The sequence below is a fragment of the Pseudochaenichthys georgianus genome, chromosome 17 (assembly GCF_902827115.2).
Source record: "Pseudochaenichthys georgianus chromosome 17, fPseGeo1.2, whole genome shotgun sequence".
In the NCBI taxonomy this organism is placed as follows: Eukaryota; Metazoa; Chordata; class Actinopteri; order Perciformes; family Channichthyidae; genus Pseudochaenichthys; species Pseudochaenichthys georgianus.
Window position 1 is genome coordinate 4615623 of NC_047519.1, and position 72089 is coordinate 4687711.

A 72089-nucleotide genomic window follows, 5' to 3' on the forward strand; every position below is an offset into this window, starting at 1 on the left:
GTGAGATATTTACTTCTTTGGTGTTCTTCCTGTAGCGCCTTGGGATTGCTGTCAGCCATGAGAGGCGCTTTATAAATCAAATTAATTATTATTATTATTAGTATAGAGAAAAGGATGCAGGTGGATTCAATTAGCCCTCATGTGACATAGCAGAGACACGTGTGCATGGCTCTGATAGAAGCCCCCAAAGCAGTGAGTGGGTTGTCTGCTTTCATGTTCTGAGCTGGTCCTCTGTCTCGATCCCCGAGTGAATGTGCACATCATGCACTGAGCAGGTGGGGTGTTTCATATCATCTGTATAATGATGAAGAGAACATCAGCAGCCTCTTAAAGACAGACCAGACTCCATGTTGTAATCATCGATGAGTTTTATTTCTTCATGTTTCAAAGACAGAACCTCACATTTAGACGGCAACACATACAACATCACACATAAACATATTATCATATGAAGAAACCATGGCTCACCGTGGCAGTACACACCAGTTCCTTTGAATATCACTGCACTCAGCCATGGCTTTAAAGTGCATACATCATAGAAAACACGCGCGCACTGCGAGGAGGGTCGATGAAGGGAAACTCCAGAAGCACTTAACTCTCAACAAGTTCACTGTTCAGTTCAGTTCTGATCAGGTCTGTGACGACACCATGTGACATATTAAGCAGCCTGTACATAAATACAAAACAAGATAAATACAAAAATAAATAAATAAATATGTCGGCAAGACCAAATCATTTAACATCCTTCTGATAAATAATAATATAAGTTGCTAATTTGGTCATTTTTACAGTGCATGGAATAATGTATTAATTGTGCTACATGTGCCTTTGTACAGAGATACACTTTAAACAATTGAAGAAACAGATATTAGTTATGAATCAAAGAGTGTTTTAACGTTAGTGAGTGAAAGGTTGATATCATACTTCATGCGTTTCGGGAACTCAAGGCAGACAATCTGGAAATGTTCTGAAGAACCATTGAATTACATCCTTGGATTCTGATGTAGTGAAAACATATGTTCACATATGTGTTACATATGTGGTCTCCATTATCAACAGATATTGTTCAATACAATTTAAATACAGCAGAAACAAGCAGAAAGTGAAAATCAATTAAAATGTCACATGGCCAGCACCGTATGGCTCTAATAACGTTGATTATATATTTATCAATGATATTGTTTGCAATCAAAGTATTGTAGCATTGTGACTTGTGTACGTTGTCTCATAACGTGTTCCTGTTGCCGCAGCGCTGCCAGCAAAGTGCAGCGAACTGATACCAGACTGAACAACTGACACGTTGACTTTAATGAAATTAAGCTCAGCGCAAGTTCTTCAGGAAGACTGGGTGTGTACACATTCACTCCACAGCTGCTTTAACCAGCTCATCGTGGGCGTTCTCTTTGACCTATTACAGGGGTGTCAAACTCAAGGCCCGGGGGCCAAATTCGGCCCGCGACTTCATTTCATGCGGCCCCTCAAGAGATTGCAAAGAATATAATATGTTTATTATACGGTTACATGCCGATTTACAGAAGCACGTTGCCCATAAACTACATATCCCACAATGCATCTCAAATTTGACTTTTTATCTCAGAACTTGACTTTTTTCCTTCAAAATATAATTTATTTTCTTAGAATTTGATTTTTTTTTAAATCATTTTGTAACATTCTCACTGAAGAGACTTGCAATGATTTGCCCTGGACTTCTGCTTTCAGACGTAGTTAATTATGAAGTTATTACCCTATCCGATAATAATCCAATGCAGAGGCAATGATGTAATATAATACATTATTTTATATATATTAAATATTTATATATGTATTTTGATATAGTCTTAAAGTTACAACCGGCCCTTTGAGTGCAACCATAATGCTGATGTGGCCCGCGAAGAAATTGAGTTTGACACCCCTGACCTATTACATTCACCTCATTCTCCAGCAGCCAATCAGCGTGCTGCAGCCACACTTTAAAATGGTTCTGTCCTGCAGTCAGCTGTGATGTCAGGTGTTCATGCTGTGGCCCGCCTCCTCCCCATCCGCCTCCTCCCCATCCACCTCCTTTCATCACATCCAGTGCCAGGAGAGCTAATCCAAAGACCTCATCACTCCTCCTCTTCATCCCATCTCCTCATCAAATCCAGATCTTCATCATCACCACCAGTGTCTAGACCCCGGGGGTTCCCTATAGGCTCACGGCTGCATTTCTCCCTTTAGATATACCATTTCAGGATCGGGGTCTAATCGCCAAAGACTTAACATTTATCATATGGATAATAATAATACATGTTCTTTAAACAAAATGAAGTCTCTCCTGATTGAAAGGTATTATGTCAACACATTTCACATAACTGTAGGTTAGTTGAAAGCAATAATATTACGTTAAACATAATATTTTTTATTTTAGCTTTCAACTAATCTTATACAGTTATGTGATATTTCTATTTTATACATTTAATTAAAGTCAACGTTCCAGTTTTTCAGTGTTGTGACTGAAAGATGTTCAACACTTGGCAGGAGAGCTAAGGACATCACTAACTGGCCTCCAGGTTGACAGTGACTGCTGGAGACTTACTTCTCTTGGTGTAGAGCCATCACAATGTCACATTGAGGCTAAAACAACCGTTCATTACTTTGCATTGTCTTCCTGACTGCACATACTAACAAAGAGTCAAACATCACAGAATGTTGCTTTCACATGGTTCACAGTGTTGTCATGCAATCATGGCAAAGTAGTTATGAGGTAGGCGTGAACTGAAATCTAATATGAACTGAAATGTTTCTTCAGAGCCTGCTAGGTTTGTTCCAGTGTGAGGGGACTGTCATCTGGGATATATATTCCTCATGTGCGTAGGACACACCAATATTCACATTTTTCATTTTATACACGGATGATTCTAGATACTTACAGTGTCATCGTATTTGTATGAACTGGTTACATGGTATATTGAATGTACAAAGCTTTGCAGCCCAGAGAATAACATGTATTGGTTAGACAGTATTTGCAGAGCTTTGGTGAGCTTCACTGTCCAGCTGCACCCTTCAGCAGCACACACCGTGAGAGACTAGCTAGTGGACAGAGTGGAGGGTGTAACGGCTACAGAGACAGGAGTTGACCAGGCAGAGCTAAAAGAGACTGCATATTGGTCCTTCATCAGGTGACACGAATACATGTTGCTCTGTAAGCAAATGTTTGCCAACAAGTTCACCAAGTTCACTTAAAGGCAAGGATTTGCTAATGCTTGTTTCTGCTGCCCCCATGTGGCAAACAACACTTATGGCAGGTTTGACAAAGGTATAATGGGAGATGTTTGCATTTTGATCCAACCAGCAGGACTGTGCTCACAGATAGCCTGGAGCTAATGCTAGTAGAGCAGTTAGGACTACATTAACCATAAAGCCCAATTCTATTTGTTATAACTCCCCCTCTCTGATGCCTTTGATTCGATAAGGGTAAAAGCATGTCGGAAGAGATGTTCTCACAGGCCGTTCAGACCTGGCGTTAGTACCTGGCTGTAAGAAACAGTTTTGAGTTTACCAAAGCTAACGAAGGCCCTCTTGTTTGAAAGCGGTCAGCTGCTCGGCTAAGATCCACCTGGGGTCTGATCCCAGCTGTGTCCCAGTTCCAAACGTCAGACTCTGAGCAGGTTCAGAGCATTCAGCAGGTTGACACAATGGTGTCAGCATGCTAACTACATTGGCAAGACTTTTGTATGTGCCTTTGGTTTAAACTTGAATGCCACAATGCACAGAAAAACGAAATGAGCTGCTCCCAACTGAAACAGGCCAGGAAACCAAGTCTTGTGCTAGTGAGTACTTTGAAACTGATGAGGATTCATGTCATGTGGTACAGGAACGAGTCCTTAACCCCCGAAATGAGTTAGCATTTGACCACTTCCTCGTCTCAAAGTCATGTTTTGTTTGGCTGCTAACTTCAAGGCACCAATCTGTAACGCATATAGTATAGCCGAGTTGTTACTGTTTTTTAGGATAATATGCGTTCCAATATTACAGTGTAGAAATAAACTTCATTGCGATTTGATTTGCGATATTTGTTTTAAAGCGACCCAAGGGAAGTTTATTGTAAAATGCGGCCATATCTCCGGCTAGGAAGGTCGTATCAACGTGCTCCCGTCTCTAGCAGCCCGAGCTACGAGTGAAGGAACTCAACTTACATGAAACTTCCGTTGGGTTGCTTTAAAGTCGAGCTTCAGTTTAAGATTCACCCTGTAATAGAAACACGTGATGGAGCGTCACTAACCTGACTCAGATGCTTTGTTTCCCCAAACCATCTGAAGCTCCATTGGAAGCCATTTGGAAAAGTATTTCAAAAATACTTGGCAGGTGATTGGATCAATCTGTCTATCACCTTCTATCATGGGCCACTTCTGATTGGTTAACAATGGCTGGTACATGTGGAGCACAGCACTTCTGATTGGTGTGGATGACTGACACACAAGAAGAAAAATGAAATTTGATAATCGCATCATTTAAAATCGCGATTTCGATTTAAAATCGATGAATCGTTCAGCCCTGGTGTGAAGACACCAGTGGCAGCTCATAAAGAGATGAATCCTACTTAACGTGTTTGTGGCTGTTTTGTTTCCTTTACTGGAATTGGCAGTAGTTGCACTTCCGTCAGTCAGCTCATACTTTATGTGAAGGCATGGGATAGATACACAAATCTATTCCTTGTATAATAACAACCAGGATGTGACACAGCCGACATTAGTGCATATGTGTTGCTTTGTACTGGTTTATCATATGGAACTGGGACACTGATGCAAAGGCCATTTCACTCATTGGTGGGCCATTTGCTTTGGAGTGCATTATTATAATGTCCACAATGATCAAATGCTTAAAGAGTAATTCAACATCATTAGTTTTTTTTTTTTTGCTGACCTCTATTGTTTTCACTGCACCTCTTTGGGCAGTGGTGTGCAGGCGTTCTCCTCGTCATGATGCTGTGACATTGGGAGTGATACAGGTGCAACACAGACACATGATGGGGGGGCGCTGATGGCAGTGAAACTTCTCATGCTGCATTCCTACGACCTGGTAAGACCCTCACCTCCCGCAGAGGAAAGCGAGTCTCCCGGTGGTCATGCGAGGAAACACAGCTTAAGCCTGCCGTGAAGACACTCTTTAAGGAGCACCTAGTTACTGATGACTGAAAACACTGTTACCATGGTGACGGTAGAGATATCCACTGTACAACCTGACTTTATACAGCTCTCATCCATCAAACCCTAACACTACTGTTTGACTAGATAATCTGAAAACCACAATAGCTGAGTATATCATTTATTTACATTTGATCTCCTAAGTCCTCTTACACATGCTCCAACACTCAAATAAAAAAGCTCAAATAAATATAGGAGATATTTTTTTTTCATCTGGACTAATGTCATTACCGGTAGGGGGAGGGGTGGGAAGCTGAACTACGAGGATAGAGGACTACGGAGGGAGTGGCAGCAGGTTTATGAATGACTGCCAAATCAGCCATTTAAGGTAAATCCACGACAGAGCAGTTTGAATAACTTCCTTTCTTTCATATTGTTCTTCTCAACCCTGACTTGTATAAATAGCCAATCAACCTGATGGCATCAGTTTGTCCCATGGTCGTTGTAGTTTAACATCCTGCATACTTCTCATCTTCCCACTGTGACTCTAAAGTGTCCCCTTGAAGCATCCAAAGAAACTGGAACTTGAATTATTGCAATGAATAACAGCAGAATGTTCTTTCCCTCCCATCTAATTAATCACCCCCCCTTTTCCCCACCCTCCCTTTGCCTCCATGGCGTGGCACGTCCTCTTACTTGTCTCTTCTTCCTCTCCATCTTGTGTTTGTGTGGTGCTCATGGGAACCTGTTGACGCGGTAACCCCCACATGCGTGATGGTTGGTGAGAGATCACTTCAGGTCGACGCCCTGATTCTGGGACTGAGCCTTCTCCTTGTGCTGAAACACACAAGAGACAAGGAACGGGATTAGTATTTATATTGAATCTATTAGTATAGACATCTATGAATTCATGATAAGAATAAGGGGCCTATTTTTCTTTTTGGGTTCTCCCTGTAGTGTGTTATATATGTAGGTTTCTGTGCATGTACATGGTCTGTTAGGCTAGTGGTTCCCAAAGTGGGGGGCACACCCCCTAAGGGGACCCTGACAGTGTGACAAGGTGGAATGAATTGATATGAAACCATAACATCATGCCAATGATCATTCAGAGGAAATTAATTAAGCATGATAAATCAACTCACTGTCGTCTATCTGTACCACTTGATTTCAAACTATGAAAGGTTCACTTTTCAAGGGTCAAACCTTTTGGATCCGATAATAAAGTACCAACCACAAACAATTATTAGAAATAAAAGGGAATGGGGATATAATTTGAAAACACACAACCATCCAACATGCAGAACCAAATACATGGGACCTTATCGAAACATTATAATGAATATCATCTGGATGCTTCCTGACTCAGTCGAGGGTTGGGTCTCGGTACTATAGCTGCAATAACTAAAAGTGAACTGACTCTGTGCTGAAGCTGCCGTTGTGTTTCTTTGGTGAGCGCTAGGTGGAAGTGCTACTGGAGAGTGCTGAGCCAACATTCAAATGATTTAAACTTTGACCTCACTGCCTGTTAGGTCCCAACTAGGGGAAGAGAAAAGGCAACATACACCAGTTGGCAGTTTATTAAATAACAGGATAACAAAATGGCAGACAAGCAGCCTGGAGCGAACAAAAGGGCCAAAAGGGTGCAGATTTAAATCAGCAACCAAACAAAGGGAGGACTCTAAAAAGAGAGCCTAATCAAACACAAAGGAATAGATACTAATAAACAAAATAGCAACAAAACAACCCTCACTATTAAAGTGATACAAAGTAACTAAAGGAGACTGTAGGAAAACACAGCTAAGCTAGAGGACAATAGTCAACGTAATGCTAAGCTACTCGAGGCACATCTAATCACAACAACACTAACTAAACACGGACCGCTCGAGTTAACCCTGTTAACAGATCTGTATACGCTCAAGAGCACGTAGCGAGAAGCGTCTGTTCACACAGCAGAGCCTTCCGACTGATAGAGGTCCACAGGCGTTGTAGTCGTCTCCGGAAGGTGAGCGCTGGGATTGGAGCGGGCCGGGCCCGGCATGCTCCAATCACAATCTTCGGGGGCGGACCAGGAGATGAGTAGCCAATGACATCAGGGCAACCGCACAGCTCATTTACATAAAACACAGTCGAAGCAGAGTTAACGGGACCGGGGAGGCGGCGGCCGTAACAATGCCGCTGACTTTGTACATAACCATTGAAAAGAAAACTTAACTCGCTGTTTTCACCGCACGTCTCTGCGCCTGACCTCGCGGAGAGCAAAGAGCAAATGGAATGAAAAAGCAGCTTAAAGGTCCCATGTCATGGCCATGTACTCGCTACAGGGTGTACTTTGAGGGTGTGTGACTCTGCAGACCGTTTACATGCAGAACAACCTTCATAACAAAAGGGGACGGGTCAGAACCGGAAAAGCATGACCTGGGACCTTTAAGAACCGATACTCTGAAGATCACCCTGTGTGAGTTGCATTTGTGTGTTTCCCACTCACCCGTAGCGAGGGCCGAGGAGGCCTCACTGGTCTGAAGGGCCGTATCGGCTCTGCTACAGGGGTGGCCTGCCTTCTCTCCAGGGGGGCCAGGTCGTCTGCTACATCAGGACACCCAATGTATCCTCCAGATCCAAACACTGAACCGAGGTCACCTTCCAGCAGGTTGGGGCCGCTGGGGGCGTTGAATGTAGCAAAGTTGTGGGGGGCATAGGTGTCGAAGGGGTCGGCAGTGTATGTTCTGTTGGTGGAGCAGATACTGGTGTTGCTGAGGTCCAGTCCCAGCAGGTCCTCTGAGGCCACATCGCTGTCTGAGCTATTATTGGTAGGACTGACATCATGCTCTGATTCCACAAAGTATTGGTTGTTGTTTGCTTCCTTACCAAACAAGTCCAGCACCTCCTGGTTGTCATGGCTACCTAAATCTAGCAGTTCTTGATTTTCGTTGCTACAGAGATCCAGGAGTTCCTGATTGGAGTGGCTACCTGAAATTACAACTTCCTGATTTTCTTTGCTACCAAAATCCACTAAGTCTTGGTTGCCGTGGCTATCTAAATCCAGCACTTCCTTATTTTCAGGAAGGGAGAAATCCAGCAGTTCCTGATTGCCATGGCTACAAGGTTCCAGCACTTGTTGGTTATCATAGTTACAAGGCTCAAGTAGTTCTTCCTCCGTGGTATTGCAATAGGGATCCACCACCTCCTGGTTGTCATGACTACAGATATCTAGGAGTTTCTGGTTTTCATTGCTAACCAACCCGGTGTTGTCCAGCCCAGAAGCTTCCAGCACTTCAAGGTTTCCATTGTTACACAAATCCAGCAGCTCCTGGTCATTGTGGCGACAATGTTCAAGCACTTCTTGGTTTTCAGGTTCAAGTACTTCCTGGTTGCTATAGTTAGAGGGTTCTACCTGCTCTGTGTCGTCATAGTTGCAAAGGTCCATTGCCTCCTGGGTATCATGGCCAGAGAGGTCCAGGACCTCTTGGTTCTCTTCCTCAGGGCTGAGCTTGAAGCCATAAGGGTCAGAGTCCCGCACCACTTGGGAGGAAGTGATGTCAATCTCATACTGATCCCTGGTCAGTTGGTCTGGTTGACTTGAGGAGGGCTCAGGGTCACTGATCAGGTCATCTTCAGTGGGTTCTGGGCTGAGTTCAGCCTCATCAGGGTCCAGGAGGGTGTGACTGGAATGCTCTGGACTGAGCTTGAAGCCGTATGGGTCGAAGGAAGACTGACTGGTCGGTTCATAGTTTAAATCGAAGCTGAGCTCTCTGTTCGGATCAGAGTCTGGCAGATTGAAAAGGTTATCGGAGTCTTGGGAGTTTTGGGGAGTGGCAGGTTTTTGGAGTTCCTCTTCCATGTCGCCAACACATGCTGTGAGTTGTTCTGCGAGCTGAGGAACAGCCGGAGCTGAACCAGGACTCAGACCTAGAGGAGAAAACATTAAGCTGTCAAGGCTAGGACATGAGAAACATTTGAAAGCCCACCGGAATCAAGCTGTGTGTTCATCCTACTTAATACTTGTATTCATATTATTTAAGCAACTCATTTATATATAATATAAAATAATAGATCTCACTTTTTATTTAAACGTAGAGGATCAGCTGACTCACTCAGTTTCGTCGTTCTTTTAGTTACTTAAAAGAAGAATGACTTTAGCAGTGGTGAAAAAGTATTCAGATTATTTACTTGATTAAAATGACAACACCACACTGTAAAAATACTCAGTGTTTTTACAGAAAAAGTATTAACGTTTGATTAGGAAAATGTACATAAAGTATAAGAAGTAAAGTACTCATCTTTAAAAAATAAGATTTTAAAGAACGAGCAGCAAATATTCACATTTAAGAAGCTGGAACTGTGAAATATGTTTTAACTAACAATTTGCTGCCAATTCATTTTCAGTTAACCCACCTATTGTTTTAGTTACTTAAATATAAAGTTTGATGTTTTAATAGCAAATATGCATATTTTAAAAGTGTTTTGCTTATTGTGTGTCAACATCTGACTTTTAAAAGTAACCAGATATTAAATCTCTAAAATGAATGTGGTGGAGTTAAAATTAAAACAATTGCTTGCTTGTAATGTAGTAGATGTACTGTATGAAATAGTACCCAATGAAAATACTTGGGTACAAGTATCTCAAATGTGTACTTAAATACAGTACTTGAGTAAATATACTTAGTAACTTTCCACCACTGCCCTTAGACATTAATACGTAGGAAAGCAAGATGCATGTGTTGTAGTTTAAAACACTTAAGTATAACAAATATATACGATAGAATAATAACAATAATTTCAATTTTTATAGTGCCTTTCAAGAGACCCAAGGACGGAAGTATAAAAATGAGTATAACATTTGAAAAGTGTGTATGTGTGTGTGTAAAATGACCTTGTTCCAGTCCTGCTGTGGTCTTGGTGGCAGCCTCTTCAGGTGGATATCCCAGACTCAGTTCTTCTATGTCAGAGGGGGGGGAGACAGCGCCCAGGTCCAGCTCATACCCATTGGGGTCTGATTCTATGGAGTACTGTCCCTGGGACCTCCAGCCCTGGATCGGCACCGGCCCCAGCTCCTCAGAGGAGCTCTGGATGGGTTTGAACCCCAGAGGATCGTCTCCCTGGGCGATGGCGTCCAGGTCCTCTTGACTGTAGCTAATCTCGATGTCGCTGTCTTCGTTGGGGAACTCAGACTCGAAGCACTGAGTTCCTGTTGAGGCTTTGGTTTCAGCGCAGGACAGACTAGTGTCGGCCTCATCCCCAATATGTCCCGCCCCATCATCGACCTGCCCCTCTGGAAACAGAACATCTGCTGCGAAGGGGTCGCTGCCTTTGAAGGGGTCTGAAGCAAATCCACCTGGCAAACAGAGAATTCATAAACACTGGTTTAATAACTTAGATCATATTGAAAACTAAGAGAAAAGCTGAACCAGGCCCCATGATACAAGCACTCTCAACAACAGGAGCTGTACCAGTAAGAGTTGTGTCAGCGGCAGAGAGAAACCCTGAAACCAGAAGCAGTGGTACATCAGAAAATCAAATGCTAAGCATTCGCCGCAAAATGTGTTTTCAGCATTCATGATGAAAAGTGATATGCATACGTTGAGGTCATTTGAAAATCAATAACAATGCATATTGCACAGTAAACTTCATTGGAGTGGATTCAAAGTATGAAGGACAAGCACTTCAACATTTGACTTGAGTTTAATATTTGAGTGAACCCCACTTTCTAAAAGCATTTTGAATCCTACGATTGAGTTTACACTAGATTTGTGTTTGTACATTTAACCACAATGAAGCATTGAATCCATCATTATATAATACTTGCTTTCAGAGAGTTTCAAATAGAAATAAAGTCACAGTGTATGGTAAGTAGAACACCTTGTGAAAGTGAAATGAATGCAGTTAACTACAGTATTATTACTCACCAGACGAGTCAGTTTTAGGGAACAGGTCTTCGTTGAAGAGGTCATCTACAAATCAAGTCAGACATAAATTGTAAAATAATTTCATAAAAAAGATACATGGTGAGAAAAACAAGACAAGCCACGTAAACATTTGTTTAGCAGTTTACCAAGACTGCAACTTGCCCTCACCAGGGCAGTTGCTAGAGTTATGAACAGTGGGACAACATTTCTTATCCATGCTAGTTTAAATTAGCCCCAATTCTAAATGTTATGCTTTTACTTTGTAAAAAGTCATCTCTAGTAGTTATTGTAATAAAAATGTGAATAATTAGAAAATTAATGATTGGTTTTTTATTTGAATATTGAATTGATGTGTTTTTTTCATACATTAATTATTTATTATAAGCGGTTTAAAGCTAAATGTATGTCATATAGTATACTTTACTGCCCACTGGATGCTAACAGCTATGTCATACATATGGGGAATGTGTCATCATCATCATCATCATCATCATCATCATCATCATCATCATCATCATCATCATCATCATCATCATCATCATCATCATCATCATCATCATCATCATCATCATCATCATCATCATCACAGCATTCAGCATGGACTTATCTCATATGTCTGGTCTGGTTGGAAAGTGGTAATTCAATGAACTGGACCTCAACAGTGCAACCTGTTCTGTGACAGATATGTGTCCAAAAGAAAACGCCATGTTGTTACGCCGTGATTCAGCGAGAGGCCCTATCAGCCTGACAGTGATACATACGCTCACTCTGGCAGTGGGCGAAGGGGTCTGCTTGGTAGAAGTCCAGCTGGTTGACAGCATCAGGACTCACAGTGGCCTCCTCCTCCTCCTTCTCTCTCTCTTTCTCCCCTTCAGGCTTGAACACCCCGTCCTCTGGCTCGTCCTCGATGTCGGACCTGTCCATCTGTGAAACATGACAATACACAGTTTTACATCATTAGGCTGGAGACAGTGTGTTCATACATTTAAATCATTACTAACTGTGTAACAATTCAAATAAGCATGTATGATGTCAGCCTGCGTTGTCATACACTCTGCAACTACACATATTTCATATATGTGTGCTTTACCACAGCTGCATCTTTCACGTGTTTATTTGATGACGTGTGTTGTGGTAAAGTTGCTACCTTTGGGGAGCTGGTCCCACTGTCGTCTGCTTCTTCTCTGGTATCTGCCAGATTGTTGCAGAAGGACGAGCCACTGGCCCTCTGCACACCGACAGAGAGGAAGGACAGGGAGAGAGAACAACGCTCATTCACAGAAAATAAATTGCATCTACTTTGCGATAAAGCTAATCACACCTACCACTAGGGCTGTCCCGAATACCACTTTTCGGGCTCCGGATATTCGGTAGTAATCAGCAGCGAATATTCGGTACGCGCGGGGAGGGGGGGGGGGGGGGGGTCAGCAGCGAACCGCTTCAACACGTGTATTCACGGCATTCATTTTGTTATTCTACAGTATTGTTGTTTTATAGTTATTTGTTAATGTAACCCGATTTGTGTTCTTTGAAATTGAAAAGGATGTCGCATTGTGTTTGTTCAATTTGGCAGCCGAAATAAAAAAAAACGAATATCCGAATAACGAAATTGAAACCCGAATAGTACTCCAACGAACGAATATTCGGGTACAGCCCTACTATCCACCATTAAAAATGGCTGCTCTCATGCTTTAAAACACATTATGTTTAAAGTCTACATATTTATTTATACGCTATTAGAATATGCATTGATTTGATTCCACTGGACAGTACTTCCTTTTACATTCTGCTTTTATTTCATGTTACTCTATTTACAACAAGCATGTTGCATTGTTGGAGGACTTACAGGCCTTACAGTGTGGGTGCATCATTACTGTGACTTACCATGATGAGGTCGGCATAGGCAGGCAGTGATTGGCTCCTTCCCCAAGGCCTCATGGGCAGTGGGTCGTCCTCCGCGGTGTCTGCAGGGGAGGTGGACTCCTCCAGCTGGCTCTCTGGAGTCATGGCGCTGCCTGACAGAGAGCACAGCGTGTGCTCCTCCTGAGGGAACATGAGGAAACAGTGAGAGACGAATGAACCAACAAAGTAGGAACACAGGACACGGTCAAGAGCCTCGGTGTCACCCTGGACAGCACATCTCCAGACTCCGTCCCTGTCCGAATCCAGCACATCTTGTTCAACGCGGTAGGGTTAGGGTTACCTCCTAAACTCAGCTGTTCAGATCAGCCTACTCACTTCAGTCGTCCGGTTTGTTCATCAATGCTACTTCCTGCTTTCAAAGTATATCTCTTTTTCTGTCCTCCCTGTTATTAAATATTTTGCTGTGTTAACTTGTTAAGTGTTTATTGTATCCATCGGAGCTGTCCTTGGGTGCTATGAAAGGCCGCTCCAATTAAAAGATGTTATTAAATCAAACAGTTTATTCATCTCTAATGTCCCTAGTAGAAATATCTTTATTGGGGGGCAAACAGATAGATTTCTTATTCAAAAAGCATGTCATTAGTTGGATTTTTTTTTTGTGGCTTGACTGCTCTAGAACAGTGTTTCTCAAACTTTTTCATACCAAGGACACTTAACCAATAAAAAAACACTCGTGGACCACCTAACTCCACAAACATCAAAAAACACATCGTTTTTCTAGAACAGATTACAAATCGCCTGAAAATGGTACAAACAAGTGGCAACATGTGTGATGAAGGTGTTGGGCTGGGCTATTTCATGCAATCGAAATGAAACTTAAGCTCGTTCCATTGCGGAGATATTCCCGTGAGAGTGCGGAAAACTTAAATTTATTTATTTATTTAAAATATGAAATGTTACCAATATACTCACGGACCACTAGGGGGCGCTCACGGACCACCAGTGGTCCGCGGACCACACTTTGAGAAGCACTGCTCTAGAAGATATATGCATTAAGATCCTTTCAGAAAAAAGCTATGTATATTTTGACACAATTTCCTTTAAGGAGGAGGGGGAGACAGAGGGGGAGACACGAGTCATAGGTCCCCTGGTTGAACCAAACCGTTAGTGGGGAAGAAGCCCCGGCATATGACCCGCTTAACCATCATAGAGAGTTCCATAGCCCTCTTTAATATTCCATATTTATAGCATATTTCTGATCTTAGCGATCCTCTCAAAGTCTGGACACAAGCCAGCATTCACCCCAACACACTCATTCATCCAGAGCAGAGGTGTAAAGTCACTTAGTAGATTTACTCAAGTACTGTACTTAAGTACACATTTTAGGTATTTGTACTTTACATGAGTATCTACATTTTCTGCTACTTTGTACTTCTACCGCCATACAATTCAGAGGTAAATGCTGTACTTTTAATCTATTAACTACCTTTAGTTACTTCACAGATCTGGATGAATGATGTGAAATATAATCAAGTCTTAAATCAGACTTTAGTTCCACCTGGAGTAAATCCTCCAGCTACCCTGCAGTCTACAAAGTACTTCAGACTAGCTGCACCTTCACCAGCTTTCAGAACACTTTCATTATCAATCATTATAAAACATATCATATATATTATTCTGACATGGACCAATCTGCACAACGACTACTTTCACTGTCGCTACTTTCACTAGATTTTGATGAGAATACTTTTATGAATGCCGTTGGGGACAATTAGGATTTGAACATCTTCCCCAAGGAGACATCTACTGTGCATGTCAACTGCAGGGGTTAGGGCTCTGGCTACTGTCATTCTGATTGGTGGACGTTCACTCAGCCTTTTACAGCCATTCTTCACAGTATCACAGAATGATTCACACAGGTGTAAAGATGCACGCCCCCCCGTACCTGCAGGATCTCTTCATAGGACTGCCTGATGGAGTCCTGCAGGGGGGTGTCCCTCTCTCCAGCCTCCTCCACCTTCCTCTTGGCCTGCTTCACCTCGTCTCTGAGCCTCTTCAGCCTCCACCTGACTCTGGCCAGCTCCCTCTCATACTCCTCCACCTGGCTCTCCTTCACCCCCTCCTCCGCCTGCAGGGACAGGATCTGCCAGGAATACACAGTGGGATGATTAGTCTGTACCTGTCACATGCACTTCACTGATACAATGAGCACGCTTCAGAGGATCAAACTGTACCGGGGAAATGCAGTGTATACTGTTGTTTAGAACAGTGCTTCTCAAACTGTTTTCAGTAATGTACCCCCTTTGAAAACATGTCTCAGCAAAGTACCCCCTGACCGACCCCGAACATTTTTGATCGAAAAAGCCTATATACATAATTACAATATAGTGATGTTCCCTCAGTGTGTGATGTATTAACTCATTCGTGCAGGCATTACAACAAACTAAGGGTATGTTCATCTTCATGCATGAACAAAAAGAACATAACATTTTTATAAAACAGATTTTTCCAAGGAGTTTTTCAATTGAAGTAATATGTTTAACAAACCAATGAACACAATGATATATTGTGAAAAACTATAAAATACAATACACACATTTGACATGGTCGTTCTAGGAATATTTTTATATAAAATTGTGTTTTCTATTTAACTTATTGTACTAAGATTATTTTTTTAATCATGCAAGGTATTTTTTTAATTAACCTTTTTTTGTTGGAAATCTCACATACCCCCTGCAGTACCCCAACGTACCCCCAGGGGTCCGCGTACCCCCATTTGAGAATCACTGGTTTAGAATAATAAGATAAACAGGAAGGGCAGTCATGAGGAAGTTGATTGGGGGGGGGGCTTATGGATACAGAGTTGAAGAGATGAGTCTTGAGGCGGGACTGGAACAGGGTGAGGGACTCAGACTCACGGAGGTCTTGGGGGAGGGAGTTCCAGAGCTTCGGGGCTGCCACAGAGAAGGCTCTGCCCACGAAGCTCCGGAGTTTGGCCCTGGGGGTGGAAAGCAAACCGGCTGAGGTGGATCTGAGGGACCGGGGGTGTTGGTAGAGGATGAGGTAGGGGGGGGGGAAGATGGTTGAGGGCTTTGCAAGTGGGGACCAGGAGTTTGTAGTGGATGCCGTGAGCAACGGGAAGCCATACATGTTGGCTATAGTTAACAAATGTTGTGCCAAGTACTCCAATTACTGTACTTAGGTACTATTGTGTGGTACTTGTACTTAACTCAAGTATTCCCATCACCTTCTACTTAATACTTGTACTGCACTTCATTTCAGATTTACAGTATCATCCAAAAAAATGATCACGTGTTTTCATAAATTAAGATTAAGAGGCTGTGGCTCAGTGGGGTAGTGCGCTGGTCTTCAGATCAGGGGAGAGCAAGGCACTTCACCCCAACGTGCTCCTGTGGGGATCTCCCCCAGTATTGAATGTATGTAAGTTGCTTTGGATTAAAGTGTCAGGTGACATGTATTGTAATGCGCTGTGTGGTCCGTCTAGCAGCCATGTGACCTGCTGACCCTCTCCACCATGTGACCTGCTGACCCTCTCCACCATGTGACCTGCTGACCCTCTCCACCATGTGACCTGCTGACCCTCTCCACAGTGCAATAGCCGCTGTGAGATATATTCTGCAGTGAGTCAATATGTTGCTAGCTACACTGCATATCGAATGTGAGAAAGCTAATGAGGAGTTACTGTATAGCCTTTAACTTCTTTTCAGCTTGCATCCTATGAATTAAAAAAAAGTATTGCTTCCCGGATCATTGAAATAAGTACATCGAAATGTCATACTGAAGTCAGATAAGTAGGGCGAAAACAATTGCATACCTTGTTTTTGTCTTTTAAGGGTAACCCTTGCTTATTAGCCAATTATATTTAAACAATAACTGTATTGACAATAAAGCAAGATTATTTTTTAGCATCCAAATATCCCACTTGTCCTGAACTACTCAGCAGCTCGACATAAGAAACTGTTCATTTTTTAAAATACAATTCTAATACTAATTCGATATATAGTATTCAATCCCTCAAATAAGTGTTGTCTGTGCTCCACTTGGTTTACAGTGTGAATTGGTTCTTTACAAATATCCGAGATCTATGAGAAACCCAACATGTCAACAAACACAAACACGAAGCAGCATGACGGACTGAAGAGAAACTGCATCTTGAAGGTAGCTCCACATCAGATAGAACAGCTTGTTTGTACACACATTTTGAGATGTATCCAAGAGGTCCTCGTGTGTTGTACCTTCTGACTCTCTTCATAGCACATCTGCCGTGTGGCCTTCACTTGCTGCACCAGCTCGTCTTTGTGTGTCTCCAGGTTCCCCAGAGTCTCCTCCAGCTCCTTGCGGTCCGACTGCTGCTCCTGGAGCTCCAGGTGCTCCACTGTCACTGCATTCTCCAGCTCCTGCACACACACACACACACACACACACCACACACACACACACACACACCACACACACACACACACACACACACACACACACACCACACACACACACACACCACACACACCACACACACACACACACACACACACACACACACACACACACACACACACACACAACCACACACAGACATAAACACACATACAACCACACACACACACACACACACACACACACACACACACACACACACACACACACACACACACACACACACACACAGACATAAACACACATACACACACACAGACACACAACCACACACACACACACACACCCACAACCACACACAGACATAAACACACATACAACCACACACACACACACACCACACACACACACACACACACACACACACACACACACACACACACACACACACACCCAGACAACCATGCACACACAACCACACACACAACCACGCACACACAGACAACCATACCCAGACACACAACCACGCAGACAGACATACAACCACACACACCCACAGACACACACACATACAACCATGCGCACACACACATACACACAACCACACACACCCAGACACACAAACACGCACACAGACATAAACACACATACAACAATGCACACACCCATGCACGCACACACACACAGACACACACACAACCACGCACACACAGACACACACACACAACCACACACACCCAGACACACAACCATGCACACAGACATAAACACACATACAACCACACACACACACACACACACACACACACACACACACACACACACACACACACACACACACACAACCACGCACACACTCACACACACACACCACACACACACACACACACACACACACACACAGAGGATTTATTACAGTGATTCAAACTTAAATATGGACTGATTAAACATGCATGGAGATGTACACACACACACACACACACACACACACACACACACACACACACACACACACACACACACACACACACACACACACACACACACACACACACACACACACACACACACACACACACACACACACAGGCGCAGTTCTTCTCAGCCCATTGGATGGACGTTATCAGCCTTATGAAGATGCCCTCAGGGTCAAATCACAAATCATTTTTCAAAAGTTTCAAAACACAACATTTAAAAAAAAAATTAAACACGGATTCAAAAAACACTAATACCGTTCTGAAGAACATTTCAAAATCACATCTCACAAAACACCATTACCTTTCAAAAATACATTTGAAAAACCACAACATCCCAAACACAGAGCAACATTTGAAAAAACACAAAAGCTAGCATAGAGCAGTGGGACGGATTCACCTTCATGGAGAAAGATCTGGCCTAAAAAGCTAATATCATTTTTTAGCATACATGTTTTGATAGTACTACCGCATAGCATGTCTCATCAATATTGTTATATATCTGCACTGTTATTTCTGTCTGCCTATGGACAAGGAAACCACATATATTTAAATTATCTAAAACATGGTGTTTAGTAGTAACACTGACATGCCGCATGAATGCATTTTTGAGCATATTCTTGTATTTAAACGTAATATTATTGCCTTAAACTAACCCAATACAGCTATGTGAAATCGGTTGACATAATACATTTAATTAAAAGTCAACGTTTCAGTTCTTTCAGTGTGGCTTGGGTTCACAGACATATATCCTAAAATATATATAAATCCTTAATATCATTTCTACATATTTCTACATCTATACACCATATCAACTGAAAGGCATCTAAAGTGGATGTTTGCACTTCAGGTCATTACAGGTGAGAAATGATAACTGGTCAATTGATCCTTGCGATGATATTACATTGAAATGAAATACATGTACAAACCAGAAGGTCCAGCAGTCGCCCAGACCTGCACCGAGCCGCGTGTGGCTGCGTGCAGGGCTGCGTGCAGGGCTGCATACAGCCTGTTCAACAGCATCGTGACATCACGAGAGGGAATGCAGTGATGGAGGAATCCCAAACTGGAGGCACCATAAACACACACACACACACACACACACACACACACACACACACACACACACACACACACACACACACACACACACACACACACACACACACACACACACACACACACACACACACACACACACACACACACACACCTACCTGTCCTCTGTGTCCTGTCTGCATCATGGTTGTTAACACATTATGAGAGACCAACACAGAACACACTCACACGGATGTATTACACACACAGTCATGCACACACCAGAGCCAGGTGCTGCGGTCTTCTTACTCTGATCTCCGTTGCCTTGGCGAGGACCCTCTCGTCCGACTCCACCACGTCGGTGTCCCTGGGAGAGGACCAGCAGAGGAGACAGGAGTGTTTAAGGAGGGAGGAGAGGGAGCAGTCGTTCTTCCAGTCTGCCTTCCCTCCATCCTGCACTCCCTCCCATGATCCCTCGATTTTGTCCTGCTTCACTGCCTTCTCCTCCATTGCTGCCCTCGCTGGCTGTCGCTACACTGCAGAGGAGGCGGAGCCGCTCTGCGAACGTGTCTGTGTGTGTGTGTGTCTGTGTGTGTGTGTGTCCCCAGGGTGCACACAGGCAGAATGCACCAATGTGAGAGTTGAAAGGGAGAGGGGGATGAGTCAGAGTGAGAACACTAGAGTATGTCTATCCATCCATAGGAGAATGTATTTCCTCCCCCCTAGTCTCCTCCCTTCATATTTCTCCTCCTCCTTTCTTTCTCACCTCCTACCATCACGCGTCTCCTCTCGTCCTCACACATCTCCCTCCTACTCCTCCCTCCTCCATCTCCATCACTGAACACTGCAGTATGCATCAGTCTCTCTCTCACACACACACTAGTGTGGGTGTAACGGTACACGTACCGAAGGGCCCGTACCAAATAATTTCGGTACGGGCCCTTCGGTTCGGTACGTGTGTACCGAAGTGTACCGAACGAGTATAACGTTAAACGTAAAACATTGAGAACGTGAACAACTTCTTGGAAGTAATCTCAGGTGCTGCGTCGCAGCATTCAGAGTCATTTGCTCACATTGGGTTCAACGCGTCAGAGCGAGCAAGTCATTTCATTGGATGAGAGGGCATGCTATGAGAGCTGGTCACAGGGATGCGTTCAAATGTAGTCAGTCATTTGAGGAACTGTCGAAATGGCGAACGCAGATGAAGTTGAGCTCGAAAATCCTCCAGCATCATTGAAGTCTCCGGTTTGGGAACATTTTGGTTTCACAGTTACGTACAAGGATGACGGACAAAGACAGGTGGACCGAACCAAAGCTGTTTGTCGGCATTGTTCAACTAACATTGGTTACGCGGCTGGCAATACATCAAACTTGCACACTCTTGAAAAGGCATCACCCGAACGTGAATATCACCGGTACCAAAAGACTGAAGTGCAAACCCAACTCTCACTAGCATTTAAGCCTCCACCACTCGCAAAAACTTCAGACCGAGCCAAAGCTATTACAAACGGCAAATATCCTTATGTTGCCATGTTAGCAAAGCGCTACCTGGTTGTAACTGCTACCTCTGTCCCTAGCGAGAGGGTGTGTTCTCCACAGCAGGAGACATTGCTAGTGCCAGCAGATCTGCCCTTTCGGCAAGCAATGTGGACAAGTTCATCTTTCTTTAAACAACATGAAAATACAATGACAAGCAAGTCCTAATGTCAAGCTGGCTTCTTAGGTGCTAGTACAGTACAGTTCAAATACAGATAATTTCAGTTCATCGAAATGCTGCACCTTAATGTTTATTTTATTATATTTTGTATTTATTTGAGTGAATATTCAGTTTAATAATCATTTAAAAAAAATATATATATATTTTATGTTTTGTGATCATTTGTTCTGCTGTACCGAAAACGAACCGAACCGAACCGTGACCTGAAAACCGAGGTACGTACCGAACCGAAATGTTTGTGAACCGTTACACCCCTAACACACACACACACACACACACACACACACACACACACACACACACACACACACACACACACACACACACACACACACACACACAGAAAACAGAGGCTGAGCCATTCATAAAAACATCAGAGCAGCAGTCTGTACAGGCAAATGTTTGAAACAATCAATATGAATTCACAGCATCATCATAAATAAGATGATAAATGATGATAAACACCCTTCATAAATGTATTATAAAAGGTTACGATTTGAAACACAATCATTTTTTGTGAGTGTATACTTCAGTCTAATCTAATTGAATGTCATGAATGTAGTCATATTCAAATAAGATAATGGTTATATTATTTTATTCATAGAGTGCTTTATCAGTCACTTAACTATGTGGTATAGCAGACAAGGAATGTAAAATATAAAAAAAAGCTGCTTTCATTGAGGTATTTATTCTGTGCCAATCGAGGCAGCTAATTGTTCATTGTTACCGTTTAATTATGATCTATGATGATACAAATAAATGCTTTCAGAAACATATTTTACTGTATTTTCCGTCAAGAAAAGGACAAGGTTTGTGACCCTGTTGAAAATAATGGAACCAAAGCCAAGCCCCGCCCACCAGCTGCAGCTCACATTCCGATAGGGAGGCGAAGTCCCTCCCTTTCCGGGGAGCTCCATGGGACCTTACTTAGAAAAAAGTATGCATTGAAGTCAATGGAGAGAGAAAGATTATCTTTCGATCCCGTTTGAATTGTGCCACGAATTACTTATATGATGTTTGTCAATTTAAAAGAACATTTTGCAAGTCAAACAAATAACAATGTGTCGTAAAACTGTGAAGTAACACTTTTTTTGTGTGAAACCGCTCAATGAACTACATCTCCCGTCTCGCACAAACACCAAGACGGCCGCCACGTTGAACATCTCACCTCTTTCTTTCAGAACGAGGCGGAAAGTATTAAAAGAGGTGAAAATCACTCCAAGTCTGGGCGTGTTGAGAGCTGTGCACACACACAAGGGGAGTTAGTCGGTTCCTAAGAGCCAGCATGCGGGACCGGCTTTACAAGGTTACACAAGTGTAATGTGTAACGTTAATGACATCACTTACGGGACTCTGGGATTTGTAGTCTTTCTAGTTGCGTATTTTTCATAGTCTTATATTTCAACAGTTTTACGACAAACTGTGACTTTTTTGACATGGAAATGATTTTTTAATATTGACAAACATCATATGTGTCATTCATGGCACAATTCAAACGGGATCAAAAGATAATCTTTCTCTCTCCATTGAATTCAATACATACTTTTTCCGAAATAAGGTCCCATGGGGCGGAAGTAGATGGGCGTGACTTCAGATGACTAAAATGGGAGTTCAGTAGCAGTGATTGACAGGTAAGACTTCCCTCAGCTCTGATTGGTCTTTTAGAGACTTTTAGTATTACTAGATTTCTTTGCTAATGTCAGGATTGCAAATATAACAAAAGTTATTTTTGCAAGTTTAAGTTACTGTAGCTAAAACAATGGACACTATATATAAGAAATTAATTGAAATACTATTTTATTAAATCAAATGCTTTTGACAGCAGGCACCTCGACTTGTAGGGTAACTCTAACCCTACCCAGGAATTGTATTTCTAAACAATGTAAGAAAAGACAGAAAATACTACATTTTTCAGACATAAGGTGATATAGTGAGATGTTGTTTAGCCGGTCTAAAAGTCGACCCCACAAAGGAGTTTCATTTCCTGCTACATGGCCAAGACAAGCAGATGAATGTATTGAAGATACTTTTTCTTTTGAATGACTTATTGATAAAGCATCTCATATTTTATGATCTAAAAGGTACAACTTGATTACACCTCATTGGGGTTTTATTACATCAATTCCTTCCATCTGAGTGTGAACTTTGACAGTGTGGGCATCACTGCTGCAGCTCGTGTGTCACTATGATCTGAAGCCTGTCCGTGAGGGCTGCCTCTAACCCAGTTACTGACAGGAAGCACGGATCTCTTCATGTGGTCATTCATCCACGTAATGATGCTTCAGTTGTTAAGTATGCCGATTCTCTGCTCCTTTGAAAGAATACATGGATCTAAAATACTTCATCAAAAATGGACTTAAGTACATTAGTTTGGAATACGCATGACTATTTGAAACAGGCATTTCATTTCACAAAGGTCTTCAGTTTGGTTAACTCAGCAGCTATCTGCTGATGCTGCGTCTGCCTCTGAATGTGAAGCCTTTTAAGGTGTGAGGCAATATGTGTAATGGTCCAGATTGCTGACATGGGGAATAGTTTATTGACCAGAGCACACCGGTGAGTGCTTAGGCAGGATTTGTTTGTATGTATTGAATTTGAAACACCCTTCTATATACAGAGATCATCACCTTAAGGTATTCTGTCGAGTGATTTATTGATATGTGTGCTTTATCAGACAAAAGGACTATCCTTTTTAGTTCAATGAAATGACTATGTGTTAGGGCTGCTCGATTATGGCAAAAATCATAATCTCGATTATTTGAGTCAATAATTGAAATCATGATTATTAAAAACGATTATCCATTTACTTTGAAAACATCGATTTATTGAAAAAAGAAATGTGAACAGTATGTTTTTAACAGTTGATTATCCTGAACTTTAAGTATAATTCAACTGAAAAACTAGGGCTGAATGATATATCGTGTCATGGCGATAACCACGATATGCGCTTGCGCGATATTCACATCGCAGTGACGTGCGATTTTATTAATTATTTTTTGTTTATCTTTTTCATTTTTTTTTTTTTTTTTTAGGACGTGCGATATTAAGTAGGTACATTAACTCAAACACGTCATGTTACAATTATTTTGCAGCTTGCTACAAAAGGAATACTTGCGCGGCTCACACAATCATTCTTGATCAGATCACAGCAGGACCCGCCCTGCTAGTTGAGAGGGGTCTGCCTCCACTCTCAGGACAGTTCCGGTGCAGACCTCCACTCTCAGGACACCTCCACTCTCAGGACAGGAAGTGCACGCTAAGAATTCCAAAATAAAATCACCACTATCAGTACAGTGCAACTTTCCAAACAAGAAATGCACGCAAATACAAAATAAAATCGGATCGTGACACTTATTATATACATATGTATGTATATATATATATATATATATATATGTATGTATATATATATATATATATATATATACGGACACCTTGTATTGTTGTTACTATCAGTACAGCCGCAGCGCCACTTTCCGAACAGGAAATGCACGCAAATACAAAATAAAATCGTACTGACACTTATATATATATATTTATATATATATATTTATAAATATATATATTTCCCCCGGTAGAAACCGGGTGAAATAGCCAAAAAATAAATAAATAATAAAACCGGGGAAAAGTGAAAAAAAGTGTCCGAAAATAGGCACTCGTGACTGGGCAGAGTCCCCTGTCAACTCCCTTTACATTCCTCCATGGTGTCATTTGAGCGGGGGGGTCAAAGGGGCTTTACCAAGGCCGACCCAAAGTGCACGGTGGGCGGACTCATCACCTCCGTGATGAGTCTCCATTGTGATGTGATTTGAAAACTTTCATCAAACGAGTCCTTCGGTGGGCGGGAAAAAAACGCGTCAGAATCTTCACTTCCTGTGTGGAGGTGTCCTGAAAGTGGAGGTCTGCACCGGAACTGTCCTGAGAGTGGAGGTCTGCAGGCAGGCTCCCATGTGCTAGTTTGCAGACCATCAAAACACCGGTAAAACATGAGCAAGGAACAGGAGTACAATACCGGCGAGAATGAAGATTTACTTCCAAAAAGAAAAGCAACATCTGCCATCTGGAACTATTTTGGATCCAAAAAGGTTCTTCTCTTCTTCACAGATGAACCCCCTTATTTGAGGGTAAGCAACATGCATTATCATGACATGTTAGATCATGACTTAAGGTATGATGAGTCAACCAGTTAAGATCCAGACGTCCGTGACTAAAATCCTTCATCCGGTTAAATATAGTTAAAAAAACGCAATATATATCGCAGGTGAAAAAAATATATCGCAATATCAGTTTTTTTCAATATCATGCAGCCCTAAAAAACCAATAACATTTTTTTTTTTTTAAATCAATAATCGTTTTATTTAGATTATGTTCCGCTGACTATACAGTATCTTGAACACCAAAGACAATCTGAGGGATGATAAGGATTGTTTGTTGATGTGTTTATTTAACTTTATACTTATCAGATTGTTGTCAACTCTCAAATATCGATATCAGTATTAGCTGGGTTATGTGATTGGTCTATTACTTGCTTATTATTGCGGATAAATGTATGCGTAATTAAAGAAACATTAATCTGGCTGAGTGAGGACAATTTAAAATAATGTACATACTGTTGGGAAGTTTAATCTTGTCACACATTGTGGCTCAACATGTACATTGTGGCTCACAATGTATAGGTTTTGGCTCAAAATTCGATCTGAAAAGTAACTAAATCAAATATAATGGACTTAAATTAAAAGTGTTTTCTCCATAATGTTTTAAATTAGGATAACATGGGAATACTCAGGTGAAGACAAACATTGTATCAGCTTGAGTAAGTGTGGTTTGGTTATTACCACAGACTTAATATAAAGGTGACTACCCCCCAGGTAGGCTTAGTGATGCTACATTTGGCAGATATGTCCCATAGGCTAATGATGTTCACTAAACCCGTCTGTTAACACACTTTGTGCAGGCCTGCATGTTACTGCAGACTACACTCGGTTACTTAAAGCCTACATTTACTCTCGATTCAAAGCCTACATTTTCGTTTTAAATTATTTAAAGTTAAAACCGCCAACTATTTGTTTGGAAAGGACTGATGGGAATACAGCTAGAACATACTTGTGTTATCATTCTTAAAGAGCGTTTAAACGTTACCCTTCATCCTTCGGGTTCCTCGCGCGCGGTGTCCTCAGGCAGTCCACAATAAAACGCATCATTACTGCAGTGCTCGCGCTCTCATCCTTTGACTGTCGCCTCCGGTACCGACAGGGCTCGTGCAGCAGCGGAGGTACACCTGGCTGCAGGTTACCGGACCGTCCTTACTCTGTCTGCTCTCGGTTAACTAAAGGGTGGACCCCGTTAGCTGCGATCATAGACTGTGACACAGAGCAGTCAGTCTGTCAGGCAGAGCAGCGCGGGAACAGCACACAGGACTTCCTGTTCACCCTTTCAAAATAAAGTCCTTGTCAGCGCTTTAATGAATGTGGAGGAAGTAGCCTTCTCAGATGTACACCAATGGCGGTTCTAGAAGAATTGTACTGGGGTGTTCCTGCTGGGTCCAGTTATTGAATGAAATGGGCACATTTAATGCTGGACAAGGGAAACAAAGATAGTGTTAAAGATTTTAAGTACACAAAAAAACACAAAATACCATTATTGTTTTTTGTTTTAATAACTTGTTTTTAAGAAAATAGAGTAAAATAGAGATACATGTGTAATGGTTAGTGAGACAAAATAAAGAATATCTTTAGTTTGACTTTTAAAAACTACATTCCAAATAACAATTTGTTATAAACATGCAGACTAAATACATGTTGACACAACACACATGTGCATATTTGGTAAGAGTTTTGTTGTTTACTGATGCTCATCATTGTGTGTTCCATCAGACCTGATAAACAAACCACCATATGTCAGCCTTAACATCTCAGAATGTCAGCCAGATAGTAAATCCCTTTCCCCTCATTAATTAAATTACTGCCATATCATTTGCATAAAGCGTTCAGCTCAGGGTCAGAATGGTAAACAGACAATATGGCACAACATTTGGTCCGAGGTACAGCTGACCGTCTCCCCTCAGTTTCTCATGTTGATGGAGGCTCTTCTGTCCTGTGGATCTGTGTGCATGCTGTCAGATAAAAAAAAAAACACACAAAAACATTGGCGCTACATTGGAGCAGTGCATGAATGCTACTTATTTCTATCGGCCTCCTAAATATATAAAAAATAAACAATAGTCCAAACTAGGTTCAGCCTTTTCACTAATATCATAATAATAATAATAATAATAATAATAATAATAATAATAATAATAAATAATGTAATGAAAATAACAAAATCTTACACATTTAAAAAATATGATATACTTTTAGGTACCGACAGGCCCGAAGGGCAGCAGCCTCATCCGTGGCCGAGGCAAAGCAGCGGGTGTGGGAGAAGTTCGGAGAAGACATGGAGAAGGACTTTCGGGCGGCACCAAAGTTGTTCTGGAAAACTGTCCGACACCTCAGGAGGGGGAAGCAGGGAACCATCCAAGCTGTGTACAGTAAGGATGGGACGTTGTTGACCTCAACTGATGGAGTGTTAGGGCGTTGGAAGGAACACTTTGAGGAACTCCTGAACCCGACAACTCCGCCCTCTATGTTAGAGGCAGAGCTGGAGTATGACGGGGGATCAACACCAATCTCCCGGGGGGAGGTCACTGAGGTCGTCAAACAACTCCACAGTGGCAAAGCCCCGGGGGTGGATGAGATCCGCCCGGAAATGCTGAAGGCTCTGGGTGTTGAGGGACTGTCATGGTTGACACGTCTCATCAACGTTGCGTGGAAGTCGGAAACAGTACCGAAGGAGTGGCAGACCGGGGTGGTGGTTCCCCTTTTTAAAAAGGGGGATCAGAGGGTGTGTGCCAATTACAGAGGCATCACACTACTCAGCCTCCCCGGGAAAGTTTACTCGAAGGTACTCGAAAGGAGGGTCAGGCCGATTGTCGAACCTCAGATTGAGGAGGAACAATGCGGATTTCGTCCTGGTTGTGGAACGACGGATCAGCTTTTTACTCTCGCAAGGATCCTGGAGGGGGCCTGGGAGTACGCTTATCCGGTCTACATGTGTTTTGTAGACTTGGAGAAGGCGTATGACCGAGTTCCCAGGGAGTTACTGTGGGAGGTGCTGCGGGAGTATGGGGTGAGGGGGTCTCTACTCAGGGCCTTCCAATCTCTGTACTCCCAAAGCGAGAGCTGTGTCCCGGTCCTCGGCAGTAAGTCGGACCCATTTCCGGTGAGGGTTGGCCTCCGCCAGGGCTGCGCTTTGTCACCAATCCTGTTTGTAATATACATGGATCGGATTTCGAGGCGTAGTCGTGGGGGAGGGGGTCTGCAGTTCGGTGGACTAAGGATTGCACCACTGCTTTTTGCAGATGATGTAGTTCTGATGGCTTCATCGGTCTGCGACCTTCAGCACTCACTGGATCGGTTCGCAACCGAGTGTGAAGCGGCTGGGATGAGGATCAGCACCTCCAAATCTGAGGCCATGGTTCTCAGCAGGAAACCGATGGACTGTCCACTCCAAGTAGGGAATGAGTCCTTACCCCAAGTGAAGGAGTTCAAGTATCTCGGGGTCTTGTTCTCGAGTGAGGGAACAATGGAGCGTGAGATGGGCCGGAGAATCGGAGCAGCGGGAGCGGTACTGCAGTCGCTTTACCGCACCGTTGTGACGACAAGGGAGCTGAGCCAGAAGGCAAAGCTGGCCCGGTAGACAGAGGTCTACCGGGCCATTTTCGTTCCTACCCTCACCTATGGTCATGAAGGATGGGTCATGACCGAAAGAACGAGATCGCGGATACAAGCGGCCGAGATGGGTTTCCTCCGCCGGGTGGCTGGTGTCTCCCTTAGGGATAAGGTGAGAAGTTCGGTCATCAGGGAGGGACTCGGAGTTGAGCCGCTCCTCCTTCGGGTCGAAAGGAGCCAGTTGAGGTGGTTCGGGCACCTAGTTAGGATGCCACCTGGGCGCCTCCCTAGGGAGGTGTTCCAGGCACGTCCAGCTGGGAAGAGACCAAGGGGTAGACCTAGGACCAGGTGGAGGGATTATATCTCTTCGCTGGCCTGGGAGCGCCTTGGGATCCCCCAGTCAGAGCCGGTTGATGTCGCCAGGGAAAAGAAAGTTTGGGGCTCTCTGCTGGAACTGCTACCCCCGCGACCCGACCACGGATAAGCGGGAGAAGATGGATGGATGGATGGATATACTTTTAAAACCTTTTAGAATAAATGCAATTTTATAAATGCTCTATGACTATAATACAAATATGGTTGTATTACTAATTATTGATTATTAGTATGTAATTTCCCTTTAGAAATGCCCTACGTATTTCTTTTTAAATGTCATTATTTATTTGTATTCATTATTTATATTTCTTCTTTTCAACAACATTTTTATTTAGTTGTGTTTGTTGTGTAACTGCATTCTTTTTGACCATTGGACAAACACAGGATAACACACATTAAAAGACCACTTTTATTATAATTGAAAAGTAAATGCAACTGTCAGAAGTAAATACCTAACGTTTGGCTAATTCAAATGTATGTCTCCATAGCTAAGGTAAAGGGGGCTAATATGAATTACTACGATGTTTAGTAGTCTGATTTTGTCACCTGTTTTTAAGACTCGTAAAATCTTGGGGCATTCACCAGTGGGTTATTTACTAACAACAGACCTTTTTTCAGGGCATTTAACCAAAAAGCCATTGACTATGCGATGAGGGTGGGTCGAGGGATCGGGACTCATTCCTGCACCACTCTATTGAGACACCAGAGCTGACCTCTGACTTTAGGAAGGTAGGCTGGAAGATCATCATCTTATCATTGGGGGCTGGATAGGTTGAACGTTGTTACACATAAGCTAGATGGCCCGCCACCAATAGGAGTCCTTTCTGGATGAATTGTCCCTATCCGGCTGTGACAAGCTTCGTTACACAACATGAGCTTTCAAAGAGAGTGGAGACTGTGTGGGATGGAAAAGATTGGATGGGAGACAAAATAGACCGGTGTCGTGTAGATGGGAGGCTGAAACCGTTAAACAGTCAAACTGACACTATGAAACTCACTTTTTGAATGTAACCAAGTCAAAGCGGTGGCCAACAGGACGGACATACTGTATACAACTGAAAACAAATCTCATTGGCTGGAAAAAGGGGGAATTGAGTTTTGTTCAAGAACCATGTCACGGGAGCGTAACGTGTACTCTTACATTTTACATCCGACAAAAAACACCAGCTTCAGGATGTACTGAAAAACAAAGCAACCTCGGTTCTCTCCACACAAGTTGCACAAGCAGCATCGAATATATAAAAGATAATAACACTTCCTTTAGACAGTCTGGGGATTTCTCATATCATATATCTACAAACACCTCACACCTCTGAACATGTTATATTGCTCATGTCTTATTACTTACCAGAGGATATTTCCAGAGGCTCTGTAGAAACCAGCTGACTCAACATCACAATCTCACACCATGGGGGATACAGGGCGTCCTATTAGTGGACATTACGACCTGCTGGAGGAGGAACAAGATAACCTCTGAGGTCATCTCCACATCGCTGCCTCCATACTTTATAACCTCAGAGAACGAGGAGAGTCAGCACTATGGCAACCAGGACACACACACACACGCGCACACACGCGCGCGAGTGACCATTCTTTCCGGTTCCCTCATCTTGAAGTCAACAATTTTTTTGAAGTGTTTTTGGTTAGATGCCTAAATGAATGTAAGCTCAGGAGATGTTCATGTTTGGTTCTACGACCCCACTGGTGAACATCCAACGCTCCTACGCATCATCAAACAGCAGTTGCTATAGTGACTAATTGAGACGACTAAGCGCCATCACGCCAACATTAGCCACCATTAGCTTAGCGGTGGTGGTGCGCAGCCGTGCGACCGTAATGTAGTTGCCTACAGTCTAATGCTAGCTTTTAACTTCTGGCAATTGCATTTACACATTCATTATTAAAAAAGTGGCACTTACATACGGAAGTTATCCTGCTGGAAAAAATGTGTAAGTATCAAAAATGTGTGTTTGCCACAGCTCTTATTTTCTTCAATATTTTACAATCCATTTGTCAAGGGAGCCCCTTGCAATGCCAACTTTTGCTTTGAAACTGATACCAACATGTATATTTAGGACAATTAAAACTATTTGCATACATTCAAATAAACATATTTGATAAGGATGATATGTGTACTTTTTGCAGAGGGAGACCTTGTGATGCTCACTTCCTGGCCCTCTCTGCTCCACTCTATTATTTATGTTTTTTTTTACTCTCTCTCTCCCTTTCTCTTTAAACTATTGTGACAGTTCCATTGTTCTTGATCACAGATGGTCTATTGTTCTCTGCCGTGTGGTCTGAACGTACGTGACAATTACCAACCAACAGTAAAAACAACACATATTCTCTCAAAAAAAGGAAATGATACAAACAGAGTCTGATACAGCCGTTACACTGCACTGTATTTCACCCTTTAATTACTTTGTAATCGCATTATATGTTTTAGTCTTATTTCAGTCCCCTTCTAAACTCAATTTCTGATTGCAATAACAGGTGAGTAATGCCCAAAGATGCACTTAACCCCCCCCCCTCATCTATCATAGTCGTATAAAATATTGAGGCCAGGCATACCTAAATAACCTAAATCAGGGGTGTCAAACTCAATTTCATCGCAGGCCACATTCGCATAAAGGTTGCACTCAAAGGGCGGTTGTAACGATATAAATATATAATATAATGTATTATCATACATTATTGCCTCTGAATTGGATTATTATCGGATAGGATAATAACTTAGTAATTAATTACGTCTGAAAGCAGAAGTCCAGGGCAAATAATTGCAAGTCTCTTCAGTGCGCATGTCACAAAACGAGATGCATTGTGGGACATGTAGTTTATGGGCCACCTGCTTCTGTAAAGTGGCATGTAACCGTATCATAAACGTATTATATTCTTTGCAAGCTCTTGCGGGGCCACATGAAATGAAGTCGCGGGCCCCCGGGCCTTGAGTTTGAGACCCCTGACCTAAATGACCTGTGTGCCGCTAACAAGCTTATCTCTTAGGAACCCCTAATTGAAAAAGACAGAAATAAATAATGAAGTTAATATAATGTGAACAATTCCCTGTTCTCTCCATTCTACCCAGTATCCATATACCTGCAGTGAACATGGAGGTTACGTCCCTGGAGAACAGCAGCTATGTGTTTTCTCTGGATTAGAAAGACACATTAAACATTTCACAGTTCTCTTAGAGCACATGACTAAATGTGTCAAGTTAAAAGAGACTTCTCCAGAGATAAGAAGAATGTAAATGGCTAAACATTAAGAGACATTCTATGTAGCAATAGGTTTAGTAACAAGGGACCTTTGAGTGGATTACACAGAAGGTCTGCATGGGCGTCATGCTCAGCTGATCCCAGCAGAGGGGGCTCTAAGAGAGGACATGATGCACACACTAGCCAGTGTGCGACTATCACAAGTCATTGGATGGGGATACTTTGCTTTCAAGTCAGAGTGTTTAGAGAGGAAGCTGAAGTGGAAACGATCCCAGTCAATGGCGGAAGAGTTCTGGAAGGTTCTGCTACTACGGCTTGAATATTAAAAATAGGACACTTTGTGTAAGAGTTACCTTTAATGATTATAATGACATTTAATGGTTGTATCACAATGATGACAATCATGCTTGTAGACCTATACTAGACAACAATTGGATTATATTTCATATTTTTCATATTTTCTTGGTGTGATGTGACAAATCCAGAAGGAAAATTAATTGTTATTTCAAGTTAAAATCAGTTATATAAATAGATATTTTTCATCATTAAAATTAATTCTTCAACTTTAGTGACATACATGATTTTAGATATGGCCACAAGACAAAAGGTCCGTCTGAATTAGTTCTGAGCAATTTATTGATATGTCATCAATATAGTGATATTAAACTAGATATATTCTTACATTCATTTTCTAATGAATATATGTCGTGAAGTGATTTCCTTTTCTGGTAACTTGCCTGCCTGTCCAGCTGTTCTAATGGCGTTTAACCATAAACATTATGATGATCATCAAATCTTGTAAAAAATCGCACTGGAAGAAGATTCTGTAAAGGAATCGATAGTCCAGCCGCCAATGTGTTGGCACTACGGTGATTCATCAGAGATATTGATGATACTTGATTCCCTCCATTTTGCAGAGCCCTAGTCTTAACCCTTACCCTCTAACACACACACACACACACACACACACACACACACACACACACACACACACACACACACACACACACACACACACACACACACACACACACACACACACACACACACACACACACACACACACACACACACACACACACACACACACACACACACACACACACACACACACACACACACACACACGGCTCAGAGTAGTCTGTTGATATGTGTCATTGATCCCCCAGCTGTCAGTCACTTCCACGTCACTGATCACCAACGGCTGCAGAGTCACAGGAAGCTGCCGACGCCGCTCTGCGCTCAGATCTGTGCTGTGCCATGTTCACCGGCGCTACCAGAGCACCCAGGACAGAACACGCTGACCCTGAGTCAGATCCTGACACGCAGAAGAAGTAGGAAAAGAGAGGGAAACATGGGGGGTGGGGGTTACACTGAAACGAGATGTTGACTTTATTTAAATGTCAACAGATTACACATACTTGTATTCGGTTAGTTGAAAGCAATAATATGAAGTTTAAATCAAACATGTTAGGTTCAACAAGATGGTGAAGGGATGAGGAAAGGATTTTTGGAGGTGACGGAGGAAAGGAAGGACAGAGGGAAGCCAATCAACAGGGAAAGCCTCTCAGATCCGCTCTCACAGACTGAGGTTGTGATTAATTAGAAACATAGGAGCATATTGTTTAGCCCCCAGGGCAGACTCATACAGTAGAGAAGCTACGCCGGAGGAGACGGGGGTGGGGTCACCCTCCAGCCAGCCACGGAGATAAAGGCTGGAGGGGCCGGGGGCGGGGCCTACACTTCCTCATCCAGGGATTATGCAGCTCAATCAGACTCAGCAGATTACGTTTGACCACAACAGACTCCACTGGGAGGGAGATTAACAACTATTTCCAAATACTTGTGTTGGGTGAAAACAATCAGCTTTGTGATTAGGAGCAGAGCTACCGGCATCAAATGGCCCACAGATGTAAAAGCCATAAATCTGTCTGTCAATCCTCTCAGATCCATTGCTTTCAATATGTTTGGGGAGTTAGATAGTAATTGGCTTTATTTTACTAATCCAAAAACAGTTTCCAAAACCCAATTAGAAGCACAGACAATATAATTAGAAATCTGTAATGAACAGTAATCCATGCTAAATGGATATAATGCACAGATCACTTTTTAATACACAAACACAATATTGCATGGGATTAAGAATACATTGGCTTGACATCTAATTATGAAGGATTGTTCAGATATATTGTTGTTGTTATGTTGATACATTCGTATGTGTACCAGACCTGTAGTCTACGGTACATGGCAGTTCATTGAACACTTTGACTGTTATTACAGTAGTTGTGTTGTTAGTAAGGGCAATATTGCTCTCCATAGGTTGTATCTGGGAACAAAGCCAGCACTCAGAGTGTTTTAACCACCAACCCAGTCTCACGGCATGTCGTGTTCACCAACACGATTTTTAATCTATTGATTCGTGTTCACCAACACGATTTGCCCCTTTTTTTCGTGTTGCACAGCACGATTTTAAAAGCAATGTATTTCTACTGGTAATGTGTTTCGTGCCTGCAGGCTGCAGCGCGTCTTTTTCTCCGGTCGGGTCGAGGAAGACCGGAAGCTGTGTGGTTCATAAAAACATGTTCTTACTCAATATCAAGCCACAATTATTGCTTTTATTTTAAATCGTATAATTTCGGACTTTTGTTGCCGTCTGTGAGGAAAATAAATGGGGCTCAGAGCCTCAGAATACTGAAATCTGTATTTTTAAATATTTTTTTCCCTCTAATGTGTTATTCTTTTCAAAATAACACACTGTTATTTACTCACCAATAACACACAATTATCCTTGCTTTTATTTATTGGTTTAATTCCATAACCTCGGGCTTTTTTGGCGTCCATCAGGAACTGAATTTCAAAATAAAAATAACCAGAAACAGACGTAGGCCTTTAAGGGACATTTCGAGCATCATTGCGATTGTCAACATTTCTGAGTTTAGGATGGCCGAAGACACTACACTACCCATAATCCCCAGCTATCGTTTAGGACTACAGTTCCCGTGAGGTTACGCAGAGCGTCAAACAGCTGTGTGAAATGGAACGAAACCACGCCAGACTATCCAAAACTGGAATCGAACGCCCCCCCAGAACTACACATGCTGGCTATTGTGTTTCGCAAAATGTTCTATGGGACGTCTCTACTGAACGTTTTCGTTTTTCCCACAATTAGAAGTTGCCATTATTAAACACATTGGTGTTATCAAATGTAAAACATATAATTACTAAATGGGTGAAAATCGCTTGTGTCCATAATGCGCAGCATTAATATATACTCACATGACAGCTCATTGTTACTTTGTAATTCTACTCCACTACAATTCAGAGGTTAACCTGGTATTTTTACTCCACTGCATTTATTTGAGTTACTTTGCAAATTCTGATTAATTATGTGAAATATAAACAACCCTTAAATCAGACTTTAGTTACACGTGACCTGAGTAAAATTCAGGTAAGGTGATTGTCAAGTGCCAACAATCAGGAGAGATATTTGATAGTTGGTGCTTGAGAAGACTAAACATGTATCTGCAATTGACATGAATGGAAACAAGTAATAAAGTATATTCATTACTCGTTATTCTCTACTAATAGTTAATTAAAGACTGTATATTATGGCTATTTTGCACATCCCTTTCAAGATTGTCAAAGGTTTATTGACATATCATACACAACTACAGTGTAGTTATGCAATGAATGAAAAACTTGGGTCACAGGTTCCTCAACAGTGCATTACAAGACATCTATCAATATGTGTGTACCTCCACCATTAAACTGTCATATTCTGCACATTTCTTATTTTATCTACATACATAAGAGTATAATTAATGTGTATAATATCAGTTAAAATAAGTGCTTCAACATAGTTAACATTGCAGGAAAGCAATATATTAGACGTTAATTACTTTGTCAGGCTTAATATTTAATATTTAATGTTTAAATAAAGGTTAATCCGTTTTTCTGTTTTGCACCTCCTCCTATTAATATCTGTGTACATCCTGCACTAAACTGTTTTATTGTAGAGATCACTTATAATATCTTCTTGATTTTTTATATTCTATATTTCTATATTTATACTTTCCCCCTATGAAAGTATGTACTCTTAATATTTTTTTAATCAAATATAACACATAAAAACAATAATTCAATAACGTGCTTTAACCACTAGGAGGTGCACACAAGGTGCACACAGCCATAATAACTTTGTATTATTAGTGTGTATGTACAACATCTGAAGATGTATAGTTTTATGCATGCTTTCACATAATTTTACAGCATATTGCTATACTATTTCAGACTCAGTATTTACATTCTTACATTCAAAGAAAATCAGTAATATCTTTAAAAACTACAGTCCTTTTCTATCAGCTGTGCACCGTTATGGTGTAAATATAACCTATCTGTGAATTAGATCAAATGTAAAAGTCAGCCGAATTAGTGTTGATACTGCAAGGAGACGTATTGTGTGAAGAGAAATTGAGTTGTTTAATTGTTGATATATTTATGATCCACGTCAAGTATTCAGTTTCGGCGGCATTTCTTCAGTTTTTCCAAAGGTCTTCTCATCAGAGCTCTCTAAATAAAGAACTACGGCAGATCTGTAATATGTAATGCAGCCGAACTGTGTATTACAATGCCGATATGTGATGACTTTCAAAGAGAAAAGCAAGAGCACTCAGAATTAAGTATTATTTTATTCTTTTAAAATGTTTTCCGGATTTCATATAATATAAACACCAAATCCCAGCATGCATTGCGGCTAACACATCCAGTCAGCGAGCTTAAAACCATAGCTGAGGATCTTGGGTAATCGCTCGAAATGCCTACGTCTGTTTCCGGATATATTTATTTTGAAATTCAGTTCCTGACGGACGCCAAAAAAGCCAGAGATTATGGAATTAAACCAATAAATAAAAGCAAGGATAATTGTGTGTTATTGGTGAGTAAATAACAGTGTGTTATTTTGAAAAGAATAACGAATTAGAAGGAAACAAATATTTAAAAATACAGATTTCAGTATCCTGAGGCTCTGAGCCCCATTTATTTTCCTCACAGACGACAACAGAAGTCCGAAATTATACGATTTAAAATAAAAGCAATAATTGTGGCTTGATATTGAGTAAGAACATGTTTTTATGAACCACACAGCTTCCGGTCTTCCACGACCCGACCGGAGAAAAAGACGTGCTGCAGCCTGCAGGCACGAAACACGTTACCAGTAGAAATACATTGCTTTTAAAATCGTGCTGTGCAACACGGAAAAAAGGGTCAAATCGTGTTGGTGAACACGAATCAATAGATTAAAAATCGTGTTGGTGAACACGAAATGCCGTGAGACTGGGTTGTAACCACATGAACACACCACACGTTTGGCTAACCTCCTTCTTAGGTTACTAGCTGTTTTTTGTTGCTTGTTAGACGTCTTTAAAATGATTGTCGCTGCATTCGAGGATCTCAGTAATTAACTTAGTTAGCACAACTCCAATAAACACAAATAAATTATCAGAGTTGAATATTGGTGTGGTGTGCAAAGGGGCTGTTTGTAAGGGAGTAACAGAACGGAAGACGCTGATTGCTCCCCTCACACGGTTGTGCAGTGATGATGTATTTTTGTGGAAGCATCCCCCTTTTTTTTTCCAATTCGATTTTGGAATATGGCCGGGGGAAATATATTTGGCAAACACACATTTATGACACCTCCACATTTTGTTCAGCATCTCCACATATAAACACCACTTTTATAATAGTTAAAGTACATTTTAGTGGTAAAAAGCTAACTAGTACTAAAACCAACAACATCGCGTCACACGGCTGTGCATCACCACCGCTAAGCTAAAGGTGGCTAACGATGTTTAACTCATTTAGACACTTGTTAGCAACCGCCTTGTTCATGACCTATAGAAGCTTCAGACACTCATCAGTGGGGTATTTAATGACGTATGTTCTAGAACAACATTTCAAAATCTCCTCAGCTTGTGTTAACCACAGACCTTATTTCAGACTTACCAAAAACACATTCAGAAAACATTGACTTGGCAGGACGCAGAGGTGGTAAAATGATGACTCATTTTCAGGTTGTACGACTGATTCCTGAACCACTCGAGATGCCGTCGAGGCCTGAGGCGTCTGGTCTGATCCTATGTATTTACCTCACTCAGCATTTCATAAAACATTCCATTCAGCTTATCATATTCTATTTGACTTATATTTGACTCCTCCTGCATCAGCTGCACATTAGTTTTGTCTCATTCTCTCGCACTGTTTTATTTCTACTATTCTTGCACACTTTTTTTATTGTTTTATGCCTTATATACTTATGTTGCATTGTTGGAGGAGCCTGGCACTTAAGATGTCCATTGCCATACCCGTAACTACATATGACAATAAAGCCTTTGGAATTGAGTTTGAAACGCTAACCTCAGTCACAGAAACGTGTTTGACAAACAAGCGACAATGATCCTACACATGTTTAAGTCAAGTTATTGTGCTGAAATGAAATTACCAGCCATATTACGGGTTGTGTTTGGCCCCTGTGCGCGGCGGTGTGTGTGTGTGTGTGTGTGTGTGTGTGTGTGTGTGTGTGTGTGTGTGTGTGTGTGTGTGTGTGTGTGTGTGTGTGTGTGTGTGGGGAGTGTGGGATGGAGGTAAGGCTGGATGCTGAGTGACACCCTGAATGTGCATTCCACTTGATTTGCTCTGTGCTCCAATCCACTGACGGTAGTCCTTTCATCCTATTAGCTCCAAATTCCTATAACTGGGTCTCTAATGCGTGGGCCCCCATATCAGGGCCGGCCCCTGCTGGGAGGGCATATGGGCTGCTTTGTTGGCAGGAAGGGAGTGTGTGTGCAGGGTCCACCAATCACTGCCCTCGCCTGGGGAGTTAAACAAATTGATTGGCAGGCTAGTGGTGGCCAGTTCCAGACACTGTGGTCGCTATTCATGTCAGCGCGGAGCTCTGAGAGGCTCAGAGGAGTCGTAAAGGGGGTCGCTTATTCTTAAACATACACTTCCACATTTGGTTACGACACAACAGAGCCTCGAATCCTCCAATGTACTCCCGGTTTAATGTGGAATGTAAGTGTGAACACCAGCAAAGAGCAGGGAGGAGGCTTGAGCGTTTGGAAGCACTGCTGGGTGCTATAGAGCCCCATTTCTTTACACCCTGCCTCAAAGAGGTGCCGCCTTACGTCTCGTATTGTCTCAGGGTCCAGTGGGAGGGCCCTTTGGAGCCACACTGCATCACTCGGGCTGCTCCACTCCTAGTTCTAAAGCACATTTATAGAAAGTCACCAAGTTAGAAAACAAGGGATAAAGAGAACATTAACATTTCCAAAGGATGTGAGCACTTTTGATCTGTCAAAGCCACTTTCTGTTCAAAATCACAAAGGGACGATAAAAGCTAAGAGTTTTTTAATTTAGTGATGAATACATTCTTTTAATTGTTGTTCAACAGTCAGTGTTTCTGTCTTTATCTCCAACTCTCTGGGACAGTTCATCTCACATACTACAAGACCCATCATCATAATCTATTCTTACTGACTTACGACTGTGTACTCAAAGGATATATGTTGTTAATGTCAAGTATACATGAAGTGTGTCTCACTTAACACGGTTTGAATTCAGAAGGTTGTATTTTTCTCTTAAAGGGAAAATAGGTGCAAGAATATTTCCTTTCTAGCTTCTGTGGGTCTATTCTGTGGAATGACCACACAATGGAATGAGAAACCCCACTCTACACACAAACACCCCCCTGGATACCCAGTGGGTGACTTTGCACAGGCATCTTAAAACTGTCAAAATGGCGATACCTTTCACATTAATAACATTTGTCTATATTATTACACTGTCTATTTGTCTTTCCTCTATGGTGCTGTTTATAGTGTCCATACTTTATATGTGTCATATTACACTTTTTACATGTGTCATATTACATGACATGTTACTTGTTAGACGCTCTTATCCACAGCGACTAACATACTCAATACTGTGGGCAATCCCCACGGGAGCACTTTGGGGTGAAGCGTCTCAGGGACACAACGACATGCTGACTGCAGTGGGGTTTGAACCTGTGACCCCCTGATCCCAAAACCAACGCACTAGGCCACTGCGCCACACATGTATTTTCATATATTATAAGAAACATTATACTGCACTTTATTGCTTCTTTTGCACTTCTGGTAAGATGCTAACTGCATTTTGTATTCTTAATACTATGTGCACAATAAAGTTTAATCTAAAAAAGCAAGAAAGCGGGACTAGAGGTGTGTCGAGCCATGCAGGGGAAAGGCAACACGTACTTTAGGTATGTGCTGTTACCAACAGCACATACCTAAAGTACGTGTAAAGTACGTGTATTATTCGTAAAATAAACGTGTGATTTAAATGCCAAATTGACTTTAATTTACAAGTAATCAGATACATTTATGAGAAAAACAGTCTTTACTGTTTAAATGTGCAGCTATTAACTTTATTTATGACAAAACATGGTGGTTTTGAGTCATTTTAAGAACAACTCTTTGGCTGTGAGGTGGTTCATATATTTTTGAAGAGGTTTGCAATGTGCAATTACACTGCCTGTTAATATTAAACAGTGTGCATTATACCCTTGTGCAATTTACACTTTTTTTCTTTCATTTTATTTACATTCAAACGACAATTACCAGCTTCTTCAAAATGTCAATATTTATATATGCACTGAAAAAACTGAAACATAGACTTTAAAGGGGACCTATCATGCAAAATGCACCTTTGTACGTCTTTTATACATGAATATGTGTCCTCGGTGTTCCAGGGAACTCACCAAGTGTCAGAAAACACAACCCTCTCTATTTTCCTCCTTCGCCAAATCTCTAAAAAAGGGGCTGCAACGGATCTGAAAAAAACGGATCCAGATTCCAATACTTTTCTACGTCACAAAGAAGTGCTCCGCTTATTGGTCAACTCTCCACCTATCAGGGGAATGAGCCACGGCCACGTGCATTGCCAAACCTCTCATTCGCATATAGGCTATCGGCAGGCTAAATAATCAACACCCCAGTCACATCTGTGTTTTTCCCTGCTCTTGCCAGGATGTCTAAGCCAGTTAAACGTTGTGCTGTTGTTGGCTGCAAGACTCGGGACAGGGGACTGCATGCGATGCCATCAGTGGAAAAAGAAATGAATCTGTGGCTAGACTTCATTTACAAGGGACATGTGCCAGAAGACCACGGAAGATTTCTGTTTGTGTGTTCCAAACATTTACCACGGACATGTTTATTAACTTCTCTCAAGTCCAACACGGATATGCCTCCAAACTAATGCTAAAACCGGGATCAATACCAACCATCCGGGACCAGGCCAGTGAGGACACATCCAATTTTGAAGCTGTAAGTTTTTATTTAGCGGTGTTTTTCCTGATAAAGCTATCTCTAGCTTGTAGCATGTAGCATGTAGCTTCGCCGCATCAATCTCGCCTCAAACCCAAATAGTAATCGGTTAGGTGTTTATATATTTTTGTAGCATTTTATTTTGTACGCTCCGCAGTCTTTGCTTTGTCATTTGAATTATCAGGCATTTGCTAACATGTTCAGACATACTGCCGTAATGGCGATCTGTGTGAAGGCTGTAAAGCCACGCCCTAGGCGATAACACAAGTATTTATTCTCCTATGTATTAGTATTTTGTATCCTCTACAATCATATTGAGTAAGTTATAATAACAAACGTAATCTTCTGTAGGCAAGTGCCGTTTTTTCCAGCGTTATATGTGACCCGCTCGGAAGTCGCTCGGAAGTCGCAACGGCTCATTTCAGAATAAACGTGGATTTACGTAAAAAACTATTTTTTCAGGGTTCGGGTGTTTTGTTTGATTTTAAACAAACCAAGTCTTGGCTTTCAGAATATGAAACTTTTATTTCCAAAATCACACGATAAGTACATTTTTGAAGCTTGTGAAGGGACGAAGACAGGCACCTCTCACTCGCACTCTGCTCTGCTCTTCCAGCAGCGCCGCCCCCCTCCCTCCGGCTGACATTATGAACGTAAGAGTATAGTAATCATAGATAACACGGCAGGATCCGTTACAGTTTGTTTTCATCTGATTTAAATTAAACAGAGTCTTGGCTTTCAGAATATTAAACTTGTTTCGGCAAATTCAGATGATAAATATAACTTTGAAGCTTGTAACGGCATAATTAGAAGCGGAGAACGGAGTAATTTAACGCCACAGCAGGCACAACAACAGCCGGTGTTTGTGAGGTGAGGGTTTTCCCCGGGAAACAAACACAATACACACAAACGCAAAAATACACAAACACACACACGCACACACACACTCGCGAGCTTCCCCTCCAAACGAAAATATCTTCCCTCCGTAGTATTTTGATCATTTGCTCCACTAATAATCAATCAGATCGATGGATTCCAGAGAGAGGAAACTTTAAAGGCCTTTTTCTCAAAATGAGGACTCTGTGACAGTCATTATATAATGTGACATATTTCGCTTAATATTTGGAGTACAAAAACAATCCTGATATCATTAGAAAGCTAGGAATATCCTCTTTCCAACCGTGTATACAACTCAAAATGTGTCTTCGGGTCAATGCGACTGATTTCGATGGAGCAGGTCACATATGTAAACGCTTTTGTGATTGTAGTCTGTAAGAACGATCAGATATCATCGATCTGTAAGCTAAGCTACGCTACGCTACGCTACGCTACTGAGACATGCCGTGTTTTGCAGCGTTATATGTAAAAGCTTTTGTGTGTTTACTTGTTTGCGCACATGAATATAAATGGGGGTGTGTTAGGATACAACACTGTGTATGTATGCGAGGGGACACACACACCACGAGTAAAACTGAGCTAAAGCCCCGTCGGTCTGTTGTTGTTGACAAGGCCTTACCTCTAGCAACAGGCTAATTAGTGGCTAGCACTCATAAAGGCCCTGACACACCAAGCAGTCACCAGAGGACTAGCCGACGCTGAAGTCGGCTGTTGCCTGGCCGTGTTCTCCTGCGTTTTGGCCATGTGTCGCACGGGAACACACCGCACCGACTTCAGTGCGTGAGTGGCAATAACTCTCCTTACCAGCAGGCGGCGGTAGTGTGTATTCGTCATGAAGAGGCAACAACCGGAAGACAGAGAAGAAGAAGAGTATCTTTTCTCCGTAATATCATACAGAGCTGGCCTCTCCTGGATCAAGGTGATGAGCAGGTCTTCGTTTGCATCATTCCAGATCGCCATGATGAGATGAAAATGAATAGCAGTCTGTGTGTGCCTTCTTAAATCGTTTGTTTACGTCCCTCACTTCCGCTTCGCTTCTCATGCACTGATTCACTAGCTGAACAGCCAATCAGAGTGATTATTTGGTCCGACTGCCAGACCCGATGCATGGCCGATTCAACATGTTGAATCGGCCATGCATCGGGTCTGGCAGTCCAAATAAGGCGTGTCACGGTCGACGGTGCGGGACACACCAACCTGACTACGGCGCCGCGAATGCCCGACAGCCTCTGACGGCCTCTGACTCCCAAAATTGGGTTGGTGTGTCAGGGCCTTTACAGTCAGTCTACTGAGCTCAGCCCCTCTCCAACACATCACCTGCATTGAGTCAGAAACACAGCATGCACGTTACGGTTCAAAACTAACTCAGATTGGAAAAGGCTAAGCAAAGAGCTTTGCTAAATAGAGAGCTTTGCTAAGAAGTTTCAGTTTTTTACATGCATATACTAATCTAAACCACATTTTTTGTTGTGCTTTTTTTACCATTGCACAGTCCTACGTGGCCAACTTGATGGACCTCATCTTCGACCAAGTCTTTGTGGACCCTGCACCATTATGAGCGACCTGACAGGGAGGAGGTCATCGCCGGGTATGCTACACGGTTCAATTTGGCTGCTGTCTGAACCCAACATCGACATTTCACGGATCAGGAAACTCCCTGCGTATCCTGAGGACAACGCAGGCCGGAATCACCACTCTGATCCTGCGTCCAAGGAAGCCCCAGCACCAGCTCACAAAGCTTCTGTAAAAATATTTAGTGTCATTTATACAAAATACAAGTAGGCTACATTTAGTTTTTTTGTATGGGTTTTTTTAACCGTTGATTTTGACAATAAAGTTCCGTTTGATATCAAAATGTGTCGTGATTATTCATGTTTGGATGGGTAAAGAATATTCTGATTTCAAAATCATAAGGTTGTGTGTGTGGACCTTTTTGTCGTACACATGGGTGTGTTATGCCATTGCTGTGTAGTATATAATAGTACAATGACAGAATGAAAGATTGCATAAAGCCATATACACCAGTATTTATTTCCATGAACAATATTAGCATTCGTTTTACAATTTCAGTCAAAACAAACAAACCACTCACTGCTCTATTTGTCTCAACTGTAGTCCACCATGTTCAGCTTTGTAAATATGCAACGCATTTTGCAGGGAGAACACATTTAGGCACACAGGCTCCAATCCAGGATGGTCCACCATACAGGTGACAGAGTCCTCAAGTTACTGCATCCGTCTTGACACATTGTGATAAACATATATTGAATGACATGTGAAAAATGTATTTAAACAGACAACTTAGTAAAGCTATCAAAAATGTTACCTGTGGTATCTCCATGTAGCACACATTCTCCGTTCAGAAGGCATCGTGGCATAATTTGCACAAAGAAGTCAATAACTGAGCTTTTAAAAACATATGAAACTACACACATTGCTGACAACTGAGGTGTTGTTGGAGTTATACTTTTTATCATCCTAAGTTATTCAACTTTCCAACGGTTGTTGCAGGATGTTGAAAGAAAGGACTGTAAACTATTAAACGCAATGAGGCCATTGTATATATGCTGAAAATATGAATGTCTCCCTTTATAAATATATATATATATATCGCTGTTTTTGCGTTACAAACTGTACACATTGCATTCTTGCTAATTAGCCAAAATATGAACGGAATAAGGAGCAAGCATCGTAACAGAGTAAAATAAATAGGGACAACAGCTTGTCAGCTAACCATTCAGAAACGTCCTGCTGCAACCGAGATGTTTGCACCTCCACCAAAACCTCCGCTGCTTCAGGGTCAGTTTCTGGATCAAATTGATAGTATGCTTGAACACATGCATTGCTCTGAGATGACATGTTTATTCGACACTCGTAATCACAGCAAGCATGGTAACGTGACTCTCGCCGGCTCATGCCTGCTCTTCTGCAGGGGGGCGTGGTCAGCTGCTGCTCAGAATTTTCAAAGACGGGCTTGGAATAAAGCGAAAATGAGCGAAACGAGGCATGTCTAAAAAATGATCTGTTTGGTATTTTGAAAAATAAAATGTATAAATATACCTTATATAGGTATGGTCATACACTATATCATTTAAATATAGCATGATAGGTCTCCTTTAATTAAATGTATTATGTCAACAGATTTCACACAACTGTATTAGGTTAGTTGAAAGCAATACTATTAAGTTACTATCATTGCTTCCAACTAACCGTATACAGTTGTGTGTAATCTGTTGACATAATACATTTCATTGTGTAATAAGTTCAATGTATTCAGTGTAACTCCACTGTATCCTGGGGAAACAGTCAGATAGGATGGCTCAGTGCCCACACAGATTATGCAGACCAGCAATTAGCCAGGGCCAGTGAGCCAGCAAGACACCAACACATGGCCAACAACTACCACTGGCCAACCAAGCACATCATAGTGAACCACAACACACACACACACACACACACACACACACACACACACACACACACACACACACACACACACACACACACACACACACACACACACACACACACACACACACACACACACACACACACACACACACACACACACACACACACACACACACACACACACACACACACACACACACACACACACACACACACCACACACACACACACACACACACACACACACACACACACACACACACACACACACACTTGATTGTTGTGTTGTTTTTCCTTTTGTCTGGGCTGTTGATGACGCGGTGTCGTTCCTCTGACTGTGTGCAGTTAGCGTTCACACACTCGGCCTCATGAAGCGTGACTTCTGACACTGACTGAATTGATTTTTTTCCTCCCCTCCTTTTTAATTATTTTCTTACGCTTCCACTGTGTCGTTTTGCAAACCTGAATGAAAGCGGGTGTTATGGAGTCCTTTTGTCGCCGGGGCTGTATTGAGAAGGTTCTGGACTCTTTCCAGTGGAGGCAGAAAAGCTCCCTTTCAGTTCATGAAAAAAAAGTTGAGATTTCCTTTACAGGAATATGATCTCTGCTCACTGACGTCTTTCAAACTGAATGAAACCAAACGGACAGAGAAAGAGTAGAAGGATGGAGGGAAGAGAGAGTACACACACGCGCACACACACACACACACACACACACACACACACACACACACACACACACACACACAACACACACACACACACACACACACACACACACACACACACACACACCCACACACACACACACACACACACACACACACACACACACACACACACACACACACACACACACACACACACACACACACCACTCCCAAAAGATGATGTGACACTGCTGCCTCTCTGCCCAGTTTTATGAAACTGTTTCCATTGCATGTTTCCATTCAGCTGTTCAAATTCAAATAAATAGTCAAATGGAAACTCAGCTATTGCAACCTCGCTTTGCAGGAGTCTCCTTATCTATCTCAACAAACAGCAGAATACACATACACACGTGTGTGTGTGTGTGTGTGTGTGTGTGTGTGTGTGTGTGTGTGTGTGTGTGTGTGTGTGTGTGTGTGTGTTGTGTGTGTGTGTGTGTGTGTGTGTGTGTGTGTGTGGGTGTGTGTGTGTGTGTGTGTGTGTGTGTGGTGTGTGTGTGTGTGTGTGTGTGTGTGTGTGTGTGTGGGTGGACTGGACAGGCCCAGCTGCCCTCTACAAAGCCCTGACCTGAGCAGCAGTATGAGGCACAATATCCACCTCCACAAACAGCTTGTTAAAGGGCCTGTCTGCTGATGTTCAGGTGTATATCAGTATGTAGTGTCTACTTTAAAGAGTCCTCTCCTGCTCATGTTCAGGTGTATATCAGTATGTAGAGTCTCTACTTTAAAGAGTCCTCTCCTGCTGATGTTCAGGTGTATATCAGTATCTAGTGTCTCTACTTTAAAGAGTCCTCTCCTGCTGGTGTTCAGGTGTATATCAGTATATAGTGTCTCTACTTTAAAGAGTCCTCTCCTGCTGATGTTCAGGTGTATATCAGTATGTAGTGTCTCTACTTTAAAGAGTCCTCTCCTGCTGATGTTCAGGTGTATATCAGTATATAGTGTCTCTACTTTAAAGAGTCCTCTCCTGCTGATGTTCAGGTGTATATCAGTATGTAGTGTCTCTACTTTAAAGAGTCCTCTCCTGCTGATGTTCAGGTGTATATCAGTATGTAGTGTCTCTACTTTAAAGAGTCCTCTCCTGCTGATGTTCAGGTGTATATCAGTATGTAGTGTCTACTTTAAAGAGTCCTCTCCTGCTCATGTGCAGGTGTATATCAGTATGTAGTGTCTCTACTTTAAAGAGTCCTCTCCTGCTGATGTTCAGGTGTATATCAGTATGTAGTGTCTACTTTAAAGAGTCCTCTCCTGCTCATGTGCAGGTGTATATCAGTATGTAGTGTCTCTACTTTAAAGAGTCCTCTCCTGCTGATGTTCAGGTGTATATCAGTATGTAGTGTCTCTACTTTAAAGAGTCCTCTCCTGCTGATGTTCAGGTGTATATCAGTATGTAGTGCCTCTACTTTAAAGAGTCCTCTCCTGCTGATGTTCAGGTGTATATCAGTATGTAGTGTCTACTTTAAAGAGTCCTCTCCTGCTCATGTTCAGGTGTATATCAGTATGTAGTGTCTCTACTTTAAAGAGTCCTCTCCTGCTGATGTTCAGGTGTATGTCAGTATGTAGTGCCTCTACTTTAAAGAGTCCTCTCCTGCTGATGTTCAGGTGTATATCAGTATGTAGTGTCTCTACTTTAAAGAGTCCTCTCCTGCTGATGTTCAGGTGTATATCAGTATGTAGTGTCTCTACTTTAAAGAGTCCTCTCCTGCTGATGTTCAGGTGTATATCAGTATGTAGTGTCTACTTTAAAGAGTCCTCTCCTGCTCATGTTCAGGTGTATATCAGTATGTAGTGTCTCTACTTTAAAGAGTCCTCTCCTGCTGATGTTCAGGTGTATATCAGTATGTAGTGTCTCTACTTTAAAGAGTCCTCTCCTGCTCATGTTCAGGTGTATATCAGTATGTATTGTCTCTACTTTAAAGAGTCCTCTCCTGCTGATGTTCAGGTGTATATCAGTATGTAGTGTCTCTACTTTAAAGAGTCCTCTCCTGCTCATGTTCAGGTGTATATCAGTATGTAGTGTCTCTACTTTAAAGAGTCCTCTCCTGCTGATGTTCAGGTGTATATCAGTATGTAGTGTCTCTACTTTAAAGAGTCATCTCCTGCTGATGTTCAGGTGTATATCAGTATGTAGAGTCTCTACTTTAAAGAGTCCTCTCCTGCTGATGTTCAGGTGTATATCAGTATCTAGTGTCTCTACTTTAAAGAGTCCTCTCCTGCTGGTGTTCAGGTGTATATCAGTATCTAGTGTCTCTACTTTAAAGAGTCCTCTCCTGCTGATGTTCAGGTGTATATCAGTATGTAGTGTCTCTACTTTAAAGAGTCCTCTCCTGCTGATGTTCAGGTGTATATCAGTATATAGTGTCTCTACTTTAAAGAGTCCTCTCCTGCTGATGTTCAGGTGTATATCAGTATGTAGTGTCTCTACTTTAAAGAGTCCTCTCCTGCTGATGTTCAGGTGTATATCAGTATGTAGTGTCTCTACTTTAAAGAGTCCTCTCCTGCTCATGTTCAGGTGTATATCAGTATGTAGTGCCTCTACTTTAAAGAGTCCTCTCCTGCTGATGTTCAGGTGTATATCAGTATGTAGTGTCTACTTTAAAGAGTCCTCTCCTGCTCATGTTCAGGTGTATATCAGTATGTAGTGTCTCTACTTTAAAGAGTCCTCTCCTGCTGATGTTCAGGTGTATATCAGTATGTAGTGTCTCTACTTTAAAGAGTCCTCTCCTGCTCATGTTCAGGTGTATATCAGTATGTAGTGTCTCTACTTTAAAGAGTCCTCTCCTGCTGATGTTCAGGTGTATATCAGTATGTAGTGTCTCTACTTTAAAGAGTGCTCTCCTGCTCATGTTCAGGTGTATATCAGTATGTAGTGTCTCTACTTTAAAGAGTCCTCTCCTGCTGATGTTCAGGTGTATGTCAGTATGTAGTGCCTCTACTTTAAAGAGTCCTCTCCTGCTGATGTTCAGGTGTATATCAGTATGTAGTGTCTCTACTTTAAAGAGTCCTCTCCTGCTGATGTTCAGGTGTATATCAGTATGTAGTGTCTCTACTTTAAAGAGTCCTCTCCTGCTGATGTTCAGGTGTATATCAGTATGTAGTGTCTCTACTTTAAAGAGTCCTCTCCTGCTGATGTTCAGGTGTATATCAGTGTGTAGTGTCTCTACTTTAAAGAGTCCTCTCCTGCTGATGTTCAGGTGTATATCAGTATGTAGTGTCTCTACTTTAAAGAGTCCTCTCCTGCTGATGTGCAGGTGTATATCAGTATGTAGAGTCTCTACTTTAAAGAGTCCTCTCCTGCTGATGTCCAGGTGTATATCAGTATGTAGTGTCTCTACTTTAAAGAGTTCTCTCCTGCTGATGTTCAGGTGTATGTCAGTATGTAGTGTCTCTACTTTAAAGAGTCCTCTCCTGCTGATGTTCAGGTGTATATCAGTATGTAGTGTCTCTACTTTAAAGAGTCCTCTCCTGCTGATGTCCAGGTGTATATCAGTATGTAGTGTCTCTACTTTAAAGAGTTCTCTCCTGCTGATGTCCAGGTGTATATCAGTATGTAGTGTCTCTACTTTAAAGAGTTCTCTCCTGCTGATGTTCAGGTGTATATCAGTATGTAGTGTCTCTACTTTAAAGAGTTCTCTCCTGCTGATGTTCAGGTGTATATCAGTATGTAGTGTCTCTACTTTAAAGAGTCCTCTCCTCCTGATGTTCAGGTGTATATCAGTATGTAGTGTCTCTACTTTAAATCGTCCTCTCCTGCAGATGTTCAGGTGTATATCAGTATGTAGTGTCTCTACTTTAAAGAGTCCTCTCCTGCTCATGTTCAGGTGTATATCAGTATGTAGTGTCTCTACTTTAAAGAGTCCTCTCCTGCCGAGATTCAGGTGTATATCAGTATGTAGTGTCTCTACTTTAAAGAGTCCTCTCCTGCTGATGTTCAGGTGTATATCAGTATGTAGTCTCTCTACTTTAAAGAGTCCTCTCCTCCTGATGTTCAGGTGTATATCAGTATGTAGTGTCTCTACTTTAAAGAGTCCTCTCCCGCTGATGTGCAGGTGTATATCAGTATGTAGTGTCTCTACTTTAAAGAGTCCTCTCCTGCTGATGTTCAGGTGTATATCAGTATGTAGTGTCTCTACTTTAAAGAGTCCTCTCCTGCTGATGTTCAGGTGTATATCAGTATGTAGTGTCTCTACTTTAAAGAGTCCTCTCCTGCAGATGTTCAGGTGTATATCAGTATGTAGTGTCTCTACTTTAAAGAGTCCTCTCCTGCTGATGTTCAGGTGTATATCAGTATGTAGTGTCTCTACTTTAAAGAGTCCTCTCCTGCTGATGTTCAGGTGTATATCAGTATGTAGTGTCTCTACTTTAAAGAGTCCTCTCCTGATGATGTTCAGGTGTATATCAGTATGTAGTATCTCTGCTTTAAAGAGTCCTGTCCTGCAGATGTTCAGGTGTATAAGTATGTAGTGTCTCTACTTTAAAGAGTCCTCTCCTGCTGATGTCTAGGTGTATATCAGTATGTAGTGTCTCTACTTTAAAGAGTCCTCTCCTGCTGATGTTCAGGTGTATATCAGTATGTAGTGTGTGTCTCTACTTTAAAGAGTCCTGTCCTGCAGATGTTCAGGTGTATAAGTATGTAGTGTCTCTACTTTAAAGATTCCTCTCCTGCTGATGTTCAGGTGTATATCAGTATGTAGTGTCTCTACTTTAAAGATTCCTCTCCTGCTGATGTTCAGGTGTATATCAGTATGTAGTGTCTCTACTTTAAAGAGTCCTCTCATGCAGATGTTCAGGTGTATATCAGTATGTAGTGTCTCTACTTTAAAGGGTCCTCTCATGCAGATGTTCAGGTGTATATCAGTATGTAGTGTCTCTACTTTAAAGCTCTAGTGCTGCAGCACCTCTTTTCACTTCTTGCTGGCTGGCTCTGTTGTGATTGGTCAACCGCTAAGAATGGTCCCGCCCCTTGGCCTATCACGTACAATGTGTTGGAGTGCTAGCCAATAGGAGAGTGAGTGTTGCATTGTGATGTCATGATGTTACAGATGTAAACAAAGGAGTCCAATGAACAGAGAGGGGGAGAGAAACTCCCTCTGGAGGGAGCACAGGGATGTTAGCCTTTGCAGACCATTTACATGCACACAAACCTCTGGAACACACTGCAGGGAAGGGCAAACCCCAAGAGCAGAATAGGGCCTCTTAACACAGTACACCGATTAATGCCCAAGCCTGGTGAAGCTACAAAAAACAAGTAGAGGAAATTTTTCCTTAATAACCATTATGTAGTTTGTATGTATGGAAACGTAACTTTTAGGAGACCAGGCTGCTGGAGACGTTGCAAGTGTTGCATTTGGCCGTTCACACAAACAGTTACGGAACCAGTCATCAACTTCACGACTGACCCCTTTTTAGAAGCTATGGGCCTCAGTTTGAAATGTCAAACCGGCCCCTCACTGCTCCAGGCTCATGTGATCCCTCAGGGAGCTGCTGAGGGCTTGTCGCCCACACACATCAGTAGAGAAGCTGCACACTCCGGGCGGAGAGCAAACACCCTGCCGTGTTTGACAACACTTGTATATTGTATATCTGCGCGCTGTGGGACAATGTGTGGGAGCTGAGTGGGGGAAGACAAACAGCACACAGGTGGATCCACAGCTTTCAAGGGCCTCTTTATCTAGCTCAAATGTTTGACTGCCATTCGTGTGCTTATGTAACTTGGCTTGCTACCTTGAGAGCTAACAAGGCTAATACACACCATATCTGTCAGTGATTGATGAGCTGTTCACACCAGGGACAGCAATTACCCCCTGCATGTGTGTCCACTTTTAAAGGCACAATGCACCGATAGGACACGAAAGGACCCACACAATCTGTTAAACTGTAACACTGTTCACTTTTGGAATGAGCCTTCAAACAACGTTTGTAATACTTACAAACTTACATTTGTAAGTATTACAAAAATGCTCCTTTCTCTTTTCTATTGCTTTTTATCATCTTAACACGTTGGTTTGTTAGTTATTCTTGAGAGTACTGAACCCTTTCTTTGTACAGCACTATGTTGTGTGGGAGCTTCCATCTGTATGCATACTGTGTGTGTGCCGACCCTAAGAACTCACACATAGCTTCGCCAAAAGGAGCCAAACAAGTGATGCAGTGGAACCAGAGATATACTGTAATACATTTCTTCTTACACACGTCTTTTAGGTTTCAAAACCTAGGTGCAAACGTTACCCACAATGCAAATTGACTATATAAATGTTACTTAAGTGTATTTAGTTTTAAATTAGTTTGATGTGGAATATGCCATTTAAACTGAAGTCTGTTTGGCTTCAAAGCACATCTCAGATATGTTTGCTTCACTTCTTTCATCAGGGTGGCATTAGAGTCTTTGCAATACTTCTAGCCAGGTTTATTTTGTTCTTGTATGGACTAGTATGTGATTGTTGATGCTGTGTAGTTCACTTGGTAGATAGTAGGTTAAACTAACATGTTCAGGTTTAAGGGTTGATATTTCCTTAACCCAATTAACTTCACATTACCAGCTCCTAATGCTCTGTGTTAACCCAAACAAATCCAGAGTGAAAAGCTGGAATGGAAAGCAAAGGGCCGTGTGTGACTGACCTAGGGAGCTGGATGCAAACACAAACTGGAACTTTGAACTCAGTGGTTTGGAGGTCAGACCCAGTCAGGACGCTGTCAGGGCGAAGAGGGGCCCTCAACTGACCAGGGACAATGACACACACACACGCACACGCACACACACACACACACCACACACACACACACACACACACACACACACACACACACACACACACACACACACACACACACACACACACACACACACACACACACACACATGCACCCACGCACACACACACACACACACACACACACACACACACACACACACACACACACACACACACACACACACACACACACACACACACACACACACACACACACACACACACACACACACACACACATGCACCCACGCACGTCAGACTCGAGTCGCATATTTTTGGAATTGAGACTTGCTTGACTAACATTGATAAAAGACTTGACTTGACTTTGACTTGGTATTCATGACTTGAGACTTGACTTAAGCTTGAGACAAATGACTTGAAAGGACTTGACTTTTTAAAATTAAATATTTGCTTTTGTTTTTGTAGTGATATATTACGTTAAGTTTTTCCAAATGTGATTGGGTGATTATAGCGCTATGCGCGCAAACCTGGCACCCCACTAGACGGCAGGAGTATCAGTTAACATGGCAGCGGCTAGCTTTACTCCACAAATAGTCAAGTTTGGATTCAAGGATTATGTTTATGTGACGCTAATAAGAAAAGAACAGCGGTATGCAGGGTCTGCAGCATAAAGATCAGTGACAGGACCACCACAACATTCAACTTCATTCGTCACTACAAAAAAAAAAACACAGAGAAAGGTGCGTGCATGTGTTGTGTTAGCTAGAAAGCTAACGCTAAGTTTAAGCTACGTTATATTTGGTTTCAAATCGCTTAAGCAAAGAGAAGACAAAACGGTAAATGAACACTAGAGCCGCCAAGGGATTCATTTTGACTAACCCTGATACTGACGGGCTGTCAGGAGAGAGAGAGAGAGAGAGAGAGAGAGAGAGAGAGAGAGAGAGAGAGAGAGAGAGAGAGAGAGAGAGAGAGGAAAAGAGATGCCTCGTTTATTTCCCCTGTGTTATTATCAGAAGTTACTGTACACTTTTGAATAATGTAGTTCATCTACTTTTAGTAGTTTGTTTAAATGTTTTAATTATGTTGTTTTTGTTTGTAGAAGTGCATCATTCCTTGATTTATTGTAAAAATTAATCTGAACTTTTTGATCTGTTATAAACTGAAGCAATTTCTAAATTAACCCAATTAAGTGAGTTTGAAATCATTCTTCTTAGTTTATAAGGAACGTATGAAGAGGAACAAATGAAATGATTTGAAAAGGATATCTATGTAGGCGCTGACGCTGTTGGCGGTTCTAGTGTTAACAGACATTTAAATTAAATATGTGTAATGGCAAATGCCATATATGATTTTCTTACCTGGAGTTCTGCCTTTTTGAACAGACTTTTTGAGTCCTAGCTTTATAGTCTGCAGTTCTAGGGTTAATATGAATCTAATATGATTGTCATCGGTCTAAATTAGATTTCAAATGATTAACTGTGTGTGTAATGAAGATCATATGTGTGCTGAATCCATTTTCATAACCACTGTCTTTTAACTGATTTAAATGTGGAAACTGGGCTTATTCATCAGAATGTTGTATGACTTGACTTGACTTGCTTGGCCTGAGCAATGACTTGACTTGCTTGACTCTCACCAAAGTGATTTGGGACTTGCTTGATACTTGTAGGTCAAGACTTGAGACTTGCTCATGACTTTCACATGTACTTACTCCCACCTCTGACGCACGCACGCACACACACACACACACACACACACACACACACACACACACACCACACACACACACACACACACACACACACACACACACACACACACACACACACACACACACCACACACACACACACACACACACACACACACACACCACACACACACACACACACACACACACACACACACACACACACACACACACACACACACACACACACACACACACACCGCACACACGCACACACACACACACAACACATATAAGACATTTCAAATATTTAAGCATTCATGTTCACATCTTGACCAGCAAGCATTAGACCATAAACAGCCCTGAGTTAGAACACTATCAGGTGTAAGGCAGTAGCATGTGATGCAGAAAGTCCAGGTGTAAAGGCTAACACACTGCACAGAGAGGATCCTGGTTTAGTTCAGGACCTTGAAGCGTAAGTGTATTGTTGTATGTGTGTGGAGAAATATTCTGTCACCATCTTTTGTTGCTTACATAGTGCCACTATAGGGAATTGAGGCACAGGAATGGGGCGGGATGTCCTCCACAGTACAGAGACCTCTGAAGACATGATGAAGACTCAGGCTCATGGTGAAGACATGATGAAAAATCAGGCTCATGGTGAAGACATGATGAAAAATCAGACTCATGGTGAAGACATGATGAAAAATCAGACTCATGTTGAAGACATGATGAAGACTCAGAGTCATTGTGAATACATGATGAAGACTCAGGCTCATGGTGAAGACATGATGAAGACTCAGGCTCATGGTGAAGACATGATGAAAAATCAGACTCATGTTGAAGACATGATGAAGACTCAGAGTCATTGTGAATACATGATGAAGACTCAGGCTCATGGTGAAGACATGATGAAGACTCAGGCTCATGGTGAAGACATGATGAAAAATCAGACTCATGTTGAAGACATGATGAAGACTCAGAGTCATTGTGAATACATGATGAAGACTCAGGCTCATGGTGAAGACATGATGAAGACTCAGGCTCATGGTGAAGACATGATGAAGACTCAGGCTCAAGGTGAGGACATGATGAAGACTCAGACTCATGATGAAGACATGATGAAGACTCAGAGTCATTGTGAATACATAATGAAGACTCAGGCTCATGGTGAAGACATGATGAAGACTCAGGCTCATGGTGAATACATGATGAAGACTCAGGCTCATGATGAAGACATGATGAAGACTCAGGCTCAAGATGAAGACATGATGAAGACTCAGGCTCATGATGAAGACTCAGGGTCATGGTGAAGACTCAGGGTCATGGTGAAGACATTATGAAGACTCAGACTCATGGTGAAGACATGATGAAGACTCAGGCTCATGATGAGGACATGATGAAGACTCCGGCTCATGGTGAAGACTCAGGCTCATGATGAAGACACAATGAAGACTCAGGCTCATGATGAAGACATGATGAAGACTCAGGTTCATGATGAAGACATGGTGAAGACTCAGGCTCATGATGAAGACATGATGAAGACTCAGGCTCATGATGAAGACACAATGAAGACTCATGCTCATGGTGAAGACATGATGAACACTCAGGCTCATGGTGAAGACATGATGAAGACTCAGGTTCATGATGAAGACATGATGAAGACTCAGGCTCATGATGAAGACATGATGAAGACTCAGGCTCTTGATGAAGACATGATGAAGACCCAGGCTCATAGTGAATACTCAATGAAGACTCAGGCTCATGGTGAAGACATGGTGAAGACTCAGGCTCATGATGAAGACATGATGAAGACTCAGGCTCATGATGAAGACACAATGAAGACTCATGCTCATGGTGAAGACATGATGAACACTCAGGCTCATGGTGAAGACATGATGAAGACTCAGGTTCATGATGAAGACATGATGAAGACTCAGGCTCATGATGAAGACATGATGAAGACTCAGGCTCATGATGAAGACACAATGAAGACTCATGCTCATGGTGAAGACATGATGAAGACTCAGGCTCATGATGAAGACATGATGAAGACTCAGGCTCATGGTGAAGACATGATGAAATATCAGACTCATGTTGAAGACATGATGAAGACTCAGAGTCATTGTGAATACATGATGAAGACTCCGGCTCAAGGTGAGGACATGATGAAGACGCAGGCTCAAGATGAAGACATGATGAAGACTCAGGCTCATGGTGAAGACATGATGAAGACTCAGGCTCAAGATGAAGACATGATGAAGACTCAGGCTCATGGTGAAGACATGATGAAGACTCAGGCTCATGGTGAAGACATGGTGAAGACTCAGGCTCATTGTGAAGACATGGTGAAGACTCAGGCTCATGGTGAAGACATGATGATTCCTTTTCGGCCATCAAAGGAACAGTTGGAAACGTTGCCAAAAGAAAGACAACTTCCTGTGAATGTTGGCAGTGGAAATAAATTGTGACCTGCAGGATTGCCTTAATGAACATAGGAAATTGGGCTTGGATAGTCTCTCTGGAGTAACCTTGGGCTTGATGATTCGTTTTTGAATCTCACCAGCAGATCTCAACAATGATCAACACCAAAATGTCATGTTGGCTTCACTGTTTTAGTAAATGAAAATGCTAGATATATTTCTCATATATTCTGCCTTACATATTTGGCATTGATGGGACTTTTGGCATCTGTGAAACTTGATTTAATGGCAGCATTTTAGAATAGATACTTTACAGGGAAAGGGAAAGTTCCCCCCACTCATTGTATCACTCTTTATTTGTACAACCATCCATCAAATACTATAGATGCCAACCGATTTAAAGCTGTGTTATTATAAACCAACATGCAAGTGTCGATGGGACACTAAATGGCTTTATTGGATGTTATCAGACTTATCCGAGGCAACACAGAGGCAGTTAATGATTGCCATGCTCACACAATGATGGCTGAAACACATGGTGGATGGGTGAAGTTGAATTGTGGCTTTGAACCTTTATGGTGTGGTCCTTTAGATTCCCGGCAACCAGCAGCAAATACTGATAACAAGTCCAAAGGAAACTGGCATTCAGCCACAGCTTGATGCACCAAATTTATTGTTTTTATTTATATATTTGTTTGTGTTGATTTTATTTAACTCTAGTTTTACTTTTGAAATGAAGAACATGTTGAAATGTTTATAAAATATTAACTGAGGAAAAAATTCTAACTTTGAATAGGGCATACACTTTGGTCTGTCATTCAAGCTCAGATGCAGCTCACTCTCTTCCACCACCTCGACTTACACATTCTGCTTCGCTGTTATTATGTCTTTATTGAACAAGGACCATGCATACAAATACATTGGGGTGGCTCAGTGGATAAGTGCGCTCATCTTTAGATCAGGAGAGGACCAGTTCAATCCCACCTGGACCCCCACTGCAGTCAGCATGTCGTTGTTGTCCTCGGGCAAGACACTTCACACCAAATTGCTCCTGTGTGCATTGTCCACAGTATTGATTGTATGTAAAAGGTCTTTGAACATCTGTAAAAGCGCTATCAAAGCAATAAGTATTCTTATTCTCAAAGAGAGCACAGTTTATATGCCAGATTATAGCTAAGGCTCATTCCCATTTGCAGTAACAGGTCAAGTACACATCAAACAAACAACAAACGCTAAAAACAAAATGTAGCAGCAATGTTAAAAATAAAAACAGATCATATACAGGTGTATACAATATAAATATCAGCACATTTATCACTACAACTTTATTGTTACAATTCATTTAAACTAACAATGCGGTGTAATAGCATTGTACACAACCCTAAATACCCAATATTTGAGAACAGAATGAGATTTTCAAAGTTAAAGACATTATTCAACTTCTGAAATCCTCCTCCTGCTGCCTTGATATTATTCCAACAGGATTCTTCAAAAATGTTTTTCATTGCATGGCCTCAGATCTACTTCATATAGTAAACAAATCTCTTCACTCAGGTATTTTTCCACAGGCCCTGAAAACTGCAGTCATTAAACTGCTCTTAAAAAAGAATAATCTAGATGCTTCAGTAATGAACAATTACAGGCCCATATCAAACATGTTGTTTTTCAACAGTTGAGTAACTTCTTGCATTTAAATAACTGTTTTGATGTGTTCCAGTCAGGCTTTCGTCCAAACCACAGCACTGAGACTGCTCTTGTAAAGGTCTTCAATGACATCCACTTAAACACAGACAGTGGCAGAACTTCAGTGTTAGTATAATTAGATCTCAGTGCTGCGTTTGACACTGTTGACCACAACATATTACTAGACCGACTAGAAAACTGGTTGGGACTTTCGGAAACAGTTCTAAATTGGTTTGAATCCTACTTAAAGGACAGAAAAAACTTTGTTTCCATAGGTAAATACACATCTGAGTTGACAAATATGACATGTGGGGTACCTCAAGGCTCCATATTGGGGCCTCTTCTCTTTAACATCTACATGCTACCACTGGCTCAGATAATGAAAAACAACTAAATAAGTTACCATAGCTATGCGGATGACACACACATTTACGTAACAATTTCACCAGGAGACTATGCTCCAATTCAAACACTGAGTAAGCGCATTGAACAAATCAATGACTGGATGTGTCAGAACTTTCTCCAATTAAACAAAGACAAAACTGAGGTAATGGTCTTTGGAGCCAAGGCAGAACGTATAAAAGTTAGCGCTGAGCTTCAGTCTGCAATGTTCAAAACAACAGATAAAGCCAGAAATCTAGGTGTAGTCATGGACTCTGACCTGAGTTTCAACAGTCACATTAAAACAGTTACGAAATCAGCCTACTATCACCTAAAGAATATATCTCGGATTAAAAGACTAATGTCACAGCAGGACTTGGAAACACTTGTCCATGCTTTTATCTTCAGTAGACTCAACTACTGTAATGGTGTCTTCACAGGTCTCACTAAAAAATCTATTAAAAAGCTGCAGCTGATTCAGAACGCCACTGCTCGAGTCCTCACTGACACTAAGAAAGTGGATCACATCACTCCTGTTCTGAAGTCTTTACACTGGCTTCCTGTGTGTCAAAGAATAGATTTCAAAAATATTGCTGCTGGTTTATAAAGCTTTGAATAGTTTAGGCCCAAAATACATTTCTGACCTATTGCTAAATTATGAACCATCCAGAACTCTCAGGTCTTCAGGGACTGTTCAGCTTTCTGTCCCCAGAGTCAGAACTAAACATGGAGAAGTTCAGTTATTATGCTCCAAATATCTGGAACAAACTCCCAGAAACCTGCAGGTCCGCTGCAACTCTGACTACTTTTAAATCCGGGGCTGAAGACTTTTCTTTTTGCTGCTGCTTTTAATTGAACTATTCACATCTTAAACTGCACTGTAACTTTCATCCATGTATTTTTTCTTTTAATGTTTATTTTCTTTTATTATCTTTTATTTTTAATGACTGATTTTAAATGACATTTTCTTAATGTCTTTAATTTTTTGTAAAGCACTTTGAATTGCCTTGTGTTGAAAGTTGCTATATAAATAATCTTGCCTTGCCTATTGAACGCTGTACGTTAGTCAGTGGACGTCCGACAACATGCACACTAACTTATATTTCAGCTAGAGGCTATACTTTGGTTTAAATTGCGTGAATAAACTAGCTAGAGAGCTAACGTGAATTACATTCATCCAATGTCAGAAGGATTACCTTTTAACAAACGTTGTAATGCTTTTCTTTCATTTCAATTTGAGTAAAACATTGAAGATATAACATTGTATTATTTTATTTTCACACTGACTCAGATATAATGAAAAGACGTTAGTCGAAGGCTCGAAGCTCAGCTTTGGTAAGGAAGAGACAGGACAGGCAGAGAGAGAGAGAGAGAGAGAGAGAGAGAGAGAGAGAGAGAGGAGAGAGAGGAGAGAGAGAGAGGAGAGAGAGAGGAGAGATGAGAGAGAGAGAGAGAGAGAGGAGGAGAAGAGGAGAGAGAGGAGAGAGAGAGAGAGAGAGAGAGAGAGAGAGAGAGATGGAAGTCAGGGAATAGTCTTCATTTACAGTAGGCATCATTTTAAAACAACATATGATTTGCAGTTATGATTTCATAATAAAACACCATTTGCTTACATCTTTGTTCTCTTTTGAGAATCAAACAAAACAGATTTAAAAAAAAAAGAAAGCAAACAAACAAGTGAAATGAACTAAATCAATCAATCAATGTTTATTTATTTAGCCCAATATCACAAATGTTACATTTGTCTCAGTGGACTTCACAGTTTGTACAGAATATCAGTATGACAATACGACACCCTCTGTCCTTAGACCCTCACATCGTACAAGGAAACACTTCCGGAGAAAACCCACTGATTAAATTGCTGAATTGCTTTGAATTGACTGGCAGGAGCGACAAGTGAGGAGGAGCAAACAGTGAACAACGAGGGAGAGATTGAACACAGAGAAAGAGTAGAGGACAGAGAGAGTAATGAACAGGAAGAAGACAGAGAGACTAAAGAAGATGGAAGGGTGCAGGTCCTTCTGCATGTCCAGATCATTAATAGTAACAATCAACTGATTAATGTATTACACTTTCAAAAATAATGTATGCTGCAGCCCACTGACATGGTTTGAAATCAATATATTATCCAATGTGTGACCCCCCACAGGACTTAAAAAGCACCTAACTAGATCATGAACATCCCAAAAATCTCGGGGGTATCCCCCGAACCCCCCTAACATGGTTGGACCTCGGTATTTAGGAAATCCTGGATACGGCCCTGGTCTCAGGGGATCTTAATATTTAAGAACCTATTAATGTGTTATACCAGATTGACGGAAATAATCTCAGCTAACTGACGATACAAACCATTTTTACCAAAACAAAACACAAGTCTCATAAGAAGCATCTAAATGACCCCTTAGCGAAAAATGCTAACGGACATTGGCACAGAACTCAAGATAAAAGTACCCTTATTACTTATCGTAGCTGCACATACAAGATATCCGATTAAAACTGAGGTTCCACAGATTATTTAGGTATATAGTATCATCACTGAGTGATCCGGACTCGCGACAGGGGAAGCAAACATAGATATCACAACACGTACCTTTACGGAGCTTCTAGGGAGATCGTCTCACCGTAGCTGTCAATCTGATCAAAAGACGTGTTCAATGGCATTACAACGAGAAAAAACGCGGCTGAATCGGTTAATCCATAGGTTTTTAACGTCTCTGTATAAAAAAATGATTTCATTTATAATCCATAATTCCATTTGTATGTAAAAATCGGAGAGCAAAAGTTAGCTGCTAATGGTAGCCACCATAGTGGCTGCTGCTTCCGGTCTAGGCTATGCGGTAGTCTCACACACACACATTACCAAATAAGGACTATGTGGGAGTTCCCCTCGATTCCATTGGCTCTGACGGTCAGAAAGAGATGTCACATGTCAAAATCCAGCAAGGGGGGGCCAGAAATATGGAAAATCCACCCAAATGGCCCCAGAAGAGTTTTTTTTTTGCTAAATCAGTCTAAAAAGGTCAAATATCACTTGTTTTGCATCAATCTTGATACAGGGTACTTATTATATGTTGTACTTTGGATTACTAAAGCTTTTAGTCTACTAACCCATCATCCAAGGGTAGTTTTCACTATAAGTACAAAATATGCTTTGGACGGACACTATAATTTACAGTTTTTTACCATGTTCAATCTGAATTTTCTTTAAAATAAAAAACATCTATATAGACTCTGACTTTTCTACATCCAACTCATAGGTTTATCATTACTTTGAGAAAAAATATTATTAATTTAACCCTTTTAGAAGGGAAAATATGGTCATTTGTTCTGGAAATGTCATTTTTGGGGTTGCCCGACTGCCCCCGCTGCCTACACAACACATCAGCCCCATTGAACACAGCCTAGTCATGCCAGCCTATACTGCACATGAGGGGCAGAGTTTTACTGTGTGTGTATTGCAACTTGCATATTTATTTATTGCACTTCACGCACACACATGCATGGCGTAATTTCCACTGGGGACAATGGGGACATGTCCCCCCCACTTTTCGAAATCCTGTTTGTGTCCCCCCCCACTTTACAAATGTGTTTATTATTATAATTTTTTTAACGCAAGCTGTCATCCACGGAGGAGCACACAGCTTCTGTGAGCGAGCGAGCGAGACAGAGGGAGAGAGAGAGAGAGAGAGAGAGAGAGAGAGTGAGAGAGAGAGAAAGAGAGCACACCTTTATCTATTTAATATACTTGTAAACAATAAAGTAAGAAATAATTCCAATGTGTACTAGTGTAAAACAGTTTAAAAGGAGAGTGATTAGTAAAATATGCATAAATAAAAAGAAAGAATGCTAACATAAGATAAGAATAAACAAGTTTAAATGATTTGTTATTGGTTGTGATCATATTCTAAAGATTTTTGGATTATTGAAAAGTATACAGCTCCCAGTGTTGAGAGCTGTATCCATACATTTATTTGTGAGCTCAAAGTGCACCAGATTGATGCATTTAACTTCAACATTTAAAAAAACATCTTCCCGAGGAGGTGAGGTCCACCCCCAAATAAAGCAGGTTAAAATTATTTAATTGCATACATTTTCTTTTAGTAAACACTGAAAACGGGTCCCACAGACCCAAACAGCACACAAAGGTTAAAGGTAAGCATATAATAATAATGTTAAAATATGCTAAATATATACACTGCAAAAAACAAAAACAAAGAGGAGTAAAAGTAGCTCACGACTTGTTTTATTTTTTGAAAGTAGCTCTCATCCGAGAAAAGGTTGGAGACCCCTGCTTTAGACAAACAATTAAAAAGACAAAATCAACTAAATGTATTTAAAGACCAATCTTTATTTGAAGGTGCCTCTTAACCTGAGATAATATTAGTTATACAGTAATAGTATTGACAAGCTAAAGAAACTGAGCAACTCAACAGTTAACTTTATATTTCTTATTGTCTAAAGCATTTATTTAGTGGGAATGCTGACACAGCACCAACTATCTGTTATGCTACGCACAAAATTCTTTATTATTCCGCTGGGTTAGTTTGCGCCACTTCTCCTCCCGCATTGAGCATCGCAGAAACTCCGTTCAAACATCAAAACGTTCAGCTTGGTCCGGAATCGATGGCTATTACTTTGCTCATTCACAACTTTCATAATTCCAGAGATGTATCCCATAATTCATCACATTTTTAACATGGAAGTCAATGGAGACATTTTCAGACTTCAACAATCTTCATGCAACTTCAACTGCTAACTGCTCCTTCATACTTTCACTCAGAAACCTCATTCTAACTTTAAAATGTTACACATCTTTCTGAAATTATCCATGTAACACAACTTTTAAATGTCTGATTCTTACTTTTAGAGATATTAAACATTGTTCAGACCTTGTTAAAGAGGCCTTCTTCAGATTTTAGAGTGGGTGATATCACAGCTAGAGTGGAGGACGGATTCATATTTTCTTTTAAACCTGCCAGAATTCCCAAACCCTACATTCCTGAGACATCATTTTTCATGAGAAACGTAGGAAAACATCTTGTAGCTTGAAAGATAAAAAAAAATTAAGCAAAAATAATTAAACAAAATGCCTCTTGAGGGCATGAAGTGACAAACACTTTCAACACTTTCAACATGTCTCCATTATAAATTCAGCCTCACCTTTCCCCACCACAGCAGCCGCACACCTTTTGTTAATCTGCCAAAAAGGCCACATTATTAACCCGAAAGTACACAAAAAGTACACTTCAGATGCTCAAGTTCCTTGACATGCTTCACGCTTTGAGATTTCACCGATATCTGTTACGGTTCTTCAACAAAACGTTCACATGTAACAGGTTTATCTCTCATTCAGAACAATGAAAATGCTCTCCTCTCACTGATCACCATGGAAACCTTTGATCTCTGGACACGTCATTAGCTCAAATATAAACACCTGTGTCATGGAACACGATGATGTCATCACTCCAATTGACATAATTAGAGCAGCAGACTAATGACGTGGTCACTGGAGTTTAACAGACTGTCTCAGCCTATTCTTTTCTGTCTGATGGAGACTTCATACTGACTTCAACATGTTCCACATATTTTAGACATTATTTGTGACATATGCTTTTAGTTCTAAAGTTTTCAGTTCAAATATTATGCTGCTTTTTCATGCATTTAGACTTTTATTTTCTTATTCTAATTTCACATTCAAGTCCCCTCTATTCATGAACCCTTTAAAGTACTCAGCCACACCACTTATATACCAGGTGCGACTGTTGCTACAGTACAGTATGTGAGTTAATCTTTCAAATCCAAGGTTGCTTGTTTGATTCAAGCTCTTGTAGTCAATATATCAAGGTATTTATCCCTAACATTTTATCAGCTAACTTCTGTCACACACTCAGAGGATCTTTATAAACGTTTTAAGTATTGCACATCTTTAAACATGACTCTTATAAATCACTTTTAAAACCAGCGATGCACAACAGTGTCAGCTTTTCCAAAATAGAAACTTCAATGTTCACATCTTTCTAAATGATTCTACTTTTCAATGACCTACAATTAATCCTAATAATAATCCCATGTTCAATCTTCCAACGGTTCATATTTTTTGGTCAATTAACAAACCTGTTACAAATGTGTTGTTCAACAAATGTGAGCCTTTGCCACATTCATTTGATCACCATGGAAACCTTTGATCTCTGGACACGTCGTTAGCTCAAAAATAAACACCTGTGTCATGGAACACGATGATGTCATAACTCAAACTGACATTCTCAGAGCAGCAGACTTCAGATAATGGTTAATAGTCCTGCCCTCAACAGCTCTACGTCAATTATGGGGTGTCATCATATGCCGTTTCCATGAAAAAGCATCCCTCGCCATAAAACATAACTCCTATGAAGATGTTCAAAAAGTGCTCAAACTTCACATGTGTGCTAACAGTCCGGCCATGAAGACATCTACGGGACAGTTTTGAGATTTCTTCAAATGCTGTTGCCTTGGCAACACAATGCTCGCCATGAAACACGGTTTTCTCACAACTTCAGTTAAAATGCTCCAAACGCCCCAAAACTTCACAGGTTTGGTAGCGATGCAGCCATCAACGCATCTAAGCGTATCATGGGATGTCATCAAATGCTGTTGGCATGGCGACAGATCATTCACGATCAAGTTAGTTCAAAAATGTGCAGTTCAAATATTCTGCTGCTTTTCCAAGCCTTTTCACTTTCTTTTCTTCTCTCATCACACATTCAAGCCCCCTGTGTTCATGTATCATTTCAATCTAGATTCTTCACTTTCTTCTTACACATTACATTTCAGCATAGCAGTTTAGCGTCAGCTTTTTAGCATAAAGCATTCCCACTAGCAATTTCTTCAGGAATTGCATTCTCTAGTATTTAACTGTTATCAAAACTTAGTGCAACTGTAGAAGCTTGCTCTGTTGTCTCACTGAAAGAATAACTTTTACCACGATTTTTACAGACAATATTGAGAGATAAAAAGTGTCAAATATCTTTGCCTTCAATACATTACATTAGAAAGCTGACAAAGTCATATTGCTTGTTAACATCTAAATGTAACCTTTTGCATGGAAAAAACCCTCAACTTAACTGATGTGTAGATGATCTAGTATTAGTATTGTTTAATGGAATGTATATCAGTGTATTAAAGTCAATACTTCATTTATTTAAATCAATATCTTTCTTGATTATTTGTACAGTATGAAAAAAGAGTCTTTGTACCTGTGCTGAAGTTCACTGCTGTGAGGAGTCCAGTTCTGTCTATCACTCTCTGGTCCAGCCTGTCAGCATCACCTGGACACTTTAAACAAACAGATATATATATATATATATATATATGTAAAGTACCATGTGTACAAACAATATAACTTATTCTCTTCTGTTGAACATGTTGGATTGTGTGTTGTCCGAGTCAGGGTCATTTTTTATTTTACTGTAACTTTGGAAGAACAAATGAAATGCAATGAATAAGCTTAATTTGAACTGAAGCACACATAACGTCTGATCTAATATTTTTAACAAATCATCCCTAAAGCATTGGCTATTCATCGTCAAGTTACATGTTCATGTTCGACAGCCACAATTAGTCAGTTCCTCAAGTATAATGACAATCAAATAAATAGTAAGCATTGGTGTTACCAATGCTATATTTTTGATACCAATTTGGTAATACAATTAATAAAAACAACAAGGTTTGGGTTCGTTCTTCAGATATGACTGTGACGTTAACGTGAAAACTCAATAATCAACTCCAGCTCAACCGACCTTATTGTAATATCTAAGTAATCATCTTGAAATATGACATTCATAATTGTAATATACACTAATCTTATAGTGAGGTTAATTTCCCATACACTACGCTGCTCTTCAACTTTGACGTTAGCTTGTCTACATAATCGAGCAGAGCAAATTTACATTAACCTTAGCGATGCATAAAGTTACCTTCCTAATAAACTATCTCTCTAAGTTACAAGGATGACCTTATTTTACCAACCTCACTAAACACATAAACAAAGTACTCGAATTTCACTTACCGCAAAACCGCATTCATGCACTGTCTGTTTTAACCGCAGAGCGAGTCACAATAGTCCGATATAAGTGTAAGCATTGGGGTGAGAGGTCATGTGGTTGAGCATGCGCAGTCTGTCCTGAAGTTGTAAAAGAGAGGGCGGTGTCACTACCCGATCCGTCCCCCTGCCCGATCGGTACTGCGCATGTGCGACATGGTCCGCCATATTGGACAACTCCGGACGGCAACCCAAGATAATAATAATAATAATAATAACTGATATTTCTATAGCTCCTTTCAAGGGACCCAAGGTCGCTTTACAGGAATAGGGCGAGCACACACAAAACAAAACAAAACAAAGGTCAGACAGACAAAACAACAGATCGATTTAAGGGCCGAAAGCCTTGATGAAAAGATGGGACTTGAGGGCCCTTTTGAAGGCGTCCAGTGTGGGGATGTTGCGAATCTGGACACTTGACACAGTGGCTTTTAGCAAAGCTCAAAAAGAAAACTCGAGAGAGATGAGTTATTGTTATTACAACATGACTTCACTATTATTTAACAACTCTTTTTGTTGGGTTCTTTTATTTGGGGTTAAGTACATTGTCAGAATAAGTGAGAAATGGATTTAACTTCTGTTAGACAGCTATCATACTGAATACATATTTACTGTGAATGTATGCAAAAATGTATGGCATATGGCTGTCTAACAGAAGTTAAATTCATTCCTCACTTATTCTGACAATGTACTTAACCCCAAATAAAAGAACCCAATAAAAAGAGGGGACGGATCGGGTAGTGACCATGGATGTATAATAAGAACTGGATACAGCGTGGGAGGCGGGGCCTCATTAATTCCTATGAGAGTTGCTCATTAGCGCATGATGATAAAATGGCCCAACTTTTGAGAGAGTGAAACGTCACAGATTACCCGGCATGCCTAAGAAGTACCCGTATGTGCGCTCATAGCGCATGCGCAACTTTAACCAAAATTCTCGTTCACATCAAGCACGTCAATTTGCGTACACGTAACACCACCGCGCGTTCATGACAGCATGGTAATGGATTGTTATTATGATGTATTTGATATTAACGAGGCGGCAGTTAGCAGCTAGCGGCTAGCTAGTAATTATGCTAATGTACACATCAATCGTTATGTAGGCTACTTATATTACGCTGTAACAGGATCTAGTGATATCCAAGCAACAGAGCTTCATTTAGCATGAAATAATTATTGCACTGTATTATTTGAACATTTACGGTACAAGATTTAATCATACAGCCCATGTAGTATAATATTTTACAAATGATGAATTACAGCAAACATGTGCAATATATCCATTATTACAGCTCCGTGGGATGGCAGAAAGGCGATGTGGGTCCGTTCTTATTGTGCATCGTAAAGGTACAACTCATGTAGTGCTGAACACGTAACATGAACGTGCCGGGCGGCGCGGTCCCGTGGGTTGGATGCGCATTCATAATGCAGAGGGAAATAACTCTCAGAATAACGTTATTAGCACATTTTTACAACTTGAGGAACGAATGTTTTTAATAAGGGCTATACAAGTGTTCATACTGGGTTGTTTATTTAGTTTAAAAAAAATTATCCAACGATTTACAGACCACTCTTTCACCATGTAAGTCAATGGGAACAAGTGTTTCCGGCCTGGCAACCAAACGGAAGTGTAGTACCGCCGTTTGGCCACCACGAATATTTTCATCTGAGTCCGGCGCACTTCCTGGGGGCTTGGTAGTGACAGGCGGTGTGTGGCTGAAGTCAAATAGTCCATTTAGCTTAGGAACCTTCCTAACGGAGTGAAATGACTCGGAAGTCCCTCATTGGCAGCCATGATAAGTGCCGTTCGAATTCTCTAGATGAAAGGAAAGGAGGTTTCAAACTTCCTTTATAACCTCCTTTAGCTTAGGAACCACTGGACCTCCCTTGATGAAAGGAAAGGGGAAAATGCTGCCCCACAATGTCTTGCAGCTGCAGCATTTGCCGTCACTCAACAGTCGGCCGTTCACGGAAACAAACGATTATGACGGAGAAATTATATCATGAAAGTTACGGTGCTTATTAAGCATTTTAAAACGTATGTGGTAAGTTGCCAAAGTGCTTTGTTTTGAACGTTCATCAGTATTATAATCAAAAAGAGAAATATGAACGTTAGTTTTTACTGAAATTATCAAATAAAGTCAACATCTCACAGTCTTTACTGAGCTGTGTGGGGTTTGTTCAACTTTTAAAAGATGTTTGAATGGTGATATACACACTGATAGGTGTTAAGGACTAATGTTTATAACGAATACATTTGTATTGATTTTAAGATCTTTTCATAGTTCATACAATCATACGTATTGGGATCATTTGTATTAATGTGGACCGGAGGGAGAGGGTGACGAGCATAATTTTCACTTTCCTTTTGTATTTCAATTCCAACTTTGGTCGTGAAGAATATGTTTCTCTGTTGTCCTCGTTCATAAAGCATAAAGCAGCAGCATCAGAGCACGGTGCAGAGTCTCAGATGAGTCCGTCGTTCTTATTATACATCCATGTTGTAGTCCGCTGTATAGAAAACTGTAGTTTCCATAGTTTCCCCACAGCAGCAGACGCACATTTATGACATCCGCTGGCGCATCATAAACACGTTGGATAGTGAAAGTGCATTCAGATCAACGTCGTTTCTTCCTATATGCGGACTATGTGGGGGCATAGGGCTCAAGCTGAAAGTTGTTTTTGTATTCATCCGAAAAACAAAAAAAGTTTAATTCATACACACAAAGATGAACAAAATTAGTAGAAGAGGGAGGGCTGAAGCATAGCTTGTGGAAAGTAGTTTTCCTATTAAAGTGTAACAGATTGATGCATCTCCACAGATCATCTTAAAGGTCCCATGTCATACTTTTCCGGTTATTACCCGTCCCCTTGTGTGTTATGAAGGTTTTTATGCATGTAAACGGTCTGCAGAGTCAAAACCCTCAAAGTACACCCTGTAGCGAGTAAAACTCTAACACAGAAAATACCTCCCAAAAACGCCTCGTTGGAGATACGTCACTGTCCATTGATTATTCCGGGTAACTCATGTCATGCGTTACCCGGAACCAAATGGACCAATTAGCCGTTACGTTACGTCCGCGGAGCCGATACGTTAAGCCCCCGCTGATTGGTCCAAATTGACCAATCCACGGACTTCCTCACACACTCAGTGCCAGCAGCTCTGCTGATCTCTCCTCCCTGCTGCAGGCTGATAACAGACAGTTGGGATCGCGGCGAAATTCTCTCTGCAGACCCATTCTCACAGCGTTTATCAACCTTTTTCTTACTCAATATCAAGCCACACTTATTATTTTTACTTCGGCTGTGACTTTGTGTGTGTGCTCAGGGTGAGTTTGGCTGTGTTTCGCTGTGTATCGCTAAACAAGGGAACCACACCTCCATGGAGCTCAGTTTGATTCACAACGTCCCAACCAATCAGAGCACACTGTGCTCACAGGGAGAGTGGGGGCTGGAGCTATTGGAGCTACAACGAGCCGTTAAAGGCAGAGAGTGAAATTCAGTGAATACACGTAGTTTACAGAGATGCTGTATGAGAAACCAAAGTGATTTTGGAAAATTACTAGGGCTGTCAAACGATTACAAATTTTAATCAGATTAATCACAGCTTAAAAATTAATTAATCATGATTAATCACCATTCGAACTATGTCCAAAATATGCCATTTATTTATGTATATTGTTGTGGGAATGGAAAGATAAATGAAAGCAGGCGGATATATCCATTTAACATACAGTATGCATGTTTATTATAACATTTTTTTCATTTTTCATTTTAAAATGAAAGACAACCCACACACCTATCAATCATCAAACCGTGGGGTCTTAATTCATTACGTGTTGATTTCTATCAACGGGGGAGTACTTCAGGAAAGTCGACAGAGGGGGGGCTAGTGGAGTACTTCGTGACCACAGAGTGTGAACGTTGTGATCAGCTGTTTTAGCGCAGTTCTCCAGTGATGGGGGGAGTCTCCCTCCGCAGCCGGTTGGCGTAGTTTTGGCACAGTTCCGTTGTACAGACCGACGTTAACAGCAGCCCTGTCTGTGCACACGGAGACCGACTCTGTCGTCCGGTGATCTAACCGCCTTCTGTAAAAGCTTCACAAGTACGTCGGTACGCAAATGCGCTTTGTGACACAAGTGACGGTACGCATTTCAGATGACGCACATAACCTGCGTACCAGTTATGTGCACCCCTGTACCAGAGCCATATTATTACTATTATATGGCTCTGCCCTGTACTACAGCAAGAGTATTCTCCGTCGGGACTTCCTGCAACAACACCACGCCGTTATCAAAGATGTTCTATTGAGAAGACGATCACTACGTGACTAAGTTTTCAAAACCGTGGCTACTGAAATCAATCTTACTAACTGCTGTCTGTGCAATTTACTCCGCGCGAGTTGGCAGACTTTATTTTGCTTACTTTAACATCATTT

At 41.4% G+C, this 72089-nt stretch overlaps 1 protein-coding gene across 7 annotated transcripts; it reads right to left on the reverse strand.

The window, feature by feature from the left end:
- Positions 1–364: 364 nt before the first annotated feature.
- Positions 365–26391, reverse strand: LOC117461784 (nestin-like). 7 transcript variants are annotated; one of them, XM_034103716.2, is made up of 12 exons: positions 26153–26391; positions 19606–19663; positions 17146–17307; positions 14835–15032; positions 12911–13069; positions 12174–12254; positions 11788–11950; positions 11027–11071; positions 10571–10603; positions 9994–10455; positions 7609–9029; positions 365–5960 (listed from the first exon to the last, which is right to left on the reverse strand). In XM_034103716.2, the coding sequence occupies exons 1-12, from the start codon at positions 26212–26214 to the stop codon at positions 5913–5915; spliced, it is 2892 nt and encodes a 963-aa protein (XP_033959607.1). In that variant the 5' UTR covers positions 26215–26391; the 3' UTR covers positions 365–5912. The 7 variants fall into 7 exon arrangements, with proteins under 7 accessions (XP_033959607.1, XP_033959606.1, XP_033959603.1 ...); XM_034103715.2 differs by having other exon boundaries at positions 19579–19663; XM_034103712.2 differs by lacking the exon at positions 26153–26391 and having other exon boundaries at positions 19606–19881.
- Positions 26392–72089: the final 45698 nt, after the last annotated feature.

Bases quoted from the DNA above. Each gene is read 5' to 3' on its own strand.
- LOC117461784 (XM_034103709.2), bottom strand. From the start codon at position 19,806: ATGGAGGAGAAGGCAGTGAAGCAGGACAAAATCGAGGGATCATGGGAG. The intron at 10,456-10,570 runs GTACAGCTCCTG...TCTGTTTGCCAG, and splicing joins CGCTGACACAACTCTTACTG to GTGGATTTGCTTCAGACCCC. The intron at 5,961-7,608 runs GTGAGTGGGAAA...TGTGTGTTTCAG, and splicing joins CTCCTCGGCCCTCGCTACGG to CACAAGGAGAAGGCTCAGTC.